Source organism: Ostrea edulis, chromosome 7 (genome assembly GCF_947568905.1).
Source record: "Ostrea edulis chromosome 7, xbOstEdul1.1, whole genome shotgun sequence".
NCBI classification, from domain to species: Eukaryota; Metazoa; Mollusca; class Bivalvia; order Ostreida; family Ostreidae; genus Ostrea; species Ostrea edulis.
Window position 1 is genome coordinate 83,542,150 of NC_079170.1, and position 53,247 is coordinate 83,595,396.

General features: G+C 37.0%; 1 protein-coding gene and 2 long non-coding RNA genes across 4 annotated transcripts; 1 reads left to right on the forward strand and 2 right to left on the reverse strand.

The window, feature by feature from the left end:
* Nucleotides 1–8,162: 8,162 nt before the first annotated feature.
* Nucleotides 8,163–10,670, reverse strand: LOC125654642 (uncharacterized). The gene is made up of 4 exons (XR_008796437.1): nucleotides 9,229–10,670; nucleotides 8,901–9,110; nucleotides 8,553–8,638; nucleotides 8,163–8,376 (listed from the first exon to the last, which is right to left on the reverse strand). It is a non-coding gene; the product is annotated as an uncharacterized LOC125654642 (long non-coding RNA).
* A 6,312-nt stretch (nucleotides 10,671–16,982) lies between these two features.
* Nucleotides 16,983–44,846, reverse strand: LOC125654105 (uncharacterized). Of its 2 annotated transcripts, XR_007362190.2 has the most exons (7): nucleotides 43,714–44,846; nucleotides 39,882–42,240; nucleotides 26,112–26,281; nucleotides 25,753–25,843; nucleotides 23,999–24,504; nucleotides 17,819–17,877; nucleotides 16,983–17,687 (listed from the first exon to the last, which is right to left on the reverse strand). It is a non-coding gene; the product is annotated as an uncharacterized LOC125654105 (long non-coding RNA). The 2 variants fall into 2 exon arrangements; XR_008796398.1 differs by lacking the exon at nucleotides 23,999–24,504.
* LOC125654093 (E3 ubiquitin-protein ligase TRIM36-like) lies at nucleotides 22,559–25,931 on the forward strand. The gene is made up of 2 exons (XM_056142761.1): nucleotides 22,559–22,652; nucleotides 22,852–25,931. Exon 2 carries the CDS (start codon nucleotides 22,869–22,871, stop codon nucleotides 24,531–24,533), a length of 1,665 nt encoding a protein of 554 aa, XP_055998736.1. The 5' UTR covers nucleotides 22,559–22,652; nucleotides 22,852–22,868; the 3' UTR covers nucleotides 24,534–25,931.
* Nucleotides 44,847–53,247: the final 8,401 nt, after the last annotated feature.

The window sequence follows — 53,247 nt, forward strand, 5'->3', positions numbered from 1 at the left end:
ATATGACACCTTATTTATACTTGATTCGTGGATATTCATTTTTTCCCATTTACATAGCTTATTAACAAGATTTTTTGGAGTGACTGAAAAATCTGCGAAATTTAATAATGACCAGAACCGTCACTAAACTCACGCACGGACGCACGCACAGACGCACGCGAGTCACTATAGAAGTCCCACCTAGAGCCGCAGTAACTAAGAGGTATGCAAAGAGAAGATTTCTATTTCCTGAGTACCTTTCAAAGAAACAAATCATCCTCCAATTTTCTTCCAAAACTCCGAATAAAAACTTCCCAAAAATATGGTTGGAAATACAGTTACAGGTGAAGATAACGAACAGTGATCATAATAGAGAGTTGGGCAAACACGGACTCCTGGATAAACCAGAGGTGGGATCAGGTGTCTAGGGGAAGTAAGCATCCCCTGTCGACCGGTCACACCCGTCATGAGCTCTTTATCTTGATCAGGTAAACGGAGTTATCCGTTGCCAAAATCAGTGTGCAAAGAATGGCCTAACAATCGGTATGAAACACGTCAGACAGCATTTGACCCAATGATAGGTTGTATCCACTTACAGCTACTTATATCAAAAAGTTTTCCTACCTTTGTATCTTTATTCAGATGCATGTTTAGATCTGTCAGTTTGTGCCAAGAACTGCCTTGATGGCCGGATAATTCTCTGAGAAGTGTTGGACTGTTGGTTGCGTTTCCTATCTTGATCTTGAGACTCCAGATATCAGATCCCCTCATATGATAACGTAGACGGAGGCAGTAGGTTTTTTTCTGAAAATACAAACTTTTTAGTTATTATATCAACATTTAGTATAGCTCATTTTGGTGATATATTTTTCCACCCCAAATCATCTTATTCCTTTCTAGCACTATAGAAAAGATAGAAATTAATGATATTTATCAGCATGTTGGACAAGTTTTACATTGACTTAATACTAGTACATGTATATTTGTCCAGGCAGTAAAAATTCAGGGGACGTACTTTGAAGATTTTAAACTTGGATATAAATCAAGCATAACATTGTTATTATTTACAGAATATAATTTATACGGGTCGTTTGGATTCATTTTAATTCTTTTTAGATATTTTTAATACAATAACCTCTAATGCTGCAGCCCTACCTGTCGTCCTATTACATACATAGTATGTACTTTATATTGACACAATCATCAAGCACGATGTGTCATGTACGTAACATACGTACGTCAAATGTTTACGTACTCGTACGTGAATACATATATATGTGGACCGTATGAAAGCACAACGAACGTGCAGCATACGCCTTCAAACATTTACCACCACTCCCCATTTTTGGGCAATATACTTTTGTTGTTATATTTACATGCAAAGATCGATTCACCGCATATATATAAATTTAACCGATGAACTGAATTCATATACTGATTGTACGCACGCATTTTCGATTTTTTTTCTTTCTCTCCTCAAGAATTTTGAATAGTCGTAAGCTCAACTTCTACTCCGGTTGCCCGACCCTTATTTTGAACAAGAGGCCCATGGGCCGCATCGCTCACCTGAGTCACCTTGACCTTGTCATTGTTCAGCTATTGTGATTTTTAAAAGATTTTTTCATCAATCCTTATTCCCATGAAAATTTTGCACCCCATATTGTGACCCTAACCTAGCCCCAAAAGATCCCAATATAACTAAAATAAATTCACATAACACAGACATGCCTCAACATCAATATGACTAACTTCATCTTGCTGTTCAGGGTAAGATCATGCTAGTCACAAGATCATTGATCATGGTATGATATGAAGACATTGCCAAACGAAATTTATATACAGAATATGAAAGCTCTATCTTAAATAGTTCATGAAAGATGAGATACGTAGGGTTTTTATCAAAAGTAGGTAAAACTTCCAGGTCAAAGTCACAAGGTCCATCTTCACAAAATAACAAGTTCTTACCTTAAAGAACCTATATACAAAATATGAAAGCCCTACTTTAAATAGTTCAGGAGATATTGAATAGGTCAGGGTTTTTTTAAAAAGCAAGTCAAACTCCAAGGTAAAAATATCAAACAACATTGTGTACAAGGTCTTGCCATAAAGAATATATATGCAGAATATGAAAGCCCCACCTAAAATAGTTCCAAATGTAAATAGGTTATATGATTTTCTTAAAAGCAGGTCAAACTTCGAGTTCAAGGTCACAATGTCAAAAATCATATTAAATGAGAGGTTTTGCCATAAGAAATATATGAAAAAAAATTACCTTGAATAGTTCAGGACATACATACATTGTATAGGTCAATTTAAAAAAAAAAGTAAATCAAACTTCCAGGTCAATGTCACAAGATCGCACACTATTGCATTACATGAAAGGTAAAAAAAAAAAATTATGTATAAACAGTATATGAATGCCCAAGTGTAAATAGTTCAAGTGATTTTTTAAAAAAGATTTTCCCATATATCAGCATATAACATTTTGATCCCCGGTTGTGTCCACAACATTCCCGCCAGGGCCCATGAATTGCACAAACTTGGATCTACTCTATGTCAGGAAGCTTTGATGTAAATTTGAACTTTTCTGGTCAAGTGGTTTTTAAGAAGATTTCTAAAGAATTTACCTATATACTCGAATTTAAAACTTCGATCCCCTATTGTGGCCCCATCCTACCCCTTGGGGATATTATTTCAACAAATTTGAATCTGCACTGTGTCGGAAAACTTTCATACAGATTTGAACTTTTCTGGCCAAGTGGTTCTTGAAAAGATTTTTAAAGATGTTCCCTATATATTCACATGGAAGAAGTTGATCCCCTATTGTGGCCCCATCGTACCCCTGGGAGCCATGGTTTGAGCAAACTTGAATCTGCTCTAAATCAGGACTCTCCCAAGTGAATGTCAATTTTTCTGGTCCAGTAGTTCTTGAGAAGATTTTTAAAGATTTTCTCTATATATTCATTTGTAAAATTTTGATCGCCTATTGTGGCCTCACCCTACACCCGGAGACCGTGATTTGAACAACGTTGAATATGCAGTATGTCAGAAAGCTTTCATGTAACTTTGAACTTTTCTGGCACAGTGGTTCTTGAGAAGATTTTTAAAGATTTTCCTATAAATTCGCATTTAAAACATTGATCCTCTATTGTGGCCCCACCCTACCCCCAGGGGCATGATTTTAATAAACTTGAATCTGCACTGTGTCAGGAAACTTTCATGAAATTTGAAGATAACGAACAATGATCAATCTCATAACTCTTATAACAATACAAAATAGAGATTTGGGCAAACTCGGACCCCTGTACACACTAGAGGTATGATCAGGTGTCTGGGAGGAGTAAGCATCCTCTGTCGACCGGTCACACCCGCCGCGAGCCCTATATCTTGATAAGATAAATGGAGTTATCCGTAGTTGAAAGAAATGTGCCAAGAACGGCCTAACTAGCGGTATGAAACACGCCAGACAGCATTTGACTCAATGATAGGTTGTGTTGTTAATGTAACTTGAACGTTTCCGGCCTAGTGGTTCTTGAGAAGATTTTTAAATGACTCCACCATAATTTTGCATTTTCGTGATTATCTCCCCTCTCAAAAGGGGCATAATTCTTCATCTGAACAAACTTAAATCCCCTTTACTAATGGATGATGTGTACCAAGTTTGATTGAAATTGGCCCAGTGGTTCTGGAAGAAGATGAAAATTTGAAGTTTACAAACAGACAGACGGAGAACAGGTGATCAGAATAGCTCACTTGAGCTTTCATCTCAGGTGAGCTAAAAACGATGTCACGTGCCTGTTTTATGGACAATATCATTCTATAGTCATCTATGGACTTTAACAACCCGACACATTTTATAGACAGTCACGTAACACACTTGATAAGTTATATTGGTGAATTGACATTACGTAATATACTGTATAAAGGGAAAATAGATCGCGGTGGAAATTTTCGCTATATTCACGGTTTAGAAAAATCCGTGAATTTAAGAAACCGTGAATATTATTTTTTATACCCTTTCTTTAATACACAATGTGTTAAAAGGGGAGGGGGGGGGGGGGGGGGGGGCTTACAGTGATTCGTATCCGCAAAATCTATGAACACGCGAATGTGTCTAATATGAATAAACCGCGAAAATTATAACCCGTGAAATAATTTTCCTAGATAGTAAATAGATGTACAAGTTTATAGATCAATTAACGATTTAGGTTCAAACGTTTGGCAGACCATTGTTGCACAATTCGACTGGGCTAATTATTATATATAACGACAAATAAATATTGTATTACAGTTGAACTTCGGTGTCTCGAACACTGATACCTCGAATACCACAGATATATCAGAGTGATTTGGGAGTTCTAATCACATATATTTTAGTATTTTACCCTCGACATCTCGAATCTTTGCATATCTTGAAGTTTTTTCTAGGTCCCATCGAGTTCAGGTAACGAGGCTTGACATCGGAAACTCGGTATTTTTGTTAAGTTCAAGAAAATAACATGAACACTTTTTAGTCGTTTTTAAGATGACTACTAGTCTAACATAAGAGTCATCATAAAACAATGGTCGACACGTCATATATTTTATTTCTCACATCATCACCAGACGATGCATGATGTCCCCTCGGTGGAATTTTACCTTCCCACACTCAATATAATGAACCCTTACATCAGACCTCAAGTTTAGCGATTTGAATAATTTCTAATCCTCATGTTGAGTTTTTGGAAGGAAGCTGTCCTTTTAATTTCACGTTTCCATAGAAACTAACTCGTTACATGTATAACGGTGACTAATTCCTTATAGCGAGATCAATATCTCATTATAACGGTAACTAATTCCTTATAACGAGATAACTAACTCATTATAAAGGTAACTAATTCCTTATAACGAGATAACTAACTCGTTATAATGAGGTGACTAATTCCTTATAACGAGATAACTAACTCATTATAACGGTGACTAATTCTTTATAACGAGATAACTAACTCGTTATAATCAGGTGACTAATTCCTTATAGCGAGATAACTAACTCATTATAACGGTGACTAATTCCTTATAACGAGATAACCAACTCATTATAACGAGGTGACAAATTCCTTATAACGAGATAACTAACTCGTTATAACGGTGACTAATTCCTTATAACGAGGTAACTAACTCGTTATAACGGTGACTAATTCCTTATAACGAGATAACTAACTCATTATAACGGTGACTAATTCCTTATAACCAGATAACTAACTCGTTATAACGGTGACAAATTCCTTATAACGAGATAACTAACTCGTTATAATGAGGTGACTAATTCCTTATAACGAGATAACTAACTAGTAATCACGGTGACTAATTCCTTATAACGAGATCACTAACTAGTTATAACGGTGACTAATTCCTTATAACGAGATAACTAACTAGTAATCACGGTGACTAATTCTTTATAACGAGATAACTAACTTATTATAACGGTGACTGATTCTTTATAACGAGATAACCAACTCATTATAACGGTGACTAATTCCTTATAACGAGATGACTAACTAGTTATAACGGTGACTAATTCCTTATAACGAGATAACTAACTAGTAATCACGGTGACTAATTCCTTATAACGAGATAACCAACTCATTATAACGGTGACTAATTCCTTATAACGAGATAACTAACTAGTAATTACGGTGACTAATTCTTTATAACGAGATAACTAACTTATTATAACGGTGACTGATTCTTTATAACGAGATAACCAACTCATTATAACGGTGACTAATTCCTTATAACGAGATAACTAACTCATTATAACGGTGACTAATTCCTTATAACGAGATAACTAACTCATTATAACGGTGACTAGTTCCTTATAACGAGGTAACTAACTCATTATACCGGTGACAAATTCCTTATAACGAGATAACTAAATAGTAATCACGGTGACTAATTCCTTATAACGAGATAACTAACTAGTTATAATGGTGACAAATTCCTTATAACGAGATAACTAAATAGTAATCATGGTGACTAATTCCTTATAACGAGATAACTAACCAGTAATCACGGTGAGTAATTCCTTATAACGAGATAACTAACTCATTATAACGGTTACAACAAGTTAGTTTATCTGTTGGTGTTTTAAAATGATTTTAAACGACTTTCGTAACCCTTAAGTCACATGATGCTCCCTCGTCAAGTTTGTTTATTTTACTACTCTGAGAGATTTTTTTACTCATTGATGAAGTACCAAAAATGTAGCCCTATGCTTCACTCTCAAGGTCGTAGCAGTGGGAGGGGTTCTTTCATGGGCCACGCCTGTTACGATAAAAAAAAGTCTGTTTTCATGGTTACATCATAAAGATCTATGACTCGAGATTATGAATGACGAGCGTTCGCCATATTATCCATTTTGGCGTCTTAGGTTTATCGCAGCAAAGACACGAGCGGGGCTCAAACTTTAGCACCATGCCTAGCTATATGTTTGCACTTTTGAAGGAAAAAAAAAATAAAAATGACAAATATATTGTACATCAAGCTTTAAATTTCAAACATGTGGCGAGAAGTTTTGTTTTGTGTTGATGATAGATAATGATCATTGTCAAAAAATAAATGAATAACAAGAGGTCATCGGCCACATCGCTCACCAGAGTCACCGTGGCTCATGTTTAAAGATTTTTCCTATTCGCATGTAAAACTTTTATCCCTATTGTGGCCCCAACCTACTTCCAGGGGCCATGAATTTTACAAAATTGAATCTGCACTATGTCATGAAGCTTTCATGTAAATGTAAACTCGATCTCTGGCCAGTGATTTTTAAGAAGATTTTTAATGATTTACCTTTATATGTAAAATTTTGATCCCTACTGTGGCCTGTCTTACCCCCGGGGACCATGATTTTTACAAACTTCAATCTGCACTGTCAGGAAGCTTTTGTGCAAATGTAAACTTCTTTAGCTTAATGGTTCTTAAGGAGAAATTTTTTAAAAGATTTTTTTCTATTTATTAGTTATATAAAATGTTGATCCCCTATTGTGGCCCCATCCTAACGCCATGGATCATGAGTTTCACAAACTTGAATCTGCACTATGGGAAGAAGCTTTCATGTAAATTTCCACTTTCCTGGCCCAGTAGTTTTTGAGAAGAAGATTTTCAAGATTTTCCCTATATATTTCTATGTAAAACTATATTCCCCTATTGTAGCCCCATCCAACCCCTTGGGCATGATTTTAACAAACTTGAATTTGCACTATGTCAGGAAGCTTTCATGCAAAGTTCAGCTCTTCTGGCCCAGTGGTTCTTGAGAAGAATATTTTTAAATGATCTCACCCTATTTTTGCATTTTTGTGATTATCTCACCTTTGAAGGGGGGCATTGCCCTGCATTTGAACAAACTTGAAAGCCCTTTACCCAAGGATGCTTTTGGTCAAGTTTGGTTATAATTGGCCCAGTGGTGCTGGAGAAGAAGTCGAAACCGTAAAAAGTTTTCAGACGGACAGACAGACAGACGGACAGACGACGGACAACAGGCGATCAGAAAAGCTTACTTGAGCTTTAAGCTCAGGTGAGCTAAAAACAGTTTAATAATAGATGTTAATGAAAAAGTGAAAATAACGAAAACCTATCAAAAATACAAAATAAAGATTATGGCAAACACGGACCCCTGGACATACCGAAGGTGGAACCAGGTGCCTATAGGAGTAAGCATCTCCTCTCAATCGGTCACATCCGCTGTGAACCCTTTATCTTGATCAGGTAAACGGAGTAATCTATTGTCAAAATTAGTATCTAGAGAACAGTTTAACAATTTATATGAAACGCGCCAGACAGCATTCCACCTAGTGATACATGTAGCTTGTATTTGTAAATCACATCATAACGACCACACATCTTCCGAAATTGTGACTTTAAGACTGTTGAAACCACTGTAACATAAACTTATTTGTCAGTAGTCTGTCTAGATTTTATGATTGATCATGCGCAGATCATGCTATTTCATATTGAATCAGTTGAGAGGAATGAATACTACATGCAGATGATAATGGAATATTGCAGCATGAATATGAGGAGCTAATTGGACGAGTCAAACAGATCTTTTAAGAATTTAATGCTGCAGAGGATGTGCAAAGTATATTCTTCAATCCAAAAAAGTAGGCATATGATAATAGAGTGTGTTTTTAGTCCTTTCTCAGTGTAGTGATTTTCTATCGCCATTATCCGCTTGCAATTGTGTGTCTGTGATTCTGAACGATGAAATAAACGTTTGCGGAAAAGCTCTCTACCTTGAAATTGTTTGTTACTCTCCAATATTGCAGTATCACCATTCACTCTGGGACTGGAGGCCTCGATATATTTATAGTACGAGCCATTGTATGCAGAACCCGGTCCTGTATTTGATGAATATGTGGAACCCTAGTCCCCAAAAAGGAGATTGTGTGAGACATGTATTTAGAATATCATTAAAGTGATAGAAGTTTTTAAATATCCTTTAAAACTTTTGTTCTGTTTTTTAATTAACCATTTTTGTTAATGATTCAAAATGGAATCTGTATACATGAATATGTACTATATATCCTATCTTATCTTACCTTGTGTCTGCTCCAGGTAAAGTCCCCTGCATTGGAATCAGTCAAGAAACACCCCGCATCGCTAGTAGTTTCAAAGTCACGCGTGTCTTTGTAAAATATCAGAAGAAAGTGCAAATTATTTCACAACAGTCCACATACTGTACTTTATTTCATACATTAAAAATAAGCTTGCAAGATCTAAAACCTCTGGTGTGTCCAGGGGTCCGTGTTTGCCCAACTATCTAATTTGTATTGCTTGTAGGAGTTATGAGATTGATCACTGTTCGTTATCTTCACCTTGCATCAAGAGGTTTAATTTACCATATAGATGTACAGAGTTTCACACACAACCATGTGTGCATCACTTACAGCCGTAGGAAATATTTCTTGTCCCACAGTCAACAGAAGTCGGATCTTCACATCTCAAGTTGATGTCGGAATATATACGAGGATAAGCGCATTGCTGGAGAATAGAATCGGATTGGCTGCAGTCGTAGAAAAAAGGACAAAGCTCGGGGTTTTCGAAGCGAATATTTGGCATGTGTGTACATAAATCGTTCACCGTCCATTTTAGCATTCCTTGAAATAAATCATATAATTATATAATCAAGTGATAATTATCAGAAGTATTTCACATAAAACTAAGAAATGAACTACGGACATATTGAAGCGTACTGTCGTCTAAATCAAAACTTACTTTTCGGCAGGAACTTTATCGTCTCAAATTTGGATTTATACTCTAATAATTCCTTTTCTAATTCATTCGTTTTGTTTTTAAAATCACTCAGCGTTTGTAAGAAAGATAAGTTTGGAAGCGATACATGATTCACAAACTCGGAGAAATTTTTTGAGTTTATTTTTAACAAGTTTCACAGTTTTGAATTCGTTCCTCCAATCTTTTAGTTTCGTTTACACATTCAGATATTGCTGTAGAAATATTTGTCTTCATCAATATGACAGCGAGGGCATATTCAGAGATATTTTGCTTCGAATCTGAAAGATTCGCTTCGCACTTCTGCAAAGTATTATTCAATTCCATCAATTGCAGCGTGGTACTTGTCAAATCCATCCGCTGTCTTTCCTGGATATTTTTTATTTCTAATAATTCATTCTCAATCCCAGACATTCTCACCACGCAATCCGAAAAAATGTTTCTAAAATTACCCAATCTATTTTCACAATTTATCAAAGAGTCATTCAATAACGAACTCTGCTGAGCACATTCCACACTCGTGACATTTTTAACCTGAAGATGTCCTAAACAATCTTGATGATCGGCTTTAACGGATTGCAATGTTAATAAAGTAGACGTTAAGTTAGATAAAGTTTCACTCCTTTTCTTTAAGTGTACTCAACGTCGCAGCTTGCATAGCTTTGGTTGTCACAACGTACTAAGCTGCCGTTGATGGCTCTCACTTTCGCCCTCTCCTGATCTAGGTCTCTTGACGTTCGTCCTAAATCCTCAATTGTTCGATACAATATTTGTTTGGTGGTGTTCAGAGTAGACATAATATTTGTAATATTTGTTGTACTTCCTTCTAACGACCGATTACAAATATAAATGGATTTACTTAATGCGGTCATTTCTTTGTTCTCGGTGTTGAGTTTATTTTCGCAATCCTGAAGTTTAAGATTTACCTGTAACAGGGATCTGTTTAAGGAACTGATTGTGCTGAAAGACTCCGAAACGTTCATTTCTAATTTTTGAATGCGAATCCCACATTTGCTCTGCAACACTTGAACTTTTTGTACACCGCGCAAAGTCTCGACAAGTAATTGATTTTGAATGCCACATTTATAAAGCCGATTCCCACACGCTTCCACACTATCAGAACATGCGGTTCTCTTCATATTTTCGGTAAAAGTTCCGTGAAATTCCTTAATGTTATTTGGTTTATTTAATGTTCTCATACATTATTTGAGGAGACACGGGCCGTATTATGTATATGATAAAAACGAATTTAAAACACAGACGGAATATGCCCATGTTCGCCATCTTGGTCAGAGATATACTGAAGATTGATGAAGTCCCCTCAAACATTGATACTACTTACACGGGTTAAATTCTAAGTCATTTAATGATGACATCACTTCCCCTCACTCCGCAGAGTTGAAGTGACTCTTGTAATAAGATTTTTTTTTTTTTTTTTTTTTTTTAACATACAGAAAGACTGGAATTTTCCTTGACGTATGAGATGCACTTAGCTGCAATAATGTAGCCCTCTCTGATTTTTTTTTAAGGAGATCCCGAAAACGTCAGAATTAAAAAAAAATTGGATAGGGCTACATTATTGCAGCTAGAGATGTACTATGCTAGGAAATTCGCCCAGTGTTATTTTCGGGACATGCGTAATAGGAAAATAATTCAACCAATTCTAAATTCATCCAAAATCTTTTAATTCCTTTTCTTTAATTTGTTCTTTTCTGTTAATTACTGTAAAGCAATGAGTGAATTTATAATCGTTCAGTTATAAATCACCCCACTCCCTCCTTTGATGAAAGAAGGAGCAAAAATAGAACGCGGATCAAAATGTTCTTATCATAATGTAAGCCTCCAATATAACACAAGAGGACACATCTACAGGCCTTTCTTTATGCTAGACCACAAACCGTGCTCATATCAAACGAGCGAACCCCTCTCCTTAGCCATGCCTTTGTCAGTTGGTGAAGTTTACGGAGGAATAGCACACCAGAGAAATCTGATATATCAAAAGTGGAAGATATGTACCATAACATTTTGAAATTGAAAACTTTTAAATCTACCTTATTTAGTTTTTTAAAATGCAGTTTTAGCAGGGGGAAAAAACTGGAACAAAAATCAAATCCGTTAGACTTGAGTAATCAGTAAGATTTACAAGAGGTTTAAAAGGGCATAAACACTCAAAAAAAGGAGGGGGGGGGTGTTGCGGGGGTTGTTGGTTGTATATTGTTTAACGTCCGGCTCGAGAAGTTTTCACTCGTATGGAGATGTCGGCATTATTGGTGAAGGGCGCTTATCGCCATTGAGCAGGGAGGGATCTTTATCATGCCGCACCTGCTGTGCCAAGGGACCTCGGTCTTTAGATGTGTATGTTACATTCAGAATTATAACTGAGGGTATTCATTAACACCATTTTCAGGGATTTTTATAGCTTTAGATCTATATCATTAACAGCAAATTTACCTAACCTACTATTTCGACCGAGTTTGTGTTTGTCCTATAGTGAATATTGGTATTATGATAGAATAACTTTAAAAACAAAGGTTTAAAAATTTGTGTTTTAATCTGACATAACCATACAAAGTTATCTATAAACGTCAATTTTGCTCCTTTTAAGCTGAATTGAGTTTTTCTGATCGAATTTGTTGTTCTTGTCGTTCTACACTTGACTACTCACAATATCATATTCTCCAGAATCACTGTACCAATTTCAACTAAACTTGTATGTAATGCAGAATTTTAAAGAACAGGGATGCAAATGTTGAAACTTAGGGTAATCAAGAAATGGCAAAATACGGGGTGAAATCATTCATACATTTTCTCCAAAACGCTAATCCAGAAGAGATTGAAACTTATGTGAAAGCTTTCTAACGTAGTGAAGATTCAAGTTTGCCCCAATTATGCCCGGGGGTGGTGGGGGTGGGGGGGGGGGGAGTGGGGGTGATAGCGCTACAATAGGGAATGAAAGTTTTACAAGGGGCGGCATTGGTTCAAATCGGCCGCGCTTCAAAAACCGACTATATTTTGCAAGCTCTAACAACTTACTAGTCCCTCTACTAAAATATTACAATATGTCATGCTAGGTAATAATTAACAGGTAAATTGTACAATAATTAGACGAATTTACAAGTTTCATCTATAAATTCATGAACACATGAAAAAATATTTATATTAGTTTGCAGAGGCAAATCATAAACATCACCGTAGAAAACAATTTTATATCAATATTGACCAAGTCAAACATAACTTTAGAGTAATTTTTACAAGCGAAAAGAGATGATATGCATCTTCATAATGTCCACAGGTACAACACGGAGAGTTTGTAATATCTTAATGACGTATACAGGTACAACACGGAGAGTTTGTAATATCTTAATGAAGTATACAGGTACAACAAGGAGAGTTTGTAATATCTTAATGTCCACAGGTACAACACGGAAAGTTTGTAATATCTTAATGTCCACAGGTACAACACGGAGAGTTTGTAATATCTTAATGTCCACAGGTACAACACGGAGAGTTTGTAATATCTTAATGAAGTATACAGGTACAACACGGAGAGTTTGTAATATCTTAATGTCCACAGGTACAACACGGAGAGTTTGTAATATCTTAATGTCCACAGGTACAACACGGAGAGTTTGTAATATCTTAATGAAGTATACAGGTACAACACGGAGAGTTTGTAATATCTTAATGAAGTATACAGGTACAACACGGAGAGTTTGTAATATCTTAATGAAGTATACAGGTACAACACGGAGAGTTTGTAATATCTTAATGAAGTATACAGGTACAACACGGAGAGTTTGTAATATCTTAATGTCCACAGGTACAACATGGAGAGTCTGTAATATCTTAATGTCCACAGGTACAACACGGAGAGTTTGTAATATCTTAATGAAGTATACAGGTACAACACGGAGAGTTTGTAATATCTTAATGAAGTATACAGGTACAACACGGAGAGTTTGTAATATCTTAATGTCCACAGGTACAACACGGAGAGTCTGTAATATCTTAATGTCCACAGGTACAACACGGAGAGTTTGTAATATCTTAATGAAGTATACAGGTACAACACGGAGAGTTTGTAATATCTTAATGAAGTATACAGGTACAACACGGAGAGTTTGTAATATCTTAATGAAGTATACAGGTACAACACGGAGAGTTTGTAATATCTTAATGTCCACAGGTACAACACGGAGAGTTTGTAATATCTTAATGAGTATACAGGTACAACACGGAGAGTTTGTAATATCTTAATGACGTATACAGGTACAACACGGAGAGTTTGTAATATCTTAATGAAGTATACAGGTACAACACGGAGAGTTTGTAATATCTTAATGACGTATACAGGTACAACACGGAGAGTTTGTAATATCTTAATGAAGTACACAGTTGTGTCTTAACTTGTATGAATGATGTGGATGTATCGTTTCCCAAAATGATATGACGGTCGGTTTGTAATTAATGTCTGTTTTTGCGGAATGAATTGATTGAGATGGCTTCTCTGACTTCTACATTTAATAAATTCCACTGTTTTACGTAACGAGATACAAATGATTTTTTGAATAACTCTAATCTCCATCTTGGAATATAAAACTGATCTTTGTTTCGTGCATCATAACGGAATATATTTTCATGTTTATGTGGAATAATTTTATCTAAATAATCGGGGGCGCTACCTATGCAAAGTTTAAAGATGGTAGTAATTTTTGCGATATACATGTAATGTCTACTTGCTGCTACGACCGGAAGCGTTAAACATACTGTAGGTCTAAATTTGTGGTACTTCGCCTCCAACTGGTGGCGTTTCAATGTTACTGACAAATTTTCAATGAGACGTGAAACAAACAAACCAACAAACGAAATGAATTTATTGTCAGTACATATATCAGGCAATGTGGTTCCATGTTGGGAATGATTTATGTAAGCTAGACTAGTTTAATTTGCATTAATTTTGGAAGATGGGGTGGGTGGGGGGCTTAATCTTCACCAAGAATGTTCGCAAAACGTACAATTTCTAGCGGAAGCTAGCGCTTTCTAATACATGTATACCTTTGACACCAATGATTTGCATAGTCTACTTTGATTTAATTAATTTCAAAGAAGTTAAAAAGTGGTTGTTGGGGTGGGTTTTTTTTGGGGGGGGGGGGGGTGTTTGAATTTTCGCAATTAAAATTTTGCTCTTTCGTATTCACGATTGTTTTTATGTAAACTATGTAAACTTTTTGTTTGTTTGTTTTGTTTGAATTTTCGCAATTGTAACTTTGCTCTTTCGTATTCACGATTGTGTTTATGTAAATGTCCAGCGTCTGTAATATAATCTAGTTTGTATATCCGTTATGTTACTAACTTTTTAAAAGAATGTAACAATATCACTTTTATGAATAATTCTGTTACGATGACTAACAAATTACTTGTAACCTAACGTAATTCTTATCAATATATCGGTATTTTCGCAATATATACAGTGCCCGATTCAGTTGTTACTGGACCCGATAGAAGCTTCATTGTTTTTCAACCCGGCAAAGCAAGTACCCCGAAGAAGAATTCTGTTAATCACTAAGTAGTGCATTCTGGTTTGGAAAAGGCGGAGAATTTCACCATTCTTGCAAAGCTGAGGATCATATCACTATGTATTTATACCATTGTCCTCATTTGGATCTTTATCAAATGACACAGCCCTTCTACAACAGACCAGAATTTATGACTGGTATCGGAATATCGTATATTATTTAGAGATTCGCAGCAAAAGTAACCTACATGTCTGTCAAGAAGATAATGACCAACTATGTTCTACCTTGACGTAAGAAGATGATTTCATATCGCGCTAATTAATACATGCACATCAATGCGATCCGACAAACTAGGTGATTTGATAATTTAAAGAAAAACAAATGAGTTTAATTGTTTCCAAGGATTCAATATGAAGTAAAACTAATTCATTCAAAAATGTCTTTTTGTTTGTTTCTAACTAAAGTAAAATAAACCTGCAACTTATTTATCCGAGGTTTATGGCGGGGGGTAGGGGGGATAAAGTTCATGCAGTCGGCCACTAATCGTCGGAGCCCACGAGTTTTCTCGCCGTTAGAATAAAGTGTGGTGGACCGGAGGGAAAATCTATGAGATGTTGATCACTGGACTTATATAGAATTCATATACATGTATTCCATTTCTTTGATGCATTAGAATGTATTTCAGCAATAAATACCTCGTGGTTGTAGTTCTTTTATTTTTGTAAATAAACACTTAGTGTAAAGCCCTCATTCTCTTCCACAGAGTTATCGGTCCTTTCTCTCCCTTAGATAGAGAAAGGACCGATAACTCTGTGGAAGAGAATGATAAAGCCCTGACATTCAATTTTTTATTTCTTTTAATAGTTGCACACTTGAAGTCAACACAGAGACAAATGTCGTGTACAGGTATATGTTGACAACAAAGGAATATGAATTGCTGAAATACATTTTAATGCATAAAAAAAAAATGAAAGTCTACATCGATTACATTCTACAGTGGATGTCACATGGCCAAGAACACTAGTACTCTGTGTGATGCAATATCAAACCAAGACCGTAGTGACGTGACTAAGTGTAACAACTATTACTACCCCAAGAAATACATTAAAAAGTTCTCTCTCAACATTAACTTTGAATCATCCCTCTCACACACTACTTTTTCCCCGTTCTTATGGAACACCAAGGACGATACTGATTGGTTGATTTCCATGAACTACATGTACTGATATATGTGCATTTAAGAAATAAATTTCATTTTTTAAAAATTCATGAGGACCACTGGCAGACCCAAACTGTCTTGGGAGGATGTCGTGAAGTGGGATAGGAAAACCCTGGGTATGGATTCCGTCAACCCTCATCACAGACAGGAATGGAGAGGAAGACTTAGATCGAGACTGGACAGTCAGGCCCCACCCCCAACAGAGGATTAATTGATGGCCTGATCAACAAATAAACTGGATAGCGAAGTGAAGTATAAACTGCAACGCTTTACTTTATGAAGTGTGTTAGTGCTCCCTGAAAAATATGCTGACGTGAAGCGTTCCTATTCATAACGTCACGTAATTAAAAAAATCAATAGTAACTTTCACATATTTACATTTCATTTTTGGTCGGAATATTCCCAGCTGTTAAGTGATTGATTGTATATTGTATATTGTTTAACGTCCCTCTCGAGAATCTTTCACTAATATGGAGACATCAACATTGCCGGCGAAGGGCTGCAAAATTTAGGTCTGTGCGTGGCGCTTACGGCCTTTAAGCAGGGAGGGATCTTAATCGTGCCACACCTACTGAGACACGGGGCCTCGGGTTCTGCGGTCTCATCCGAAGGACTGCCCCATTTAGTCGCATTGTACGATTGATTGAATTTTGTTTAACGTCCCTCTCGAGAATTTTTCACTCATATGGAGACGTCACCAAGACCGGTAAAGGGCTTCAAATTTAGGTCTATGCTCGGCGCTTACAGCCATTGAGCAGTGAGGGTTGCGTGCTACACCTACTGTGACACGGGACATCCGTTTTTAAAGTCATCTCCGAGGACCCGTGACAAACAACAGGTACTGAGGGCCTATTCTAACTCGGATCCTCACGGGACCCCAGTCGTTAAAATAGTGGAACTATATCAAACAACTCGTCACACCCGAGTCGAAATTCTCACTTACGAAGCAAACAATATAAATCTGCCTTTACCTCGTATCGATGAATGTGAAAACAAATCAATGATAATGCAATAACAATTCATTTATTCTCGAAAAGACAAATTAAGAGCACAATATAAATAATACTGCCCCACGTGCAGGAAAAATCCGATAATATTTCCCAGAACAAAGTGAAGATAACGAACAGTGATTTATCTCACAATTCCTATAAGGAGCACAAAATTAAAAGGACAGACACGGGCCCTGAACACTCCAGGGACAGGATCAGGTGCCAAAGACTAAGCATCTTAGTACTGTCGACCGGTCACAACCGCCGTGAGTCCTATTTCTTGATCAGGTAAACGGAGTAGTCCGTGGTCAAAATCATTGTGTATACAACGTAAAGAACGCTCTAACAATTGGTTGTAGTAGCGTATTGTTTAACGTCCCATTCTATAATTTTCACTCATATGGAGACGTCACCATTGCCAGTGAAGGACTGCAAAATTTAGGCCTATGCTGGGCGCTTACGGCCTTTCAGCATGGAGGGATATTATTCGTGTCACACCTGCTGTGACACGCGGGAGCTCGGTTTTTGCGGTCTCATCCGAAGGACTGTCCAATTTAGTTGCCTCTTACGACAAGCAGGGGGTACTGAAGACCTATTCTAACCCGGATCCACACGAGACTCTAACAATAGGTATGAAACGCGTCAGACAGCAATGTGTTTCAGGTTCCCTTCATCCACCACACCACGTGGACATCAACGCATCACCACTCATTATGATCCCTGAAAAAAGGTAAAAATAATCAAATAAATTTCAATGTCACTCGAACTAAGATTTTCAACAAATTGAGCAGTTTCACTGAAATATCATGTGACTGTCACAAAGTACAAACAATTAAAAGAAATTTAAGTACCTTCAAAACTACTCGTATGAGTAGTGCCGCTCAAAGTTGACATGATGTTAGATAAACACCTGAAAATACAAATCATTATAAATAGTACAATTTTATTAGGGACGAAAAACAAGAGGCCCATGGGCCACATCGCTCACCTGAGTCACCTTGGCTTATATCTGAAGACTTTCCATATATATTTGCATGTAAAACCTTAGTCCCTATTATGGCCCAAACTACCCTTAGCAAACTTGAATCTACACTATGTCAGAAAGCTTTCATGTAAATGTCAACTTCTTTGGCCCAATGGTTCTTGAGAAGAAGATTTTTAAAGCTTTTTCCTATATTTGTATGTAAAACTTTGAACCCCCCCCCTCCCCCACTTGTGGCCCCATCCTACCCCCCGGGGGCCATGATTTGAACAAAGCTGAATCTGCACTATGTCAGAAAGTTTTCATGTAAAAATCAGTTTTTCTGGCTCAGTGGTTCTTGAGTAGAAGATTTTTCCTATATATTTGTATGTAAAACTTTGATCCCCTATTGTGGCCCCATCCAACCCCTGGAACCCATGATTTGAACAAACTTGAATCTGCATTATGTCAGGAAGCTTTCATGTAAATCTCAGCTTTTCTGGCTTAGTGGTTCTTGAGAAGAAGATTTTTTAAGTTTTTCCCTATATATTTGTATGTAAAACTTTGATTCCCCCTTGTGGCCCCATCCTACCCCTGGGGGCCATGATTTGAACAAACTTGAATCTGCACTATGTCAGAAAGTTTTCATGTAAAAATCAGCTTTTCTGGCTTAGTGGTTCTTGAGAAGATTTTTAAAGATTTTTCCTATATATTTGTATGTAAAACTTTGATCCCCTATTGTGGCCCCATCCAACCCCCGGGGCCCATGCTTTGAACAAACTTGAATCTGCATTATGTCAGGAAGCTTTCATGTAAATCTCAGCTTTTCTGGCTTAGTGGTTCTTGAGAAGAAGATTTTTAAAGTTTTTCCCTATATATTTGTATATAAAACTTTGATCCCCCCTTGTGACTCCATCCTACCACCGGGGGTCATGATTTGAACAAACTTAAATCTGCAATATGTCAGGAAGCTTTCAGGTAAATTTCAGCTCTTCTGGCTCAGTGGTTCTTGAGAAGAAGATTTTTAAAGATTTTTCCTATATATTTGTATGTAAAACTTTGATCCCATATTGTGGCCCCATCCAACGCCCGGGGCCCATGATTTGAACAAACTTGAATCTGCATTATGTCAGGAAGCTTTCATGTAAATCTCAGCTTTTCTGGCTTAGTGGTTCTTGAGAAGAAGATTTTTAAAGTTTTTCCCTATATATTTGTATATAAAACTTTGATCCCCCCTTGTGGCTCTATCCTACCACCGGGGGTCATGATTTGAACAAACTTAAATCTGCAATATGTCAGGAAGCTTTCAGGTAAATTTCAGCTCTTTTGGCCCAGTGATTCTTCAGAAGAAGATTTTTAAATGACCCCACCCTATTTTTGCATTTTTGTGATTATCTCCCCTTTGAAAGGGACATGGCCCTTCATTTGAACAAACTTGAAAGCCCTTCACCCAAGGATGCTTTTGGCCATGTTTGGTTGAAATTGGCCCAGTGGTTCATGAGAAGAAGATGAAAATGTGAAAAGTTTGCAGACAGACGGACAGACAGACAGACGGACGCCGGACAAAATGTGATAAGAAAAGCTCACTTGAACCTTCGGTTCAGGTGAGCTAAAAAAAGGATTAATTGACTGAACTATATTCTAATAAACATTAACATGGCATTGACAAACTGTCAAATAATATGCCCATGGATCACATCGATCACCTGAGTCACCTTGGCCCATATTTAAAGATTTTCCATATATATTCACATGTAAAATTTTGATACGTTATCCCCCCCTCCCCCGTGGGCTATGATTTTAACAAAGTTGAATCTGGACTATGTCAGAAAGCTGCCATGTGAATTTGATCTTGTCTGGCCCAGTGGTTCTTGAGAAAATGATTTTCAAAGATCTTTCCTATACATTCACAAGTAAAACTTTGATCCCCTACTGTGGTCCCACCCTACCCCCAGAGGTCATGTTTTTTACAAACTTAAATTTGCACTACATCAGGAAGCTGCAATGTAAATTTTAACTTTTCTGGCCTAGTGGTTCTTGAGAAGAAATTTTTAAAAAAAAATTCCTATATATTCGCATGTAAAATTTGAATTCCTACCGTGGCCCCACCCTACCTCCGGGAGTTATTATTTGAGCAAATTTGAATCTGCACTATGTCAGGCATCTTTGCTAGCCAAGGGTGACGCTCCACAGTGTTTCTCTTGACGAGGGAAGATGCTTTCAAGGGGGCATGTCTCTTCATTTGAACAAATTTGGAACCAATCCCCCTGTCACCCAATGATGATTTGTACTATATTTGACTGAAATTGGCATGCTGGATCTAGAGAAGATTTTTAAAGTCAATGTATTTTCACTATTATCTCCCGTTGGAGAAGGGCATTGTCCCTTATTTGCACAAACTTGAATTCCCTTTACCCAAGGATGATTTGTGCCAAGTTTGATTGAAATTGAACAATTGGTTCTGGAGATGATGATGAAAATGTGAAAAGTTAACGACGACGACGCCAACGAAAAGTGTATATCAGAAAAGCTCACTTGAATCTTTGGCTCAGGTGAGCTAAAAATGCATGACATGGCCAGACAGCAGAGAGACTAAAATTAGAATTACACCTAGATCCGCTCCCGAATAAGTCGCTTTGTGGCTACGAAATAACTGATTCGGGAGCGGATCAAAGATCTCACAGGGTTATCGTTTCGTCGTTGTGGTGAATGGTATTTGTATATCTTTATTGGGCGGATCCAGGAGTAAGAGCCCAGTTAGAAGGTGATCGGAAACTGGCCGAATAAATGGTAGTAAATTAGTCTATTGAACGTTACTTGTCCGAATCATATATAGAATTGAACGTTGTCCCAATGTTAATACATGTGTATACTATATAGACTGAAGACTCAAAATGCGTCTCTACACCATGTAACACATCGTCACAAACCAGAAAATGTACCGTCCTCTCCCAGTAAGAGAGCTATATATTCGTGTGGAGTGAAATCGTGTCAAAAAATCCAATCATCCAAACGTACATGTAACCGTGTTAATTTCTCAAGTGAACCGTGTTAATTTTTCAGTCTACCGTGTTGATTTCTCAGTTTCAGCTATGTATGTTTGTAACTCAGGGGATGTAAGTTACGTTTCCCTCAGTGTTGTACTCTTCATTTGTGTAATCGTTTGATTTCTTATTTTACAATTCTCTTTATAAAAGTGTATCATTGTTTCTAACTTATACGTGGAAATCCCTACAGTACATGTAGATTTATTTCTGTTTATAGACATAGTATTTACATATTTGTACCTTACAATATCGCATCTGATACGTTACAAGTCAACAAATGTCAAGTCTACATGTTTGTCGAATTTTCACAATTCTGCAACTACTAGTATATAATGCCAATACGTATAACAAATAGCCATGTTAGGTAGCCCGTCAATTGGACCTTTTTAGGTCGTATTCTTAGATCTGTGTGGTATAGTTTTAGGTTTCAAGAGCGACACTAGTCAGTGAGTCAGTCTGTTTTATATGTGGATACATTCTGTTCGGAGAGTTTTTTAAATTTTGGATTTATATTTACTGTGTTGGCTGACTGTGCATAAACCATAAACTATTTTTCTAGGGTATTTCAATAGAAGATATGAAAATACTAAGAATTATCTCCCTTAGACCGTAACGAAAATAAAATGACCAAACAGAAATAACGCTATTTTTCTGATTTGAATCAACCTAGCCTGAAAGGGGGGGGGGGGCATATTTAGGGGATAGGGCTTCCTCCGCATCCACATCTAAAATCTCCCAAGTTTGGTTAAAGATGGGTTATTGGTTTCTGGTCAAGAATTCTCAGATATTTGTTGCAACACCCCCACCCACCCCCACACACACTACAACACGCACGCACATAGACCAGGGATGTGACTGAATTCCTCAGAAATCAATGGAAAGCTGGTCAAAAAGGGAAAATAATATTTTCTGCCACTTTAAATCAAATCCAGACAGTTTCATTTTTTTCGAAAATTGAGCAAATCAAAGTATTTCCAAAGGCGGATCCAGCCCCCCCCCCCCCCCCCCCCCCCGTTTGAATTTTTTTTTTATTTTGTTGATTAAATTCTTTTGTGTACAACAAGCAATTAGTTATATGTTCATTATCTAAATGAAAAAGAACCCACTCTCTTACTGGCACAATTTTGTTAGCTTTCGGGGGCTTTGCCTCCTGCACCCCATCAGTGCAAAGCTTCAAGGCAACCCCAGCCTTCTACTGCGCCCCTCCTCCTTTAAGAACTTGTGCTCAATCCGTTTGTTATAACATCCAGACAATAAAATATGTTTAAAAAACCCTCCCGCAAATTCTCAAATATGAACTTTGGGCAAAGGAGAAATTTGTAGGTTTCTCTTCTACTTTTCAACAATTTTAGAAGGGAATTTCTCCTCTAGCCCCCCCCCCCCCCCCCCCCCCCCCCCCCTAACACGATGCTGGTGTCTTATGAACGACTCAAACCCTTGTAAAAAAAAGAAAGATATATCACTCGGCATTACAAAGTAAATTGATTTTTAAATTGGCAGCCGTCATGTATGAAATAAACGAGGGCCGCCAGTAAAATTTGTGATGATTCTATATTCTGCCAGCTACCGGCTTCCGTAAGATAGGACATATATATAGAATCGATCACGCGAAGATATTTAAAGCACGGGATTAACACAGAAGGTCGAACAATCACGGAAGCCATGTTGGATTTTTAGGTGAGACAAAATTATATACACATTGCAGTGTCACCAAATTGTTATAAGTGTACAATGTAACTGTTTGAATGATCAAACACATCGGTAAAACAGTTTTGCTTACAATGATCGTTGTATTATCTTGAATTTTAGAACTCGGGAGGGGGGCATATTTAACGATCCCGGCGTCAATAAAATCAGTAATTTCTTTTACCGACAGTGCTCCAGAAAGCAAAAATGCTGCACCCCCGGCGCAGTGCCCAGGACGTCCTGCTGTGTGACTCCTGTGAAACTTCCCCCCTACAGTGTCACTGTGAACTTTGTCAAATCAATCTCTGTACTAACTGTGTAGGTAAACATCTCTTGGATTCGTCTAAAAGACACAACGTTGTGCCCTTTAAACAAAAGAAGTCTACCCCTAGCTACCCAGAATGTCCGACACATGCCGACAAACAGTGTGAACTTTATTGCGAGGAATGTGACGTTCCTGTCTGTTCTACCTGCATCTCCTCAGATAAACACAGGGGTCACAAAATATCAGATATTCTAGAAAAACTCGGCTCTAAAGCGCAAGGATTACAAAACGAGTTGGAGGAACTAGAGACCAGAGTTTATCCCCGCTATGAAGAAATGGCGTCCGATGTCCAAACTGAAAAAGCCAAGTTGGAAACGAATTATGAGGAAATGACCACAGCTGCCGACCAACAAGAAGAAATCTGGCACCGAGAGATCACCGCCATTGTCAACCAAGTGAAATCCGACATTGTGGAGATGAAAACAAAACATATGGCTGCCTTAGATAAAAACACAGATGAAATCACACACAGTATTACTGAACTCAAACAAATCATTCTAAATCTGAAGGAAATATTAGAATCCAATGATATCTCTCTAATCTCTACCTACAAATCTAGGAATAACGAGTTCAGAAGATTGCCTCCTAAAGTCCGAGTTACATTACCGACTTTCTCTCCTCAGAAAATAAACACAGACCAGCTCCGTGAAATGTTTGGTTCTCTGTCGCCATTATCCATTAACACAGAACATGGCGACACAATGAAGTCAGCAGAAGCTGTATCGTCTCCTCCAGTCAAACCACTGCTTGATGAACCGCGCGTCACCGCCACCATAGACACTGGGTATGACTATCTACTCAGTGTTAGCTGTCTGAGTGAAGATCAAGTCTGGACATGCGGGACTAACGAAACCATGAAGCTGCTCAACCTCCAGAGTAAACTACTGACATCAATACAAACCAAGTCAGGGAGACGACCAGGGGACATAGCAGTGACACGGGACGGAGATCTTGTTTATACTGACTATTGTAATAACACCGTGAACTTAATTAAGAATAAAAAGATACGTACCGTGATCACACTACAGGGGTGGGTACCTCGCAATGTCTGCAGTACCGCCTCCGATGATCTCCTGGTTACCATGTACAGTGACGATAGAAAACCATCCAAAGTCGTGCGTTACTCTGGCTCCACAGAGAAACAAAGCATTCAGTTTGATGATCAGGGTCATCCTCTCTACTCATCTGATTGTTTAGATAAATACATTAGTGAGAACAGGAACCTGGATATTTGTGTGGCTGACTGGTCAGCTAACGCAGTAGTGGTGGTCAATCAGTCAGGAAAACTCCGATTTAGATACACTGGTCATCCCTCTAATACCAAGCAATCATTTAGTCCAGTCGGCATCACTACAGACAGCCAGAGTCACATCCTGACAGCAGACTATAGCAATAACCGTATCCACATCCTAGATCAGGACGGACAGTTCCTCCGTTACATTCACTGTGATTTAGACTATCCATTAGGTTTATGTGTGGACATCAGAGACAACCTCTTTGTGGCTGAGTATGGCACTGCTAAAGTGAAGAAAATCCAATATCTATAAACACAGTGTTAATTACACATCTCAACACTCTGTTAATTACATCTCTACACAGTGTTAATTACATCTCTACACAGTGTTAATTACAGCTCTGTGTAGATTACAGATATTAAACCCTGTTAATTACAGCTCTGTAGATTACAGATATTAAACAGTGTTAATTACACCTGAAAACACAGTCAATTACACATCTAAACACTGTTAATTACATTTCTGTGTGTTAATTACAGTCCTGTGTTAATTACAGCAGTGTTTGTGATGTGTAACTAACCTGTGTATTGACACAGTAGATTTATGGTGGTTTGTGTCTGATTAAACATTATTCTGTTTGTTTAATCAATGTATTTACATGTATTATATATAAACATTATTTAGAGCACAGTCTTACATTATTACTGAGTACTTAGATTTGTAGTACATCTCATCTTACATTATTACTGAGTACTTAGATTTGTAGTACATCTGATCTTACATTATTACTGAGTACTTAGATTTGTAGTACATCTGATCTTACATTATTACTGAGTACTTACTTAGATTTGTAGTACATCTGATCTTACATTATTACTGAGTACTTACTTAGATTTGTAGTACATCTGATCTTACATTATTACTGAATACTTAGATTTGTAGTACATCTGATCTTACATTATTACTGAGTACTTACTTAGATTTGTAGTGCATCTGATCTTACATTATTACTGAGTACTTAGATTTGTAGTACATCTGATCTTGCATTATTACTGAATACTTAGATTTGTAGTACATCTGATCTTACATTATTACTGAATACTTAGATTTGTAGTACATCTGATCTTACATTATTACTGAGTACTTAGATTTGTAGTACATCTGATCTTACATTATTACTGAGTACTTAGATTTGTAGTACATCTGACCTTACATTATTACTGAGTACTTAGATTTGTAGTACATCTGATCTTACATTATTACTGAGTACTTAGATTTGTAGTACAATTGATCTTACATTATTACTGAATACTTAGATTTGTAGTACATCTGATCTTACATTATTACTGAGTACTTACTTAGATTTGTAGTACATCTGATCTTACATTATTACTGAGTACTTAAATTTGTAGTACATCTGATCTTACATTATTACTGAGTACTTAAGATTTGTAGTACATCTGATCTTACATTATTACTGAATACTTATATTTGTAGTACATCTGATCTTACATTATTACTGAGTACTTACTTAGATTTGTAGTACACCTGCTCTTTATGAGAGATCTTCAGATTCAAGGTCATAGTCTTCTGTTTACCATCAATAATGTCACATCACTGTCCTACAAAATCAACACAGATAAATACAAATCTTATCAAACTGGGTTATCTAAAATTGCAATATTTTATTTAATAAATTACCTCAACAAAGTCCAGACTTCAATTAGTCTATGGCAACAAGTTGCACTTATTAATGGTATAAATCAGAATTAGACTTTTCTATAGTCTTGACTGATAAATATTGGACCTTTAACAATTAGCAAGGTTGACTGACATACATCTTAATGTCCTACAATATCAATGGCCCGATTGTTGGACATTGAGACTAACCATCACTTATCTGACCTACACTGCCCATCAGTGAATTTGATTGAATGGTCAGGGCCTGCAGACTAGCCTTAGTGTGGGTCCTGAAATCTAGGAAGAAATGTACATCCAATCTGCTCCTCCCACTATACTTTCTTCTTTGTGCAGTCCAGCTTGACCAGAATCTCTCAGATCTATCAAAACAAGAATATCGGTAAAACTGGTGGATCCATACATCCCAAACTGCATCTAATCAATGATATACTTCATATCACAAATAACTCGCACAATGATCAATAACTTTAATGAAAACTTTTTATGTCCCCGAATTAGCCTATCTGTCTGTGGCAGAATATTTTAACCTTGGTCATATCTTTTACACCATAGGAGGCACAGCTTTCATATTTTGTATGTGTATTCCTTATTCCATTGACACCAAAATCTTTGACCTGGTGACTTTGACATTGACCTTTGACCTAATTTTAGAACATTCTTATATAAGCCATATCTATCAAATTGTAAGAGGTACTGTTTTCATATTTAACATGTTTATTTCTTGTGAGAATACCTTTCCATTCATACGTACCACATTGGTTGACCTTTTGACATTGACCACTGACCTAGTTTTTGAAAATTTTCAAAACATTTAACCTTGGTCTTATCTTTTACAACATAAGAGGTACAACTTTCATATTGAGCATGTGTATTCCTTTTGGCAAGACTTTCCATTGGTACCAAAATCTTTGACCTGGTAACTTTGACCTACTTGTAGAAAACTTAAATATAATCCATATCGTTCAAACTCTGAGAGATACTGCTTTCATATTTAGCAATTGCATTTCTTGTGAGAAAACTGCATTTCTTTTCAAAAAACCTTTCCATTGGTACAAAACATTTTGATCTTAAGACCTTGAAATTGACCTCTTTATAAAAGGTGAACAAAATGAAAATTACTTTACATTCTCTGTAATGCTACAAAAGTTTCTACTACGTCCACTTTGTTGTAATATGGAAGGCGCATCAGTGTTTCCAAACACATCTTGTTTTATATAGAAGACATGTTCTGAGTGATCTTAACCTTTACAAAATGACCTTGAGTGACCTTTGTCTGAAAGCCATTTGCATATTACTTTTTTGTGTGATATAAATGAATACCTGTTCAACAAGAGTATCGCCAACGGTACATAATACGCCCGTGAAAAGCTAATATAGGTACATAATACGCTCGTGAAAAGCTAATATGGGTTGTTTTTCCAACACCATAGTTTGTAGAACTTGGCTTCAGGTAGTATTAGCAATCATCAGGGTGTGACATACTTTCTTTGCATCGCAAAAACAGACAAATCATGTACTCTCTATGTAATATTTTCACTTGGCACAAGATGTATGACGTGTACCAAATTGACGGTCCTAGTCCCAACAGTTCGGTCTGTATACCGTCTGCAAGGTTTTCCTAATAAGTGATACTGCGACTTTGACCTTGAAATATAATAGGCATCTTCCTCTCATCATGGTGATCAAACGTACCAAATTGTAATATTCTGGATCTTATTGTTTGGTCTGTATCCTGCCTACAGAGCTTTCCTAGCAAGTGATACTACATGTACGACCTTGACCTTTGACATTCAAATACAAAAGGCTTACTCCACTTAGCATGAGGAGTATGTGTACCAAGTTTGACAGTCCCAGTCTATTAATAGTTGAGCGTGTATTCTGCCTACAAGGTTTATTTATTACATATTACAACCTTTACCTTTGACCTTGAAAAATAAACAAGCATCTTCCTCACATCGAGGTGATCAAATTGTACCAAGTTGTAATATCCTAAAGCTTATGGTTTGGTCTGTATTCTGCCTACTAAGTGATACTGCAACCTTGACCTTTGAACTATAACCTTAAAACAATAGGCATCTTCCTTCTCATCATGGTGATGAAATGTATCGAGGTGTAATATCCTGGAGCTTATGGTTTGGTTTGTATCCTACCCACAAGGTTTTCCTACCAAGTGATACTATGACCTTGACCTTTGATCTTGAAAAACAATAGGGATATTCCTCTTATCTTGGTGATGAAATGTACCAAGTTGTAAAATCCTGGAGCTTACATAATTTCCATATATAAGTATGTTCTGATTGACTGTTGCAATAAGAACTTTTATACGTTCTGAATGAGCTTAACTTTTCCTAAATGACCTTGAGAGACCCTGATCTAAGATTCATTGTCTAAGGAACATATGTGATCAATTTCTGATGAAAGTTTAGGACATGAGCTCAGACTGAAAGACAAGATTGACTTTATGCTCCCCCTGACTTTTATCGTGAAGGATAAACATTCTAATATCATTAATGATAAAGTCCTAAAAATTTGTATGCTGAACACGAGAACATCTCAACAAAAGGCCCATGGGCTACAACGCTCACCAGAGTTACCTTGGTCATGCTGTTCTTCAATATATGTTCAAATAAGTGTTTACCCTCTTTATTCCCGTGAATTTTTACCCCATCCTAGTAGCCCCGCAAGGAATAACTGAACCCGAATCCACACAATGTAGGGATTTCTACGTATATAATTCTGACATAAAACATTGAATCCCTGTCTCATCCTTACCCTAGCCTCAGGGGACATGATTTGATCAAATGTGAATCTGCACTACAACAATGGAATGCATGCATATTGATATGACTAAACATGACCAGTAGTTCGGCAGAAGACTATTCCTAAGGTCACATTTGTTTATATTTAGCTGTTTTGCGGATCCACCTATCACAATTTTTTGCAGTTTGGGAATAAAATGAAAATTCAAATGACCCCCTTTTGTATTACTATCATTGATACCATTGATCGAATGCTTTTGATTTTACATTGACCTTACTTACTTCTAGAAAATTCTAATTTAAGCCATGTGTTTTAAACCGTAAGGCACAACCTTTAAGTTCATATTTAAGAGATGGTGATTTGAATAAATAAACTGGAGTCTGCACTATCTAAGGATGCTAATATATCAACATGACTATTGCTGGCTCTTGCTACTCTTGAAGAGACAACTTAGAAACTTTTTTGCAATATATCCCCATGTAAAATTTTAATCTCCATTTGGCCTCATCCTATCCCCAGGGGAAACATCAATCTTTATTTGGCCTCATCCTATCCCCAGGGGAAAATACAAATCTTTATTTGGCCTCATCCTATCCCCAGGGGAAAATATAAATCTTTATTTTCCCCATCCTATCCCCAGGGGAAAATATAAATCTTTATTTGGCCCCATCCTATCCCCAGGGGAAACATCAATCTTTATTTTGCCCCATCCTATCCCCTAGGGAGAAATATTAATCTCCATTTGGCCCCATCCTATCCCCAGGACATTCGATTTCACCAGATTTGAATCTGCACTACCAGACGATGCTTGCCTATCAATATGACTAATCATGCAGCGTGCCCTAGCTGCTCATAAATATCTAAAGACTTCATTGTTTTAACAGGTAAAACTTTGATCCCCTATTGTGCCTCATCCTACCCCCAGGGGTCACATATTGAACACACTTCAATCTGCACTTCTGAGGATACCATATAGATACCACTAATCATGGTCTTGTTGCTTTTGATGAAAAGATTTAAAGTGGTTTCCCTAAACCAGGGTTTGACACTAAGGCACATCCGACCGACCGAGTCTACTAGATGATAGTTCCGGTCGGGTAAATTGTCGATTTACTAGTCCGACTGGTCGTGTTGACAAAATAAACAAGAAACTTTACTATAAACAATAAGATATTTCATTCTTAACTAAGAAAATCACTGTGAAGAGTTAACAAGCAACTTTGAACCGCGTGATGACATAATCTCTATTTTTAGTTCTAATAAATAGTCGCAGTCGGACGTGATGTTTTACGAAATTTATTCGATGTTAATGTGTGTAAAGTTATGTTGCGGATAAATAGATATAAACTGAATTTATTTTCATTTGTAAAAAACAACAGTTTAATTTAATTGAAGATAAGAAAGCGTCTATAAAATCAATAAATTACATCATAAAAAGCCATTTTTCGGTGTTGACACATGTGCGGAAATGTCTCTATATTCAAATACGACTTTCCGTCCTCAAGGAAAGATGTCCCGAGAGATTCAGAAAAAAGGAATAGGTTGGGAAGAAACAAAGCAGGGCTTATGAAATAGAAATTTTAAAAAAGCGCTTGATGGCATTTTATGCTAATAAAATGACTAAAGAATTTCTGTGCCGGCTAGAATTTAAAGAAACAGAAAATGCGTTTGAAAATAAAAGCATCAAATTGAATGACGAGACTAAATATTTTTTAAGACAATTAAATAGTTGAAACTTAACGTTTGTCATTTTAATTAAGTATCTAAATATGGAGAAACAATCAGGGTTTTTTTTCCTGGAAAGTTGGCCAGGGCTAGTGGATGTAAGGTCAGGTCTAGTAAAAATCATTTGAAGTAGCCCGACTGGTCTAGTGCTCAAAAAAAGTAAATGTCAAACCCTGCCTTAAACCTGTATATCCCCATATAAAACTTTCATTGTGGTCACACCCTACTCCTGAGGATATCGATTTCAACAAATCTGACCCTGTACAATGTGAGGATGGTTGCCCATCAACATCAGTTATCATGGCCAAACTGTTCATCAGAATAAATGTTTAAAGACTTGACAATAAATTGTAAAACTTTGACCCCCTTTTGTAGCCTCATACTACCCCCAGGGGTCTTCAATTGAAGAAACTTGAATTGCCACTCCCTGGGGATACTTACATATTGATATGGCTAATGTCATCAATTGCACAAACTTGAATTGCCACTCCCTGGGGATACCTACATATTGATACGACTAATTATGGCCCTACTGTTCTTGTGAAAATATATTTGAAGGTTTTTTTAATCAATATCAGCACATTTAAACTGTTCCCCCACCACCCACCCGCAGTGACCATGATTTTAACAAATACGAATCTACACCACTTAAGGATATTGTTTATATGACTAATGAAGGACCTGTTGTTTTGAGAAGATTTCAAAGCATTTTTTAAAAAAATCTACACTCATTAATTAAGTTTTCATATTTAAGTTTGCCTTTCTTGGTCCAATAGTTCTGTAAAAACATATCCCACTACAATTTCTGAATATTTCTTAATCATAACCCCTTTGAAAATGATGTAACTTTTCATTTGAGAAATACAAATCCTTTTACCCAGGTTACTTTGTTGACAAAAATGCTTGAAATTGGTCCTGTGTTCTTGCGAAGAAATAACAAAATGTGTCAAGCTTACAGACGGATGGACAGACATAGACAGATATAAGGCAAAGAATGGAAGCAAATATGATTCATTTTAGCATTTTGCATAAATGGTAAATCTAGTTCTGATCTTTGACAAAAGAAATGGCTTTGATAATCGTTATAGAATATTCCCATGTTTGATGTTCTGTTCCCGACAATCTACTGCACGGTAATGGGAAGGATCTAGAGTTCTCGACACTCAGCTGGAGTCATTCAGTCCTACAACTTTTAGGCCCCTGCCTTTCGATCATTGTGTGAAGAAATTTAAATCTACACTATAAATGTAAATATGGATGCTTACAAATTAATTTTAGAAATTTTAGGCAGGTCATATAAAAAAACCCTTTTACATACATTGTCCTATATATATATTCACATATATATCAAATTGTCAGCTTCAATTGTTGTCCAGAACAGAAACTGTGGATTATAAACAACATTTGAAAAAACATCAATCTACACTACATGGGGATTCCTGCTCATCACTCTACACTACATGGGGTACCTGCTCATCAATCTAAACTACATGGGGGTACCTGCTCATTGATCTACACTACATGAGGGTACCTGCTCATCAATCTACACTACATGGGGCAGTGATTTTTCTACATTTTTTATAAGGGTCCCGTGGCTTTCGAATTGGGATAAATTGCCGACATTTCAGTCAAATTGGGAAAAATAAATTTTATAGTAAATATGTTTTAAATTCATATCAAACATTATATTATCTTTATTTTACACATTTAATATTCTTTATCCTTCTAAAATTTTCAACTATTCTATCCAAATCATTCCCATAACTCTTTGATAAGTCTTATCCCTTATGTATATAATTCACATCGAATGTTTATTTTCAACTATTCTATCCAAATCATTCCCATAACTCTTTGATAAGTCTTATCCCTTATGTATATAATTCACATCGAATGTTTATTTTTTTTCAAATACGTTTTCCTTCCATAATGTTATTATTGGGAAAAATGCAAGCCAAACTACATGGGGGTACCTACTCATCAATCTACACTATGTGGGGATACCTGCTCATCAATCTACACTACATGGGGATTCCTGTTCATCAATCTACACTACATGGGGATACCTGCTAATCAATCTACAATATACGGGGTACCTGCTCATCAATCTACACTACATGGGGTACCTGCTCATTGATCTACACTACATGGGGATACCTGCTCATCAATCTACACTATATGGGGTACCTGCTCATAAATCTACACTACATGTATATGGGGGTACCTGCTCATTGATCTACACTTCATGGGGATACCTGCTCATCAATCTTCACTACAAGGCAGTACCTGCTCATCAATCTACACTAAATGGGGATACCTGCTCAACAATCTACACTACATGAGCATACATGCTCATTGATTTACACTACATGGGGATATCTGCTCATCAATCTAGACTACATGAGGGTATCTGCTTATCAATCTACTACATGGGGGTACCTGCTCATCAATCAACACTACATGGGGATACCTGCTCATCAATCTACACTACATCGGGATACCTGCTCATCAATCTACACTACATGGTGGTACCTGCTCATCAATTAACACTACATGGGGATACCTGCTCATCAATCTACACTACATGGGGATACCTGCTCATCAATCTACACTACATGGCGGTACCTGCTCATCAATTAACACTACATGGGGATACCTGCTCATCAATCTACACTACATGGGGGTACCTGCTCATTAATCTACACTACATGGGGATACCTGCTCATTAATCTAAACTACATGGTGGTACCTACTCATCAATCTACACTGTGGGGATACCTGCTCATCAATCTGCACTACATGGGGATTCCTGCTCATCAATCTACACTACATGGGGATACCTGCTCATTGATCTACACTACATGGGGATACCTGCTCATCAATCTACACTATATGGGGTACCTGCTCATAAATTTACACTACATGTATATGGGGGTACATGCTCATTGATCTACACTACATGGGGATACCTGCTCATCCATCTAAACTACATGGCGGTACCTGCTCATCAACTAACACAACATGGGGATACCTGCTCATCAATCTACACTACATGAGGATACCTGCTCATTGATTTACACTACATGGGGATACCTACTCATCAATCTAGATTACATGAGGGTATCTGCTTATCAATCTACTACATGGGGGTACCTGCTCATCAATTTACACTACATGGGGATACCTACTCATCAATCTAAACTACATGGGGGTTTCTGCTCATCAATCTACACTACGTGGGGATTCCTGCTCATCAATCTACACTACATGGCGATACCTGCTAATCATTCTACAATATACGGGGTACCTGCTCATCAATCTACACTACATGGGGGTACCTGCTCATCAATCTACACTAGATGGTGGTACCTGCTCATCAACTAACACAACATAGGGATACCTGCTCATAGATTTACACTACATGGGGATACCTGCTCATCAATCTACACTACATGGGGATACCTGCTCATCAATTTAGACTACATGGGGATTCCTGCTCATCAATCCACAGTACATGGGGATTCCTGCTCATCAATCTTCACTACAAGGCGGTACCTGCTCATCAATCTACTCTATATGGGGTACCTGCTCATCAATCCACACTACATGAGGGGTACCTGCTCATTGATCTACATTACATGGGGATACCTGCTCATCAACTAACACAACATAGGGATACCTGCTCATCAATCTACACTACATGGGGATACCTGCTCATAGATTTACACTACATGGGGATACCTACTCATCAATCTACACTACATGGCAATACCTGCTCATCAATCTACACTACATGGCGGTACCTGCTCATCAATCTAAACTACATGGCGGTACCTGCTCATCAATTAACACAACATGGGGATACCTGCTCATCAATCTACACTACATGGGGATACCTGCTCATTGATTTACACTACATGGGGATATCTGCTCATCAATCTACACTACATGAGGGTACCTGCTCATCAATCTACACTACATGGGGGTACCTGCTCATCAATCTACATTACATGGCCGTACCTGCTCATCAATTAACACTACATGGGGATACTTGCTCATCAATCTACACTACATGGCGATACCTGCTCATCAATTAACACTACATGGGGATATCTTCTCATCAATCTACACTACATGGGGATACCTGCTCATTGATTTACACTACATGGGAATACCTGCTCATCAATCTACACTACATGGGGATACTTGCTAATCAATCTACAATATAGGGGGTACCTGCTCATTGATCTACACTACATGGGGATACCTGCTCATCCATCTAAACTACATGGCAGTACCTGCTCATCAACTAACACAACATGGGGATACCTGCTCATCAATCTACACTACATGAGGATACCTGCTCATCAATTTACACTACATGGGGATACCTGCTCATCAATCTAAACTACATGGGGGTTCCTGCTCATCAATCTACACTACGTGGGAATTCCTGCTCATCAATCTACACTACATGGCGATACCTGCTAATCATTCTACAATATACGGGGTACCTGCTCATCAATCTACACTACATGGGGGTACCTGCTCATTGATCTACACTACATGTTAATACCTGCTCATCAATCTACACTACATGGGGATACCTGCTCATCAATCTGCACTACATGGGGTACCTGCTCATTGATCTACACTACATGTATATGGGGGTACCTGCTCATTGATCTACACTACATGGGGATACCTGCTCATCAATCTACACTACATGGGGATACCTGCTCATCAATCTGTACTACATGGGGTACCTGCTCATTGATCTACACTACATGTATATGGGGGTACCTGCTCATTGATCTACACTACATGGGGATACCTGCTCATCCATCTAAACTACATGGCGGTACCTGCTCATCAACTAACACAATATAGGGATACCTGCTCATCAATTTACACTACATGGGGATACCTGTTCATAAATTTACACTACATGGGGATACCTACTCATCAATCTACACTACATGGGGATACCTGCTCATCAATTTAGACTACATGGGGATTCCTGCTCATCAATCCACAGTACATGGGGATTCCTGTTCATCAATCTTCACTACAAGGCGGTACCTGCTCATCAATCTACACTAAATGGGGATACCTGCTCATCAATCTACTCTATATGGGGATACCTGCTCATTGATTTACACTACATGGGGATATCTGCTCATCAATCTACACTACATGAGGGTACCTGCTCATCAATCTACACTACATGGGGGTACCTGCTCATTGATCTACACTACATGTTAATACCTGCTCATCAATCTACACTACATGGGGATACCTGCTCATCAATCTGCACTATATGGGGAACCTGCTCATAAATCTACACTACATGTATATGGGGGTACCAGCTCATTGATCTACACTACATGGGGATACCTGCTCATCCATCTAAACTACATGGCGGTACCTGCTCATCAATTTAGACTACATGGGGATTCCTGCTCATCAATTTACATTGCATAGGGATTTCTGCTATTCAATCTTCACTACAAGGCGGCACCTGCTTATCAATCTACACTACATGGGGATACTTGTTCATCAATTTACACTACATGGCGGTACCTGCTCATCAATTAACACAACATGGGGATACCTGCTCATCAATCTACACTACATGGGGATACCTGCTCATTGATTTACACTACATGGGGATACCTACTCATCAATCTAGACTACATGAGGGTACCTGTTCATCAATTTAGACTACATGGGGATTCCTGCTCATCAATCTACACTACATGGGGATACCTGCTCATTGATTTACACTACATGGGGATACCTACTCATCAATCTAGACTACATGAGGGTACCTGTTCATCAATTTAGACTACATGGGGATTCCTGCTCATCAATCTACACTACATGGGGATTTCTGCTCATCAATCTTCACTACAAGGCGGTACCTGCTTATCAATCTACACTAAATGGGGATACCTGCTCATTAATCTAGACTATATGAGGGTACCTGCTCATCAATCTAGACTACATGGGGATTCCTGCTCATCAATCTACACTACATGGGGGTACCTGATCATCAATTTGCACTACATGAGGGTACCTGCTCATCAATCTACACTTCATGGGGATTCCTGCTCATCAATCTAAACTACATGGGGATACCTGCTCATCAATCTACACTACATGGGGGTACCTGCTCATCAATCTACATTACATGGTACCTGCTCATCAATCTATACTGCATGGGGATACCTGCTCATCAACCTACACTACATGGAGATACCTGCTCATCAATCTACACTACATGGGTATACCTGCTCATTAATCTACACTAGATGGGGATACCTGCTCATCAATCTACACTACATGGGGATATCTGCTCATCAATCTACACTACATGGAGATACCTGCTCATCGATCTACACTACATGGCGATACCTGCTCATCAATGTACACTACATGGGGATAACTGCTCATTAATCTAGACTAGATGAGAGTACCTGCTCATCAATCTACACTACATGGGGGTACCTGCTCATTAATCTACACTACATGGGGGTACCTGCTCATTAATTTGATTGTAGCTTTGTGGTTTTTCAGGGGAAAATTCCTGTATATTTCTAAGTAAGGAAGTACATGTATATACTACTACTACATTTTAATGGTGGTACATATCCTATATTTTTCATTTATATCAAATGTCTTTAGTGTAGAATTCCTACCTAAAGCTTTTAAATCTTAGTTTTATGGTTTGAACAAAAACCTTCATTATATACAAAAATTGTCACACACAATTCAGCTTTTCTGGCAGAGTTGCTCTTAATAATAAGATTTTATAAACTTTACATCATCTCCCTATTATCTCATCTTGGAAAAATACATAAATCTTTATTTGAAAAATAAAAACCTAAAATCCATGCATTCAATATACTGTGTGTCATGTTTCATAGAAAATGACTTTAAAACAGAAAAGGTCTCTCAAAGACCCCCCCCCCCCCCCCCCCTTTCTCCTTAAAAAGTACCTTTCCATATTCTTACTTATTTCACCTTTGATCTTCATCTAATTAAAAAATCAATTGAATCCCATTCCTATTGGAGTTTTACGAAGAGGCTTACTTTTACAATCGACGGCTGACTTTTACAATTTAAAGGGATCAACTCGAACTACAGAAATTGAACCGAAATGAATATATATACAGACTGCTTAAGTAAAAACACCAAAACCGACAATTATGTTTATTACAAGAATATTGTAAACTCTTTAGCTACTCTTATTCTTCCTACATTTGTTCAACACTTTCGCAATGCACTATTCGTTTTAATATTTCATGAAGTTAAATTTATCGATATCCAAATGTACATGTAATTTATTAACTGCGAATGAAGAGCTGAGAAATGCATGAAGGGACCCGGAAAATTGCCATAAAAAGAGTTTTTAAGCTTTACTGTATACCATAAGTGTATCACAGCGCGATCATTGAAAGCAGACAACCTCAAGTTATCCTGATATTTCTAAATAATGTGTCATCAGCCCTGAAAGCTTAAATGTTCTCTATACCTCACACCTTATGATTCTGGCTCCCCAAAGAACAAAGCAAAACCTACCCACCCACACACATACTTTTGGACGGCAGCTCTATACTAGATCAAAAAGTTGAGGGGTAGGCTTGTCAAGATATATTTTTTCACAGCCCCTCCCTCTCATTTTGAAAAAAAATGCTACGTCCTTGTTTCCCTCTCTTTCGTGTTGAATCTCTAGGTTTAAATGTAAAGATAACCAATACGTGATGTGTAATTGTATACATGTAAAACTTATACGGTACCCATTTTGATGCACCAGATGCGCATTTCTACAAATAATGTCTCTTCAGTGATGCTCAAGCCAAAATTTTGGAAATTCGAAATAACGATAAACTTGCTAATAGGAAAACTAGAATGCCAAAAAAAACAACAAAAAACTGAAGCCAAATTCGTCCAAGGATAGAGCTATGCATGGGGAAGATAATCCTTAAATTTTGAAATGAATTTCTAAATTTTATCTCAGCAATTATATACATCCATATTTTCAAGCTAGTAACGAAGTACTTAGCTACTGGACTGTAGAGACCCTCGGGGACTAACATTCTACCAGCAGAGGCCTCGACCCAGGGGTCGTAATATAAAACTTAAACCGTACCAATTTTGATGCACCAAATGCGCATTTCAACAAATAATGTCTCTTCAGTGATGCTCAAGCCGAAATTTTGGAAATTCGAAATAACGATAAACTTGTACATGTATACGTATACATGTATATCAATATACACAGTAGAATCAACAATGTTTGTGGTAATGACTCATGAAAATTGGCCCCCATGAAAATCTATTACTCCCTAGTATACTAGTATATTCTATACATTATCGATATAAACATTTGACATGTGCTTGTTCTTTAGAAATGTCGTACCCCGTGGCTATCCGGGTTAGAATAGGTTCTCTGCAAAACCCCTTGCTTGTCGTAAGAGACGACTAAATAGGGCAATCCTTCGGATAAGACCGGAAAACCCGAGGTCCCGTGTCACAACAGATGTGACAATTGATAAAGATCCATCCCTGTTCAAAGGCTGTATAAGCGCTGAGCATGTGTATACATTTTGCAGCCCTTCACCGGCAATAGTGACGTCTCCACATGATTGATCGGTTGCTTTTACGTCCCTTCCTGGATTGTTCACTCATATTGAGAGGTCACCATCTGTAGGTGAAGTACTACAAATGTAGACCCGGCCTATGTTTAGCGCTCAGCGCCGTAGTAGTGATGGTTCTTTATCATGCCAACGCATGCCGCTGCACGGGACCTCCGTTTTTAAGGTAATACCTGAACGACCCGTGATTCTCACTTCTAAATGCCGAGTGTTTGGCGAAGGAGCAATCACTACCTATTCTAACGCCTTAGGTTTGCCATATGAGTGAAAAATTCTTGAGATGGACGTTAAACAATATTAAATCAATCAATCTTAGGCTTGATGCGGCCATGGCACGAGCGGGGCTCGAACTCATGACCTCCGGTTACGAAGCGAACGCCTTACTACTGAGCTACCGCGACCCCATATGAGTGAAAATTTATCGAGGGGGACGTTAAACAACAACTGAATGCGGTAAAGTCTTTGAATTTTGCAAATACCACTTCCAAATTTTTCATATTTGGAGTTGGCCCCTTTAAATTGTAAAAGTCAGCCGTCGAGTGTAAAAGTAAGCCTCTTCGTAAAACTCCATTGGGGGCCATAGAATTTGGCCGGGTGGAAGGAGTTGAAAAATGTGAAACAGATAACAGACAGCTGACAAACATTGATCAGAGAGGCTCTCTAAAAACCGAAATAATTACAGTGTAGTCAGCAAAAGTTCAGGTGTATTGTGACTTTTTAAGTTTTACAGAAGTGTTTTCACTAGTTTGACACCTGAAGGAATACTACCTAAACTCCTGAATTAATAAGGAATTGTACTGTGCGGGGGCATATGTACCTGTCTGTGATTTTACAGGCTTTGTACAACTGGTGGAATTTCAGTCAAGAGTTTGGTCAGACACTCCATCATCACCCTGCAAATCAACAAATGAAAAAAAGAGGTCAATGGTCACATCGCTCTCCTGAGTCACCTTGGCCCATATTTAAATTTCCTTATACATTTCCATGTAAAATGTTGATCCCTACTGTGGCCCAACCTACCCCTGGGGGCCATGATTTTTACAAACTTGAATCTGCAATCTATCAGGAAGCTTTCATGTAAATGTAAACTTCTCTGGCCTAATGGTTCTTCAGAAGAAGACTTTTAAAGATTTTCTCTATACATTTGTATGTAAAACTTTAATCCCCTACTATGGCCCCATCCTACCCCCAGGGTCATGATTTGAACAAACTTGAAATTGCACTGTCAGACAGCTTTCATGTAAATTTCAGCTCTTCTGGCCCAACGGTTCTTAAGAAGATTTTTAAATGAAAGACCCCACCCTATTTTTTTTATTATCTCCCCTTTGAAAGGGGCATGGCCCTTCGTTTGAACAAACTTGAAAGCCCTTTACCCAAGGTTCTGGAGAAGAAGTCAAAAATATGAAAAATTTATAGATGGACAGACAGATGGAAATATGAACGGACAACAGATGATCAGAAACGTTCACTTAGCTTTCAGCTTAGGTGAGCTAAAAAAAAAAAAAAAAATGAATCTCCTTCTTTCAAGAAATTAGTTGATTTAAAACTTGGCCTAGTGGTCGGGGAGGAGTTGAAAAATGTAAAACAGATAACAGACCGTTAACAAAAATTGATCAGAAAATCTCAAATGTCAAAAGAATTACAGTGCATTCAATAAAAGTTTCATTGTGTTATGACTTTTACAAAACATTTTCAGTAGTTTGCCCTGGAAAAATACTATTGTAAGTCTTGGATTAGTGAAGTATTGTGCTGTTTGGGAGCATATCCCTGTCTGTGATAATAAAGGATTTGTAGTGGAATTTCTGTCAATGATTTGACCAGATACATCATCATCACCCTGCAAAACAACGACAATGACATTACAATTGTAACATGAATTCTGACCATGAAGATAGAAATGCAAACTGGTCCTCAATTTTGGCCGCTTTTTGTGCTAGTTTCAAAATTGCCAAGATGTCTAATCAATTTAAACTTTCATATCATCATAGTACATGTGTATATATCAAACATAATTGCTTTTTGGTAAAAACAAATGTCTCCCCCAGCTCCCCAAATTGAAAGTGCTCCAAATTACTCCCCTCCCCTTAATGTACTGCATGGTATGAAGGAGAAAGCAAGTCAGAGCAGGAATATCAACTTTTATGAACTGTACTTTAAGAAAAAGATGGAGAAAAGATTCGAACATTGATGTGACCAATGTCATTGTTGTATACTATACAAAAATAATGACTGTTGTGATGTATTCTCCTTTCCTGACAATATGAATTGAAGCACTGTACAAAGTTTCAAGGCTATCCAATAAGCCATAAAGGAAAAGAAGTGATCACAATGTATTTTACATCCTCCAACCCTCTTAGATCCACTTTTAGGCCAATTCAACTTAATTAGTAGATTATCATCCGGGGTCACAAAAAATATGGGGCGGGAGGGAGGATTTTAATTTTTATTTCCCCGGAAAAAAAATTAATGACAAAAGGCATCACACAAAGTGTTAATCAAGTTAACATTCAAAGAATCCTTGGTAAGAGATATAAAACCAACATTCTGTGACTTTAATCATTAACTCATGTCACTGGGAAGCAAGTTTGTTTGAAATCGTAATTTTTGCGAAAATAAAAAAACCGGAGCGGGCCCTTTTTTGAGGGGCGGACCGGAATAATAATCTATCAATTAATTTTAATTGGCCTTAACTTCATTGAAAATATTTGGATCCCCACATCCCATCAATATGCACATCTACAAATGGTAACGAAGCATTGTACAAAGTTTCAAGTTTATCAGATAACCCATACAGGAGAAAAGGCATTCACAAGATTTTGGATTTTGTGACAGACAGATGGACAGAAAGTACAAACACAATATATATATATAATTATACATGTCTGTCCCTGGAATAGGGGAGACATAATTAACACGATTAGATTGAGAAATTTACAAGCATAAAAATGATTGGACTTCTCTGTGTATGCTGCAGGGGCATACTCTCCTGTCTGTGTATGCTGCGGGGGCATACTCTCCTGCCTGTGTATGCTGCGGGGGCATACTCTCCTGTCTGTGTATGCTGCGGGGGCATACTCCCCTGTCTGTGTATGCTACGGGGGGGCATACTCTCCTGTCTGTGATAATACAGACTCTGTAAATGATGGAATTTCAGTCAATGATTTGGTTCAGTCATCCTGTAAATGAATAGAAATGAAATTAGTTCTCTTAATGATTAGCTAGAGACATTGTATGTAGGCCATTAATTACCACATGTGATCCAACCAGGACCTAAGGAGTTTCACAGTTTGTGTGCTAAATGTTCAGATTTAGATAGAATGGTAAGCTATTTGAAAATTTATGCATTTCACCCCTGGATTTCCTTCCTTAAGGAAATTAATTTCTGATCCAGGGGGCCACGAGTTTCACAACAATGGAAGAGGCATCCATGCTCATTTTCACTACACACCCAGTTCTTGAGCTTCATATTAAAGAGTAAACACAGCTTAACAGATTCCAATGTCTGTATTTTCACTAGCTTTATACAATCCTTATAACCTCGTTCTGGAGACTGAAACACTCATGATATAGACCGTTAAATTCACAATTTTGGAACAGGACACCATAATCTATGTTCAGCTGTTGTGGAGATGTTTTAACACTTATATAAACATGATCTCCGGGCTCTTACACCACATTTTTGTACTGGGGCAGGGAACATCAAAATTTGGAATATTAGAGACATGTCATTGTGGGAAAAATCAACATACTTAATAAACTGTAAAGTATCAAGGGTTTCTTAATTTTACTCTGACACCTTTATGTGGAGTGGAGCAGAGCAAAAACCATTGACTTGGGAAGATGAATTTTACTTTATATCAATTTTACCTATTTTCATAAAGCAACAGGAACTCGAGTAATAACTCTAAATATCACACAGTTTATTATCTCTCTCCATTTCTTAGCTTAGAATAAGATTTATATTATAGAATTTATAAGATATATATACATGTACATGTAGATCCTATCAGATCTATGTCCTCTTTAAAATTTCATAGAAAAAAATCACAAATTAAACAAACCTGTCACCAGATCTCACTAAGATGTTATGTAATATGTACACAAGTGTAACCCGGCTGACCGCTACACAAGCGGAGATGGTGTAAATGCGGTAGGGGTGGAGCTGAAAAGTACCTGTCCTAAAAGATAAAGTGCTAAACACCCCCCCCCCTCACAAATTCCTGGATCCGCTCAAGATGTGAAAGAGATAACTGTGCTTTATGTGTGATAGAGAACAGAGCGGACAAGAGACCCCATGTGACTGATATTTGTTAAATACTGGGGTTTTGTTTCACTTACTCTTGTTTTATTATAATTCAAAAAGTGATAATGACGCATTCATGACGTACCACAGGAGTTTGAAATTTTATCAATAAAGTCAATAAAATTCACTTGATTGACCAAGCCATGAGCTATGCGTTAGCATAGCGCATAGCTCATGGCTTGGTCAATCAAGTGAATTTTATTGATAAAATTTCAAACTCCTGTGGACGTACAGACTTGCTTGTGAGAATGTATAGAGACACAGTTACATTATTCTAACTAGGCCTAGCTCAAACTGTAATTAAAATTATACCTAGACATTTTAATAGAACCTAACAGTGTTGTACCTGACAATCATTACTGAACTCAAATAGATCTACCGCAAAATCCAGCGTCCTGATTCAGCGTCCATTTATGTTTGACAGGATGCGGTGTCGTCTGATTTATCAAGAGAGACAACTTTTGTATAAACTGCAGGAGTTATAGTTCTTGGCAGAAATATATGGTCTATTGTGAATTAGGAAGATTACCTTTATGTGTTAAGAGAAAATTAAAACTTTTTAAATATTGGATAAAGCTAAAGAACACAGACAATTGTATTTTAAAGGCTTGTTACGAAGATATGTCCACTTATAATAATAATTGGTTAACTAATATTAAAGAAGAACTGTCAAATCTAGGCTTAAATACTCGGCCTACGTCACAATCAAATGTAAATGCGGAACCACGCTTCTGTTTTCCGGATTGTGATATTTTAGCGATATCCATTTGATTTTTACATGGCAATACGAGATATGAATATCCGATATCAATTCCTTCCTGGGTGTTCTTATCTTCTTATCAGTCAAATCTTAAGTTGAGATTTTGTGGTGTGTTTTTTTAAAGGAGGGAGATAAAGATGATTATAGCTTTAGAAAAAAATCGGTTGGAGAACAAACAATATTTTGGTGGATGAGGGCGTGTCAATTACATTGTACATGTCCGTGAGGCATTCAGTGTACATTGACTATTTATGTATGTAAAAGTTTTACTATGATCCAAATGTTCAACATATGGAATTGCGGGGCATCAGAAAGTGGGCGAGACAATTACGAAAAGGGGGAGGTCAAACCAATTCAGATTTCCACGAGTATCATGATAATATTTCTTTTGTGAGGATCCCGGTTAGAATAGGTTCCAAATTATCATCAACAAAGACATGGTACGCTCGTGTAAGAATGAAAAGTTCACATTTTGCTGCTTCAGTGACCACAGATATCGCAGTTGTATTCGCGGCACTACAATGTTGCACAGATATTGACGCAAGCTTCAAAGATCAGCTGCAAATAATTTGTTTTATTTCACCGACCGTCATGAATTTGTCATTTTTTCCTCATCCTCTCTCCTTTTTCAAAATTATTGGGGCGGCATCTATTAGTTCCTTATTGAGATTGCATCTACTTAGACCGGCGTAAGTGGTGTACGTGTACATGTACATATATCCAATTTATTTACATGTAAATGATTTCATGACCTGTAGAGATTCATATAAAACTTTGTCTCAGGATACAAGATATATCACACATTACACGTATACATTAATCATATAAGCAAAATCATCAAAATTCAGTTTGTTACTTTTGTTTTTCATTTACATTGTGCAAAGCCTTTCTAGAATTTTTTATTTTTTCAGATAAAATGTAAAATTTCATTGTAAACCACATGTATCTTATAATAGTTATAGTTTAGCATAGTTCAAATTATCATTCAAGGTTGTAAATATGCTCAAACTTCACATGTCTTACGAAAATATGATAATGTATAATTTTTCAAGATTTTAAGAGGGGGGGGGGGGGGTTGTGCTTGTTGTAGAGCTGATAGCTTCTAAAATAATACGTCAACATATGATTTTCCTACTCAAATCCTCATTCTAAGATAATAATCTGTAAATCAAAAACAATTAATTCAAGGTTTAGTCCATAAAAATTAGGGAAAAGACCAATATTGACGTCAAATGGAATTTCCTACAGTATTTCCCTTAACATGTTTGGGCTCACAAATTATACATTGTGAAAATATTTATTCCAATTTATTAGAATAAATGATTACATACCATTAAATAAAGGGTATATAGTCTATGCTGCTTATTACAGCCCATTTGTTTGGGAAAATAATAATTAATAAGAAAATTAAAGAAGGAGGAGTGCATTTTCCTTAATGTTGATAGGGTGCTTACTTTTAAGAAGCAATAACAATGAAAATAGCATGTCAACATATATATTTTTCAATGTCTATCCATTACTGGAATGTATATTTATCTTGTAAAGGCAATTTGTTCATGGTTGAGTCCATTTAAGGCCGAGTATAGACCTACCTTAGATTACTTATGGAACCACAGAAGGAATCAAGATATTTATAGAATTATTGAGCACAGAATAATAGATATGTACAGGCAAAAAATTATGCCTAGTTTTGAAAATTCATCAAAGTGTATGCTGTATAGGCATCTTGTTGACAATTTTTGTATACAGTATTATTTAACAAAACCATTAGACACGTACAGTAAGCAACTTATTACCCGATACAGAACGTCATCACATTCATTATGTATAGAAACTGGTATACATAATAATGTTCCCAGAAATACGAGAATTTGCAAACAGTGTAGTTTAAATGATATCGAAGATGAATTTCATTTCATTCTAAGATGTCCTTTATATAACGAAATAAGAAAAAAGGTATATTAAACAATTCTACTATGTAAAACCAAGTGTATATAAACTTATAAAATTACTGAGTGTAAATAACGTTACAGAACTGAGTAATTTAGGTAAATATCTTAAATATGCCACAAAATTACGTAAGGAAAGTGTTGCTAATTAGCACAATAGACTATTATATATCTACTTAATGTACTTTTTGTTAATCAGTATTATAATGTATGAATATATGCATGCATATGATTGCATGTTAAACAAGATCACTTAGGAATGTTATTTAAGTTTATGCACTCTCCATATACTGTATGTTGTTATATTGTAAAACTGTATTGTATGTAATTAAGTCCAATAAGCTGCATGTTTCACGGAAATAAAGAAACATTGATACCTGTACTATAGAGGCTTGTGAACATCATCATACCCGTCAACCCTGAAGTTCACAAACATACCTAACTAGACTAATAGATAAAAACATTTCTTTATCGTAGATAGGCCAATTGTTATCACAGGCACCAGGATTGTGGATAGCTTGTATAGATATTATGTAGGACTACACCTCCCACTTAATTATTTATATACAGAACCAATAATTTATCCAAAATCTGTTATTCTCCCACCGATCACCCTCATAAGCCGTTCTGAATAGTCAGTTTCAACCTTCTGTAAGCTTTAGAGATGACCACTTCTGTAAGCTTTAGAGATGACCACTTCTGTAAGCTTTAGAGATGACCACTTCTGTAAGCTTTAGAGATGACCACTTGTGAGATATGAACGGATTTGATGAACAGCTAAAAAGGGATGTTCATTTATTAAATGTATATTCACAAGTGGTCATCTCTAAAGCTCTAGAAGAGGGGGGGGGGGGTGGGGGGGGGGGGTGGGGTGGGGTGTACATAATATCTATACAAGCTATCCACATTTCAGGTGCCTGTGGTTAATTGTGATCATTTCAAAACATCACTAAATCATACGGGTCCTGACATCTTATAGTAATTTAGTAAATATTACTTAAGATTAATTACCCGATCAAAATCACTTCAGTTTCTATTTTAAAAAGGAATAAGACAGACCAACCCAAACAAAAACTAGATGCTGTCATAAGACAGAAGACTAATACCCGCTCGCAAGTGTTTTTCTATATATAAGTATATTCTCCGTCCAAATGGCGGATCCAGAGGGGGTTCCGGTGATTGGAACCCCCCCACCTCTTACATATTTGTAGTTTTTTTTTTTAAAAAGATGATACTGCTAATATTTGTAGGCAATCATTTTTAATGTACAAGTTAAATAAAAGATTAACTAGCACTGGGTGATACAGGTAGGCTATGTTTATTTTTATCGATTCATTTTATATCGCTGGATCCTATAATTAGGAGAGAGAGAGAGAGAGAGAGAGAGAGAGAGATGACAATAAATCGAACCTCTTTTGAAAGAAAGTGCATTGTCGGATTTAAAAGAAAGTGCATTGTCAATAAATCCGACGGGGCTGATAAAGGAATGGAGCGATACTCATACATTAACCCTTACATAATGCGCAGAGTGTCGGTCATCTGTCTGTGTCTCGCAAGTACTTGGTATAGACAGCTACCATGCTGGATCACGTGAAGGAAGGGGATATAGACTTCCTTTGGAACGGCGTACATACTCAATGTTGCGTCGCTTATGGAGACCCACTTCTTGAAGAGTGACCTTGACTTTTGACATTGAACCCATTTTTAAGGTCAATAACCTAAGACCTTGTGGAGAACAAATTGTGATTTTGACCTTGACCCACTTTTAATGTCACTCAAGGTTAACAATCCCATTCAAGTGGATTTCGGGTCTTTACGACCGGTCGTCTTTGAGTAATGACTTTCGGAGACAGGGTCTTCGGATTTCTGAGATTCATCTCTCACGGAAATGGGTTGTGACGTGACTTCGTCAGCGAATGTCTCAGCTTGTAGAATATCACGTGACTACTCCTAAAGATGTAGATGGAGCTTTATAATAGAAATCGTCAATTTTCGGGCCCTATTTGTCCCTTGGGGCCAATATGAAAGTTCTGAAACCGTATTGCACATCTACAGAACATTACTATTCAGCTCCTTGAATATTATGTGACTTCTCCTATAGATGTAGATGGAGTTTAAGTGACAAACTTTATGATAGAAAACGTCATTTTTGGGCCCCCATTTGCCCCCTGGGGCCAATATGAAAATTTTGAAACCTTATTGCACATCTACAGGACATTACTATTCAGCTCCTAGTCAGAGTATCATTTGGATAGCGCTATAAATGTGAACACAGTTTTAGTGACAAAAACTGATACGGACGGACGAACCGGGATCAAAACAATATACCCCAACTTTCTTTATAATAAGAATCAGTGCCCATACACTGCAGATTAAAACAGGAAAACATTCTAGATCACGTGTTCCTAGAGAAAACCCGAGTGTTTATCATACGTGCAGATTATTTATTGAATTTATGAAACATATTTTGTACTGTGTTGACCAAATTATGACCACTGCAGATTACTATACGATGATATCCTTATTGTCACTACAGAGTACTATACGATGATATCCTTATTGTCACTACAGAGTACTATACGATGATATACTTATTGTCACTACAGATTACTATACGATGATGTACTTATTGTCACTACAGAGTACTATACGATGATATACTTATTGTCACTACAGAGTACTATACGATGATATACTTATTGTCACTACAGATTACTATACGATGATGTACTTATTGTCACTACAGAGTACTATACGATGATGTACTTATTGTCACTACAGAGTACTATACGATGATATACTTATTGTCACTACAGATTACTATACGATGATATACTTATTGTCACTACAGATTACTATACGATGATATACTTAATTGTCAATGTTATATAAAAGAAACCCACGTCATTTTCATTATTGTTTTTGTTGTTGTTGACTACATGCCAATGTATAAATGTCAATAAATTGAATTGTTAAATTGAATTAATGTTTCCAAACTTGACTTAATTACAGATAAACCCCAGGAACCGTAGGAGCACCTGTAGGCACGTATAGTATCGTTTTTTTAATATAGAGGGATGGGGCAGCCGGAGAAGTTGAAAAAAGTCGACTTGTCTAAAATTCTTGACAATTAAGCTACAGATATTGTCCAATCTTCAAAACGGGGGTGGGGGTGGAAATCGGGAGACTTCATAACGCAAAACTAAATAAAGTGTTTCTCAGGAAAATGAAGGTTTTAAAAATGGTAGCCAGCCCTCCCCTTTTCCCGATTCTAAATACTTGTCAAAGTCAAATTTTGGACACACACCCCCCTCCTTTATATCATTTTAATTTTTTTTTAAGGTAATTACATCAAATCCGTGATAACGTTTGGTTGTCAAGTAATCCGGGCTTCATTTGTATTTTATCCGGGCTTCAATTGTAATGTATCCGGCCTTCATTTGTATTTGTATACGGGCTTCAATTGAATTATATTGTATTATATCCGGACTTTAATTGTATTGTATCCGGTCTTCATTTGTATTGTATCCGCCTTCATTAGTTTTGTATCCGGCCTTCATTAGTTTTGTATCCGGCCTTCATTAGTTTTGTATCCGGCCTTCATTTGTATTGTATCCGGCCTTCATTTGTATTGTATCCGGCCCTCATTTGTATTGTATCCGGCCTTGATTTGTATTGTATCCGGCCTTGATTTGTATTGTATCCGGCCTTCATTTGTATTGTATCCGCCTTCATTAGCTTTGTATCCGGTCTTCATTAGTTTTGTATCCGGCCTTCATTTATATTTTATCTGGCCTTCATTTGTATTGTATCCGGCCTTGATTTGTATTGTATCCGACCTTCATTTGTATTGTATCCGCCTTCCTTTGTATTGTATCCGGCCTTGATTTGTATTGTATCCGGCCTTGATTTGTATTGTATCCGGCCTTGATTTGTATTGTATCCGCCTTCATTTGTATTGTATCCGGCCTTGATTTGTATTGTATCCGGCCTTGATTTGTATTGTATCCGGCCTTGATTTGTATTGTATCCGCCTTCATTTGTATTGTATCCGCCTTCATTTGTATTGTATCCGGCCTTCATTTGTATTGTATCCGGCCTTCATTTGTATTGTATCCGGCCTTGATTTGTATTGTATCCGGCCTTGATTTGTATTGTATCCGCCTTGATTTGTATTGTATCCGGCCTTCATTTGTATTGTATCCGCCTTCATTTGTATTGTATCCGGCCTTGATTTGTATTGTATCCGGCCTTCATTAGTATTGTATCCGGCCTTGATTTGTATTGTATCCGGCCTTCATTTGTATTGTATCCGGCCTTCATTTGTATTGTATCCGCCTTCATTTGTATTGTATCCGCCTTCATTTGTATTGTATCCGGCCTTGATTTGTATTGTATCCGGCCTTCATTAGTATTGTATCCGGCCTTGATTTGTATTGTATCCGCCTTCATTTGTATTGTATCCGCCTTCATTTGTATTGTATCCGGCCTTGATTTGTATTGTATCCGCCTTCATTTGTATTGTATCCGGCCTTGATTTGTATTGTATCCGGCCTTCATTAGTATTGTATCCGCCTTGATTTGTATTGTATCCGGCCTTGATTTGTATTGTATCCGCCTTGATTTGTATTGTATCCGGCCTTGATTTGTATTGTATCCGCCTTCATTTGTATTGTATCCGCCTTCATTTGTATTGTATCCGGCCTTGATTTGTATTGTATCCGCCTTGATTTGTATTGTATCCGGCCTTGATTTGTATTGTATCCGCCTTCATTTGTATTGTATCCGCCTTCATTTGTATTGTATCCGGCCTTTATTAGTTTTGTATCCGGCCTTCATTAGTTTTGTATCCGGCCTTCCTTTGAATGTAGAAACTAGTGAAATAAAGAACTCTGAAATGTTCGTCACTTGTCACATGTGATGTTATAGTGGGTGACGCAAAACCCATCAAGCAGCACCCCTATCGTTTGAATCCATTAAAATTGCAGTACTTAAAAACAGAAATGCAGTACATGCTGGACAATGATATTGAGTCATGTAAAAGTGACCAGAGCTCACCTTGCATTCTAGTGCCGAAACCTGATGGTACCTACCGACTTCAGAAAAGTGAATTCTGTCACGAAACTCATATCCGATTCCCAGAATCGATGACTGTATTGACAAAATCGGAAATGCATTTGTAATTTGACCTGTTGAAAGGTTACTGAAAAGTACCATTAACTGAAAGAGCCAAAAAATAACCTGTTTTAAAGTGGAGTTTCGCATCGAAAACATCCTATAATTATTTTTATGACTTTCGCAATAAAGTCTCTCAACAAAATATGGATATGATAAGATTTGAAATCGAAGTAGACTACTGACAAATACGATAATTTAACAGGGATTCGAATTCAACAGGAAATATGTTCTCCTCCTCAGCACATTATACGACCTCTGATGTGTTCAATGGTCTTTGTTCGCCCTGCTCTTAACTTTGCATTATTTATAGGAATTATGAAAGCGATTACTTGTCGTTTTGTTCACTATTTACTTTACATTGGATATCTTGTTTTCAAAAATCGTTTTATAGTTCACTTCTTCTAAAGGATGATTTCAACTTTCTTTTTTTTTATTATAATTTTTTTATTTACAAAATTTTCACTTCATACACTGTTGCATACATATGGGAAATAGGTTACATGGATATTTTCACAACATATTAAATTCATTTTAAAATACGAACTCAATAATATGAACTCTAATACTGTCTACATTTCATATTTACCTTATTCTTTTATGTAAATATATGTATGATGTAAAAATCTTTTTCAGGAGAGAGAGAGAGAGAGAGAGAGAGAGAGAGAGAGAGATAAAGAGAGAGAGAGAGAGAGATAAAGAGAGAGAGGTACATAAGGTATTATTTTCTTGATAACATATTTTGATAAGTATAATAGATCTAGATATAATATATCTATTGAACTTCCCATATTTATGTAGCAATATTCCATTATCACCTGCATATGGTGTTTATATATCTCAACTGATTCTATATGCAAGAGCTTGTTCTGGGTATAGTCAGTTTTTAAATCGAGGTAAGCTACTGACAAAATAGTTGATGGTACAGGGATTTCAACAGTCTCGATTGAAGTCAGCATTTCGCAAATTCTATGGTCGTTATAACGATCTAGTTCGTCAATACAACCTCGCATTGGGTCAAATGCTGTCTGACGTGTTTCATACCGATTGTTAAGCCGTTCTTGGCACACTAATTTTGACTGCGGATAACTCCGTTTACCTGATCAGGATATGGGGCTCACGGCGGGTGTGACCGGTCAACAGGGGATGCTTACTCCTCCTAGGCACCTGATCTCACCTCTGGTGTGCCCAGGGGTCCGTGTTTGCCCAACTATCTATTTTGTATTGCTTGTAGGAGTTATGAGATTGATCACTGTTCGTTATCTTCACCTTGCATCAAACACAAAGAGAAGCATAAACCTATTTGATGAAAAAGTACAAATAGACCTAATTACTAACATAGATTTTCACTTATTCTCTGCCAGTGAGTTTCATATTCATCATATTTACAGTTTCGTAGCAGCAAGTACTTCTCAACCACAATTTTGTCCGTAACAGCACTGGACTTTGGGTTATTGTGCTTCTTGTAATTCATTGAATCTAGTTCTTTATTTAAAACAAGATTAAAGTCACCACCATGACTATATGCTGAGTTGAGTACACTTCTACAATCTTATTGACTAATTCTGAATAGAAACATTGTGTGTCGGAGTTAGGACCATATAAATTTATCAACAAGAATGGTATATCCTCAATAATAACATCTAACATTAAATAATTACCGCTATCATCCTTAAATTCCCTAATTATTTCAAAGTCGAAGTTATTATTCACAAATATCGCTACTTCTCTTGAATTTGATTTGTAAGAGCTAAAGAATACTTTGTATCCCCATTGTGTATTGATCATATTTTCTTTTTCAGTAGAAAAGTGCGTATCTTGTAAAAAGTAAATATTATAATTTTTTGATCTAAGAGTTTTGAAAACATCTTTTCTTTTATTTATGTCACCTAGTCCCTGGCAGTTTAATGTAAGTATTCTAAGATTGTTTTCACTTAAGTTTTTATCCATGATAGTCTGAGTTCAGACAGGAGCTTTGTCCTGTTCAGTGTATATG

Bases quoted from the DNA above. Each gene is read 5' to 3' on its own strand.
- LOC125654093 (XM_056142761.1), top strand. From the start codon at position 22,869: ATGCTGCACCCCCGGCGCAGTGCCCAGGACGTCCTGCTGTGTGACTCC.